Source organism: Haliotis cracherodii, unplaced genomic scaffold, assembly GCF_022045235.1.
Source record: "Haliotis cracherodii isolate W230 unplaced genomic scaffold, xgHalCrac1.p SCAF_12, whole genome shotgun sequence".
NCBI lineage: Eukaryota > Metazoa > Mollusca > Gastropoda > Lepetellida > Haliotidae > Haliotis > Haliotis cracherodii.
The window spans coordinates 45,103,755-45,175,843 of record NW_027266267.1 but is presented as its reverse complement, the minus strand read 5'-3'; the positions used below and the strand labels follow the sequence as shown (position 1 = coordinate 45,175,843).

At 43.1% G+C, this 72,089-nt stretch overlaps 2 protein-coding genes across 2 annotated transcripts; both read right to left on the bottom strand.

Moving 5' to 3' along the window:
• Positions 1-24,634: 24,634 nt before the first annotated feature.
• LOC139457940 (uncharacterized) lies at positions 24,635-45,332 on the bottom strand. The gene is made up of 12 exons (XM_071239285.1): positions 45,019-45,332; positions 41,147-41,306; positions 39,847-40,017; positions 38,171-38,262; positions 37,072-37,295; positions 35,608-35,861; positions 32,929-33,151; positions 31,906-31,995; positions 30,913-31,121; positions 30,546-30,746; positions 27,334-27,508; positions 24,635-25,414 (listed from the first exon to the last, which is right to left on the bottom strand). Exons 1-12 carry the CDS (start codon positions 45,306-45,308, stop codon positions 25,299-25,301), a joined length of 2,205 nt encoding a protein of 734 aa, XP_071095386.1. The 5' UTR covers positions 45,309-45,332; the 3' UTR covers positions 24,635-25,298.
• Positions 45,333-51,561: 6,229 nt separating this feature from the next.
• Positions 51,562-64,821, bottom strand: LOC139458458 (uncharacterized). Its single transcript, XM_071239899.1, has 12 exons — positions 64,500-64,821; positions 63,582-63,744; positions 61,909-62,079; positions 60,956-61,047; positions 60,257-60,480; positions 58,445-58,698; positions 56,863-57,085; positions 56,428-56,517; positions 55,582-55,790; positions 55,279-55,479; positions 51,897-52,071; positions 51,562-51,693 (listed from the first exon to the last, which is right to left on the bottom strand). The coding sequence occupies exons 1-12, from the start codon at positions 64,784-64,786 to the stop codon at positions 51,578-51,580; spliced, it is 2,205 nt and encodes a 734-aa protein (XP_071096000.1). The 5' UTR covers positions 64,787-64,821; the 3' UTR covers positions 51,562-51,577.
• Between the last annotated feature and the right edge of the window lie 7,268 nt (positions 64,822-72,089).

Below are 72,089 nucleotides of genomic sequence, written 5' to 3'. Positions count from 1 at the left end.
GGCGTATCAATAGCTGTGTACTTGGTGTGATGGCAATTCTCCTTGCAGCAGGAGGTCTTCATAACACTGTTCAGTCAGTGATGGATATCGCAGTCTCATCAGCTTGCAGAGGCAACAGAATAAGCCGCATCACAAGAGAGACCAACTCCGGAAACCATTTCAGTAATTGCATCACAAATGGGTAATTGAATAATTGTGCTAGATGCCCCGCGGGGAGGAATGGAATTATTCGCTTCAGTCTAGATGTGGTTATCACAATATCATGTACCACCCCCCAAGACTGGTTCCACAGACATAAGGCGACCTTCATCGCCAGACCGGATGTTTGGGGGAAATCAATGTGAAGGAAGCATTCGGGTGTAAAATCCTGTCTGCCCTAAAGAAAACTCCAGTTGTGACATATGTGGCGCCCCCACCAGCCTTCTTTCACCCAACGTCGCCCATTGCTGCTGCTTCAGGACTGGAGTGAGTTAGTGAGTGAGTGAGTGAGTGAGCGAGCGTGTGTAGGTGAGTCAGTGAGTGAGTCAGTGAGTGAGTGAGTGAGCGAGCGAGCGTGTGTGAGTGAGTGAGTGAGTGAGTGAGTGAGTGAGTGTAGGTGAGTGAGTGAGTAAGTGAGTGAGTGAGTGAGTGAGTGAGTGAGTGAGTGAGCGAGCGTGTGTGAGTGAGTGAGTGAGTGAGTGATCGTGTGTAGGTGAGTGAGTGAGTGAGTGAGTGAGTGTAGGTGAGTGAGTGAGTGAGTGAGTGAGTGAGTGAGCGTGTGTGAGTGAGTGAGTGAGTGAGTGAGTGAGTGAGTGAGTGAGCGAGCGTGTGTGAGTGAGTGAGTGAGTGAGCGTGTGTGAGTGAGTGAGTGAGTGAGTGAGTGAGTGAGTGAGTGTAGGTGAGTGAGTGAGTGAGTGAGTGAGTGAGCGAGCGTGTGTGAGTGAGTGAGTGAGTGAGTGAGTGATCGTGTGTAGGTGAGTGAGTGAGTGAGTGAGTGAGTGTAGGTGAGTGAGTGAGTGAGTGAGTGAGTGAGTGAGTGAGTGAGCGTGCGAGCGAGCGAGCGTGTGTGAGTGAGTGAGTGAGTGAGTGAGTGAGTGAGTGTAGGTGAGTGAGTGAGTGAGTGAGTGAGCGTGTGTGAGTGAGTGAGTGAGTGAGTGAGTGAGTGAGTGAGTGAGTGAGTGAGCGAGCGTGTGTAAGTGAGTGAGTGAGTGAGTGAGTGAGTGCAGGTGAGTGAGTGAGTGAGTGAGTGAGTGAGCGAGCGTGTGTGAGTGAGTGAGTGAGTGAGTGAGTGAGTGAGTGAGTGAGTGAGTGAGTGAGTGAGTGAGCGAGCGTGTGTAAGTGAGTGAGTGAGTGAGTGAGTGAGTGCAGGTGAGTGAGTGAGTGAGTGAGTGAGTGAGCGAGCGTGTGTGAGTGAGTGAGTGAGTGAGTGAGTGAGTGAGTGAGTGAGTGAGTGAGTGAGTGAGCGTGTGTAGGTGAGTGAGTGAGTGAGTGAGTGAGTGTAGGTGAGTGAGTGAGTGAGTGAGTGAGTGAGCGAGCGTGTGTGAGTGAGTGAGTGAGTGAGTGAGTGAGTGAGTGAGTGAGTGAGTGAGTGAGTGTAGGTGAGTGAGTGAGTGAGTGAGTGAGTGAGTGAGTGAGTGAGTGAGTGAGCGTGTGTGAGTGAGTGAGTGAGTGAGTGAGTGAGTGAGTGAGTGAGTGAGGGAGTGAGTGAGTGAGTGAGTGTAGGTGAGTAAGTGAGTGAGTGAGTGAGTGTAGGTGAGTGAGTGAGTGAGTGAGTGAGCGTGTGTAGGTGAGTGAGTGAGTGAGTGAGTGTAGGTAGGTGAGTGAGTGAGTGAGTGAGTGAGTGAGTGAGTGAGTGAGTGAGTGTGTGAGCGTGTGTAGGTGAGTGAGTGATTGAGTGATTGAGTGTTTGAATGAGTAAGCGTGTGTGGGTGAGAGAAGTGAGCGTCTAAGCGTGTGTATGCCGTATGGATAATGTCTATCTCTCCGGCCAGATCATCGAGAAGTATACATATATGTATTTTATCTTAGGAAAGATTTATCTCATCTCGTGATCTGCATCTATATTCAAAACCATTGTCATAATATGACAAATCCTTTATCTTACCACAAAGAAGAATGTCCGTCTTTGTTCAACATGACATGCAGGTCCCGAGAGGCGTCCCTCCCACCTCCCGACCACAAATAAAGCTGAAAACATGACACTCATGATTCCGAGGAAGAATACGGGGCGTAGTGGGGATGTCTCACATATACCATGGGTGTAGTGGGGGTGTCTCAAATACACAGGGAGCGTAGTAAGGATGTCTCACATACACAGGTGGCGTAGTGGGGATGTCTCACATACCCGGGGGCGTAGTGGGGATGTCTCACATACACAGTGGGTGTCATTGGCTCTATTGGTGTTGAGGGAGGTGGAGCTGGTGAGGTGGGTGTCCATTTTGGCTTGCTGCTTGAGGAGGCGGCTGATGATGTGGGAGGCTTTTCCATTGAAAAGGTGGTGTGTGTGTGTGTGTGTGGGGGGGGGGGGGGGGGGGGGGGCGGAAGGGCGCAGGACAGTATTATCCTTCTGTCATTACTTACTCATGTTATCCCACTCTTGTATGCAATTGTTGTTAATGTTAATCCTCCTCCTACTATATATATTCTGCACGATGTCCCTCATTCAGGCTTGCTTGACAACGGCATATCCATACATCGTGTCCACTTCATCATTGATCATAAAGACAGAAAGGTCATTTCCTCGATTAGAGAGGACAACAATTGCTCCCTGTGCAAGATAAAGTGTATCTTATCAGGAATAATTTGCCAATTACGAGCTTGATGAAAGCTATTTCGTGTTCCTCTATCTGAAGTGACAGTAACGAGGTCGGTAATGTCTGCCTGAGACCTCCTCCTGTCGTCATCAAGTAGAGACACAATAGTCATTCAGGTCTTGCCCACGTCATTGTCCAGAGCAGGACAGCATCTGGAGGGGTCATTCTTCCTGACCGCCGACCTATTCCCCTGCTAGAAGATGTCCGTGTTGAGTGTCTGTTCACTGTGTCTTCATGGAGTGTTGATTGAGACTAGAAGCGTGGAATACAAACCCACACGCATGTATTCGGATTCTGTACACCAGACCTCTGTTCCTGGTTTAATGAGCATATGAGCGTAAATACACGAGTCTTTATTAAACGTTGGCTTCCTGGGAGCAGATGTTGTTGTGTTCCTGTATCATACGATGTTTTGTCAGAAGATTACATCAGTATTAATCACTGTCTTTATCCATTAGGAACATACTTAATTACTCTTTTATCCATGTTTGTCACCCTGTAGATAGTCCAGTCCCAAATAGCCATGCTTGTCACCCTGTAGATATTCCAGTCCCCAATAGCCATGTTTGTCACCCTGCAGATATTCCAGGCTCCTCCAAAAGCCATGTTTGTAACCCTGTAGATATTCCAGGCTCCAACAGCCATGTTTGTCACCCTGTAGATATTCCAGGCTCTTCGAAAAGCCGTGCTTGTCACCCTGTAGATATTTAAGGCTCCTCCAATAGCCATGTTGGTAACCCTGTAGATATTCCAGTCACCAATAGCCATGGTTGTCACCATGTACATATTCCAGTCCCCAATAGCCATGTTTGTCACCCTGTAGATATTCGAGGCTCCAACAGGCAAATTTGTCACCATGTAGATATTCCAGGCTCCAATAGCCATGCTTGTCACCATGTAGATATTCCAGGCCCCTCCAATAGCCATGCTTGTCACCATGTAGATATTCCAGGCCCCTCCAATAGCCATGCTTGTCACCATGTAGATATTCCAGGCTCCAACAGCCATGTTTGTCACCATGTAGATATTCTAGGTTCCTCCAATAGCCATGTTCGTCACCCTGTAGATATTCCAGTCCCCAATAGCCATGCTTGTCACCATGTAGATATTTCAGTCACCAATAGCCATGTTTGTCATCCTGTAGATATTCCAGGCTCCAACAGCCATGTTTGTCACCCTGTAGATGTTACCGTCTACAATAACCATGCTTGTCACCCTGTAGATATTCTCGTCTCCAATAGCCATGCTTGTCACCCTGTAGATAGTCCAGTCTCTAATACCCATGTTTGTCACCCTGTAGATATTCCAGTCTCTAATACCCATGCTTGTCACCCTGTAGATAGTCCAGTCTCTAATACCCATGTTTGTCACCCTGTAGATATTCCAGTCTCTAATACCCATGCTTGTCACCCTGTAGATATTCCCGTCTCCAATAGCCATGTTTGTCACCCTGTAGATATTCCCGTCTCCAATAGCCATGTTTGTCACCCTGTAGATATTCCAGTCTCTAATACCCATGCTTGTCACCCTGTAGATATTCCCGTCTCCAATAGCCATGTTTGTCACCCTGTAGATAGTCCCGTCTCCAATATCCATGGTTGTCACCCTGTAGATATTCCAGTCTCCAATAACCATGCCTGTAGATATTCCAGTCTTCAATAACCATGTTTGTCTCCCAGAAGATATTTCAGTGTCGACGTAGTCCCCAATAACCCATGCAGAACAGTTGGACTACATTTGTTTATGCAAGTGTATTAGTTGTGAAGGAATTCCCCAGATGTTGCTGCTGTTGCTGCGATTCTCACATAACATTTGTCAGTGCTTGAAAATCGCATGTCGTTCCTTTAAGCCTATATTTTCAGTACGGCCAAATTGTTTTCCACCTTCATAATTGCGGAAAATGCAAACAAACATGTCATCCGCGGCAACTTCCATCATTTAGGATTAAGAGTTCATCAGACCGTTAATCCTCATGTGTTATCGAGATCCATACTTTTAAAATTTCACCACCAGCATAACTACTCTTTCAATTCTAATTTAAGGCTCTGTTTCGGAAACCCAAATCAATGATTCCTGTCGGATTTACGCCATTCCCAGCACCATCACGCAACACTGTCTCTGATGTCGTAATCTGGTGTCATCCATTACGAGATCTCGCGAGAGTGCATAAGATCCCGCGAGACAAGAGCGTGACAGCTCTCCAAACAGCTTGCGATGTATGAGGCACAAACCATCTGAGAAGGCTTTCATCGGATTCCATTGGTATTAGTCTCGGTGAATCCTGGCCGTCCAGAATACACAACTAAATGTGTTCCAGTGTTGCAACAGCGCTGACGATGTTGTTTCATCTTATTATTAGCTGGGTAACACGCTAACCAGGGACATTATGCGGCCCTAAACAGAAGTCGCAGACTCCGATGACAAATGCCAGGCTCACGCACAATAGGGCACTCATACCCTGATTAGTGGGGTGAGGTGAAATGGGGCTTAACGTCGCGTTCACGATTATTGCACTTATATACCGACGTGCCTGCAAGTGTGTGTGTGTGTGTGTGTGTGTGTGTGTGTGTGTGTGTGTGTGTGTGTGTGTGTCTATACAATGTTATTCTATATTTTATACCGTTTTATATGTTAATCAAAGCGAGAAAAACATTTCCATATTCATACGAAATATCCTCTTAAAACAGTCGGGGCGGTCGGGTAGCCAAGTGGTTAAAGCGTTCGCTCGTCACGCCGAAGACCCGGGTTCCATTCCCGACATGGGTACAATGTGTGAAGCCCATTTCTCGTGTCCCCCGCCGTGATATTGCTGGAATATTGCTAAAAGCGGCGTAAAACCATACTCACTCACCCATTAAATTTGCTTGCACTGTACGTATTTGTTATTTATTCTATTTATATTTTGAACAGATATTTCCATGCCAAAACATATTCCATGCCAACAAATATATTCAATACATCCCATGCAAGTGTATAATGTTTGGCAAGTCTAGAATGAAAACTCACTCACTCACTTAAAACAGTCAAATGTACGATTCCGACCATATCATATGCATCGACACCATGTGTTCACGAAAAGATGGCCGTAGCCTGCCAACACCGGTACACGAATACCTGTATGTATGCATATTTACCGTCGTAACTCTTCTCTAATCTTTTCTGAATCTGTAGGGGGCGCTGGTGGCCCAGTCGTCTAAGGCGCCGCGATTCTCTGTGCAGAGTTGTGTCCCTTGGGCACGCCAGAAACCTATGATTGTGGGTTCGAATCCCGGTTCGCTCCGATTATATTTCTAGGTTTGTCAGCACCATACCCGTGTTCGTGGGTTTCACCGAAGTGGTAAACGTCTGAGACCTACATCACTTCGGGCTTTCCTCCCACATTAAGCTGACACGCCGTGATACAACTGGAATACTGTTAAAAGAGGCGTTAAACCCAACTCACTCACTCACTCACTCTGAATCTGTAATTGGTCTTCAACGTAAAATCATTATTTTGGAAAATTAGTGTGACAAGTGGTCACTGTCCGTCAATCTAAATAAAACTAGAGTTCTTCTTTTTAAAAGCGGTGGGAAATTATCAAAATTAGAGAAATGGATACATTGAGGCACATATAGAGGTAGTTTCACCTTATACTTACCTGGAATATTGTTTGCTAGGACTTTGAGTTGGAACAAAATATCTAGAATCTACATCTGTTAAAGCTAAGAAAGTGTTGATGTCAATCCTACCAAGTTTGTTAAAATATGATAATCTACCCTGTGATTGATACTTTCAAATTTTTGATACAAAGATAATGCCAATTTTACTTTATGGATCAGAAATATGGGGTTATAGAAAATATGAGTGTATAGAAAAAGTTCATCTTTATGCGTGTAAACGTGTAATTGGGGTTCGATCCTCCACCCCAAATGGTATTGTACTTGGGGAATGTGGCAGATATCCATTGTATATATTTTCGCTTAAGCGCTGTATAAAATTGGTTAAAACTAACGACTCTTCCATCCACGCAATTTACAAATAAAAGCCTCTAACATGCTGTTCTATCTGGATCAAAATGCAAATTCACTCACGCAATAAAAAAATTGGGCAACAAATATATAAATCACCCTTTTCAGTTGAGGCCTTGGATACGCATGGATGGATCAGGGTTTTGGAAATGTCAAGATGTTTATGTCCTTATTACCCCAAAGAGCTAAATATTGTTTTCAGCAAATGTGGATAGAAAAACTAAGAAATAGCAAAAGTACATATACCTATTCTCTCTTCAAACAACAATTTATACTCGAAGAATATCTAATATCTGTTACAAATTCGAGTATCGCTAGCGCAGTTCAGAGCAGGATATTATGATTTAAAGATCTATAAAGGTATATTTAAAAAGACTAAGAATATCTGTACATCTTGTAACCTTAATGTTGTAGAACATGAGTATCATTTTATGCTTGTGTGTAAGCTCTATGGTCAATTAAAAAACAAATATATTCCAAAGAAGTTTATATCTTACCCAAATATTGATTTGTTTTGCATACTCATGTCAACTTCAAATATTACTTTATTACAAAATATTGCATTGTACATACATCATGCATTGTTAGTTAGAAGAAACACCCATGCCTTGTAAATACGTTGAACTATGGGCCTATGGCCTTTCAGTTTGCAATGAATAAAACAATTTGAACCCTTCTCTATGTCAGTGCTGTTACTATTGAGAACAAACGTTTGTTCTGGCTGGATTACCCCCGTGTGTCGCATGCATCAAATGTGACCAGGGGCCGTCTTCCCTCGAGATCGCCTGTCACAATACGTGAATGACATACGTATTGAGTTTCCCAATCAGTGCCATGTGTGGGCGTATCCTGCTGTGGTCGCCGTGTGTGACAAGTCTCCCGTGGCACGTCATCTGTATTCACGTCGCTGTTGCAGCTGACGTTACTGTCATGAATATTAATGGCTGTTGAAGGGATGTTCAGGTTTCAGGTCCTTATTGATACATATTGATAGATACTCAGCTCACACTGCACCGTACGGCCAATACCGGCGCCATGAGGGTTATAATGGCAGCGTCGACATGATCAAAACGGCACTGAAGCAATACTGGTCCAGTACAGCATGTGTGGCAATCTGCGATACTGGTTAGCATGTACCGGCATAGTTACGTCCACACGACATGAATACCGCCTCCGTGGTCTAGTGGCAGAGAGTCCGCCCGGAGAGCGGAAGGTCCGAGGTTCGACTCCCGACCGCGTCATACCAAAAGACGTTAAAAGATGGTACTTGATGTTACCCTGTCTGGCGCTCGGCATTAAGGGGCTAAAACAAGAAATGGTCGGCTCGGAGTCAGTATACTGTATCTGAGTGGGGTATTCATGTTAAACTGCGGCATTGTATCTCAGTAGCTGACGAGTGGGAGATATTATCAGTCGGCGATTTAATCATCATGTAGAGCTGACCTGCTACGATATTCTAAAATTCCCAGAATGCTCACTCCTCCTGTGTTATACAGCATGGTAATGTTCTATCCAGAATTGGGGACCGCCTCCGTGGTCTAGTGGTAGAGCGTCCGCCCGGAGAGCGGAAGGTCCGGGGTTCGATCCCCGGCCGCGTCATACCAAAAGACGTTAAAAAATTGTACTTGTTGTTACCCTGGGGCTAAAACAAGGACTGGTCGGCTCGGAGTCAGTATACTGTGTCTGAGTGGGGTATTCATGTTAAACTCCGGCATGGTATCTCAGTGAGCTAGCACTATAAATCGGCATTAGTCCGGACTAGTACAAGCAGCCACACAAACACACTCACGTACATGCACGTAGCAATATAAGTGCAATAATCTTGGACGCGACGTTAAACCCAATTTCACCTCACCTCACCATACGACATGATATATACCATTACCGGCCCAGTGGCTCGGCCCAACTAGAATTATATTATGTACTCGTACTGATATAGGTTAACTGTTATAATAGCTAGTTCAAGGCGCAATAGCCGTTGTTGGCTTGTTGATACCGGTCCGGGATCTGCTTCTTTACGGGGTCAGTATGGAGCAATACAGAGATTAAGAACCGTCGCAATGTATTGTGGGAGAATTTTGTAGGATGATGTTGTATTCTGAGAGACGGAAAGTTCAGAAGCGACACCAACATCTGTATGTTCTGACACAAAGTTGAACGAATATTTAATCATTTTTATTTCACCCTTACCCTTATAACGCAACAAGAAACAATTGATGGGGAAACTGTCAAAAAGGAAATGTTTGAAACTGTCACTTAAATGACAATAAGTTTGGGGATTGTTTTATTTGGAGTATCTTTTTCCATAAGCTATAACATCTAGGTTGGAGCTTCATTGTTATAGTGAGTGAGTGAGTTTGGTTTTACGCTGCTTTTCGCAATATTCCAGCAATATCACGGCGGGGGACACCAGAAATGGCCTTCACGCATTGTACCCACGTCGGGAATCAAAACCGGGTCGTCGGCTTGACGAGCGAACGCTTTAACCACTAGGCTACCCGACCTTCCCTCATTGTTATAGCATTGGTAGGCAAGAGTGAGTGAGTGAGTGAGTTGGGTTTAAAGCCGCTTTTAACAGTATTCCAGTCATATCACGGCATGTCAGCTTAATGTGGGAGGAAAGCCCGAAGTGATGCAGGTCTCAGACGTTTACCACTTGGTGAAACCCACGAGCACGGATATGGTGCTGACAAACCTAGAAACTTAATCGGGGCGAACCGGGATTCGAACCCACAATCATAGGTTTCTGGCGTGCCCAAGGGACGCGACACTGCACAGCGAATCGCGGCACCTTAGACGACTGGGCCACCCGTGGCCCCCGGTAGGCAAGAGAGAGTAGCTTAAAGTTGATCCGTGCTGAAATGGAGTCAATTTAGAACGGAAGTGATGTAGTGAAACTTCCTGGTTTGGGTAATTAATCTGATCTGCAATTTTCTGTATGTGCTGTAATCGTCGAATCTGATATTTGCAGATGATACTTAGGAGACCGTTACACTAGATGTAACGAGAACAGTTTCTTTGCTTAGATATTTTTTTATACGGCCAATACTACGCAGATGAAGAGAAACCGTTTTGCAGATATGTGACACTTACTCTGTCATATTTAGATGTTATTAATAAAAACGCCAAGGTTTTTAACTTGGTATCACAGCCTCTGCGATAGAGATACATGTGTCGGGGTCAGATGTACTGTTTGATTTCCTGTTTGCTTTCCTGTAATCATGAATTGTGAACAGTCTTTTCTCTATTTTTTAAAATGTTGTCAGGATCGAAGACTCAATACCTCTACAGAAAGCTTCCAAACAGCACAGTGATGATGATAATTCATCCACAGTGAATGATTTGTACAGCTGATTATCATCAGCGTATTGGTGCTGCTCAATGGCATGCTGCCGGGAAATTTTGATAAAAGGTTTCGCATATAACGTAAAAACAACTGGTCCTAGAACAGATCCTTGTGGGACACCGCGATTTAAGTTGTGTTGCACATTCTTGATCATGATACACAGGCGTCTATCTGAGAGGTATGACGAAAACCACTGGAAAGCAGAATCTGTGATTCCAAGGTCAATTTCCATTCTATCTTGTACTTTTCTGTGGTCGATCGAATCAAAGGCTACCGATAGAACTAGTAAAATGAGAGCAGATATCTTCCCTTTGTCAGTGGGCTGCAGTCAGTCAAAAGACACATTTATAAATGGTGTCTTCTTACTATAACCCTGTCTATAATCTGATTGATGTTTCTCGAGAAGACAGTTTGTATCCAAATGTCGCGATGCGCATTATCCTACGTTAACCTCCCTAATGATTTACAAGTATACCATATTTCGTGACTACGCGGTTGCAAAATGGCCTCCTTAACATACTGGTAAAATAGAAAGAAAGCCTGAGTGACCGATCAACAGAATGATTATTTTATACACCACGAATGTATCAGTATCACATCTTCAGGCACCACCAATGTGCTAATAATTTTACATCCTGAGGCTCTACGAATGTGCTAACAGTTTTACATCCTGACGCACTACGAATGTGCTTACTGTTTTACACCTTGAGGCACTTCGAACGTGCTAACAGTTTTACATCTTGAGGCACGACGAATGTGCTAACAATATCACATATTGAGGCACGACGAATGTGCTAACAATATCCCATCTTGAGGCTCTACGAATGTGCTAACAGTTTTACATTTTGAGGCACGACGAATATGCTAACAGTTTTACACCTTGAGGCACTGTCAATGTGCTAACAGTATCACATCTTGAAGCACCACGAGTGGGCCAACAGTTTACATCTTGAGGCACTTCGAACGTGCTAACAGTTTTACATCTTGAGGCACGACGAATGTGCTAACAATATCACATATTTAGGCTCTACGAATGTGCTAACAGTTTTACATTTTGAGGCACGACGAATATGCTAACATAATCACATCTTGAGGCACTACGCATTTGCTAACAGTTTTACATTTTGAGGCACTACGAATGTACTATCAGTATCACATCTTCAGGCACAACGAATGTGCTAACAGTTTTACATCTTGAGGCACTACGAATGTGCTAACAGTTTTACATCTTGAGGCACAACGAATGTGCTAACAGTTTTACATTTTGAGGCACTACGAATGTGCTAACAGTATCACATCTTCAGGCACAACGAATGTGCTAACAGTTTTACATTTTGAAGCACTACAAATGTGCTATCAGTATCACATCTTGAGGCACTACGAATGTGCTAACAGAATCAACCTCAAGGCACTACGAATGTGCTAACGGTATCACATCTTCAGGCACTACGAATGTGCTATCTGTATCACATCTTGAGGCACTTCGAATGTGCTAACATAATCACATCTTGAGGCACAACGAATGTGCTGACATTTTGAAAGTGCAGCAATGTACATCTTGTGGAGGTTTCACATTTCTGATTAATGTCTTGCGAGTGAGCTGATTACTTGAAATGTCACGCAGATAAGAAAATACAACTTCTTCTAGAAACATGAACAATAATTCAACTTGATATCTGTCCACCTGTTTCTTGCTAATTCAATTTCATTGGCTAGAATAGGCTCACTTTCTACCAGCAAGTCATTCGAAGAAGATCCATCAAATGTTTATGATGGAAGAGATCGAGTTAAAAGGTCCGTTTGGATTAAAAAAACCCAGTCATATGCATTCTGGTCATGCAAGGCCAATTAAGAGATGCTGTCTCCGCTGTCTCTGAAGCAACTTATCAAAGAAGAGTCTTAAGTACTGAAAACATCAAACTAAGCTAACAGGAAGTACATGACGCTAATATTACACTGCTTTTAAAACAAGCGTTCCAGCTGTATAGTGGCCTGGAACGCCAACGTTTACATATTGGACGAGGCGACTAGTAGAAGCCTTTTAGTTTCCAGATGTTAACGCTATGGTGTCCTTGCTTCGTGATTAAAGACAACACAAGAGTTATCGGCAATTAACTAATACTGCATGGTCACGACTACAAGCTGTGTTCTGTGCATACAGCTTTAGAATGACAAAACATTCTCCACAAGACTCTATGACAAGCGGGATGACTTCAACTTTCCGATAGACGGTGGTGGTGGTGGAATGGGGTTTAACGTCGCGTCCAAGATTATTGCACTTATATTGAGACGTGCATGTACGTGTGTGTGTTTGTGTGGCTGCTTGTACTAGTCCGGACTAATGTCGATTTATAGTGCTAGCTCACTGAGATACCATGCCGCAGTTTAACATGAATACCCCACTCAGACACAGTATACTGACTCCGAGCCGACCAGTCCTTGTTTTAGCCTCTTAATGCCGAGCGCCAGACAGGGTAACAACAAGTACCATCTTTTAACGTCTTTTGGTATGACGCGGCCGGGGATCGAACCCCGGACCTTCCGCTCACCGGGTGGACGCTCTACCACTAGATCACAGAGGCGGTATTCATGACGTGTGGACGTATGTCTAGCAATAGTCCAGCATCTCCAGCCTTTGGTGTTTTGAGATACAATCGAACATGCTCTTTTTGCCAAGAGCGTCATACGACTCTTGCTCAGAAATTGTTTACAATCTTTAAGGCCTCAGTAAAGCTTTCAAAAGTAGACACGTTACCGTGTTTTTTCGGATGAACAATTGACTTGCCTTTTCATGTGTTTGTGACAGGTGCCACTGATTGGGCAGGATGCGCTCACCTTTTCGCGAACACCTGGTCTCAGCACTATTTGATAATGATTCCTAAACACATGCTGATGATACAATGGGAATCGTACAATCGTCTCTCCTCTCAGCAGAGATTTCTATTGAATATGGAAAGTGTTTTGTCGCTTTTATTTAATCCTACATTTATGGAATCCTTGAAGTAACATTGTCGTGTTGTTGAATGGTCACCCTCTAGTTAAAACCAAGAGTTTCCTACGAGAAGGGTGAGGTTTAAAGTTTCCAAGGCTGAACTATAAATCTGACTGTATGATTCTGTTTTCAAATTCAACAAATCATTAAATAAATGATAAACAGCTTTGGTAATCCTGTGACTATTGACACCATGTTTCACGAATGTTTTGTTTGTTTGTTTGTTTGTTTGTTTGTTGTTTAACGCCACACTCAGCAATATTCCAGCTATTTTACGGCGGTCTGTAAAATAATCGCGTCTGGACCAGACAATCCAGTGACTGACATCATGAGCATCGATCCGCGCAATTGGGATCGAAGACATGTATCAACCAAGTCAGCGAGCCTGACCACCCGATCCCGTTAGTCGCCTTTTACGACAAGCATAGTCGCCTTTTACGGCAAGTATTGGTTGCTGAAGACCTATTCTACCCCGGAATCTTCACGGATCTTCGCGAATGTAGATGTTTTGTAGTTAAATATTTTATCATATAAAACCACGACCGATTTCTATTTAAATGTTATAGAAAAAGGGACACAAATCTCTTTGAGCTGGTACCGAGCTTACTGCGTCAAACTAAAGACGTCACATGTAGACATTTTGGTCTGTTCTGTGGTGCTTTTAGGATTTTTTATCGATCAGTAGATGACATTTTGAAGACTTATTGATGACTTATTGAATTGTGTTACATTGTTCCCATGGGATTACAGATCTGATTAAGGTTAGGTACAAAGCATCCATTATCTCCGCGTAAACCCATCAGCTAGTCCCAAGGTTTTTCACTAACATTAGTTCTCTGTACTCAGCGCGATTAGAAAGGAGTAAATTGAAGATGAGTTTTATAACTTAAACGGGCGTTGGCTGCATGTTCGTCAGAGGACATTGTTGACGTTATAGAGATGCCATTGGTTACATGACATTGTTAACATGATAAAGGCGCCAAGGTTGACGTGACACAGGCGCCATTATTGACGTGCTACAGACCCCATGGTTGACGTGATACAGACGCCATAGATGTCGTAATATAGACGTCATTACTGACGTGATACAGACGCCATAGTTCTCGTAATATAGACGTCATTACTGACGTGATACAGACGCCATAGTTGTCGTAATATAGACGACATTACTGACGTGATACAGACGCCATAGATGTCGTAATAAAGACATCATCACTGACGTGATACAGACGCCATAGATGTCGTAATAAAGACGACATTACTGACGTGATACAGTCGCCATGGATGTCGTAATATAGACGTCATTACTGACGTGATACAGACGCCATAGATGTCGTAATATAGACGTCATTACTAACGTGATACAGACGCCATAGTTGTCGTAATAAAGACGACATTACTGACATGATACAGACGCCATAGATGTCGTAATATAGACGTCATAACTGACGTGATACAGACGCCATAGATGTCGTAATAAAGACGTCATTACTGACGTGATACAGACTCCATATATGTCGTCATATAGACGTCATTACTGACGTGATACAGACGCCATAGATGTCGTAATATAGACGTCATTACTGACGTGATACAGACGCCATAGATGTCGTAATATAGACGTCATTACTGACGTGATACAGACGCCACAGATGTCGTAATATAAACGTCATTACTGACGTGATACAGACGCCATGGTTGTCGTAATATAGACGTCATTACTGACGTGACACAGACGCCATAGATGTCGTAATATAGACGTCATTACTGACGTGATACAGACGCCATAGATGTCGTAATAAAGACGTCATTACTGACGTGATACAGACGCCATAGTTGTCGTAATAAAGACGACATTACTGACGTGATACAGACGCCATAGATGTCGTAATATAGACGTCATTACTGACGTGATACAGACGCCATGGTTGTCGTAATATAGACGTCATTACTGACGTGATACAGACACCATAGATGTCGTAATATAAACGTCATTACTGACGTGATACAGACGCCATAGTTGTCGTAATATAGACGTCATTACTGTACTGACGTGATACCGACGCCATAGATGTCGTAATATAGACGTCATTACTGACGTGATACAAACGCCATAGTTGTCGTAATATAGACGTCATTACTGACGTGATACTGACGCCATTATGAACATGCTACAGACGCAAATATTGACGAGATAAGGACGTCAGTATGAACGTGACACAGACGCCTTTGTTGACGAAAGCAGACGCTATTATTGACGTGCTACAGACGCTTTCACGTAACAGTAATAGAAACGTTCCAGTTCAAACGACCAATACACTGCAACCAACCAAGGTCATAGATGGGATTCGAAACCACTGTCTTGATTTGTCATCTACCGTGGGCTGCCGTATGTACACGATGAATAGTTTATTTCTAACCAGAAATATTTGTTATTCAAAAAAAAAAAAAAAAAAAAATAGGGGGGTATGTTTCCTCCGGTAGGGCCATTTGAGCTCATAAAATTTAAATTATTCAGAGAAAAAAGGAAAAGACGATAATTACGAACAGATAATCAATTTATTGTGCCCGAGCTTGTGTCTTGTCACCACCTTCTCCCAACGCTCCTTATTGATATGATTGCCTTCAGGTTTGTTATATCAATCAAGTGAAAGCAGAGACGACTGTCGCTGATGTGTTGCAACCAGATATGTTCCCGATCTCAGACCCGGGGATGATGTGTGTAGAACTCACCTTACATCCATCCATCACCGCATCCGTGTTCAAATTAACTGCTCACTGTCATCACCGCTGTCGCCATCGAAATTCATGGCGAGGTCTCATCTTACGCAGTTAATAAATACAGATTGATAGTTGCCTTCGTGGTAACGTGTTCACGATGCATTGATTCTTGTTTCTGAAAGCCATCATGACACCAGAGGCCGGCTATTGAGTACACACCTGGAAATGAAAGCTTAAGCCATGATTTTGATTCTGATTGTATGGAGGGGGCACTGGTGGCCCAATCGTCTAAGGCGCCGCGATTCGCTGTGCAGATTCGCGTCCCTTGGGCACGCCAGAAACCTATGATTGTGGGTTGGATTCCCGGTTGCCTCGATTATGTTTCTAGGTTTGTCAGCACCATACCCCTACTCGTGGGTTTCACCGAAGTGGTAAACGTCTGAGACCTGCATTACTTCGGGCTTTCCTCCCACATTAAGCTGACACCCCGCGATATAACTGGAATACTGTTAAAATAGGCGCTAAACCCAACTCACTCACTCACAGACTGTATGGTGAGGGACATTGTGGTGTTCGCTTTGCCAGGATGTAAGTTCATGATGAACTTTCGGGACCCAGCACCATACTTGTTCCCCTTGGTTTCACCTTTGTGGTAGGCGTCTTCAAACTCTCCCTTAGTTTTACCGAGATACGGCTGACATTGCTGTTAGGTGTTGTTCACATCGTTCTCCTGACAATTCGAACAAGAGAGTAAGGGTGTGAGTTGGATTAAAACATTGAACCTTTTGAGAATTGAACCCGGGCCTTCGGCGTGACGAGCAAACGCTTTAACCACAAGGCTACCCCACCGCCCCCCACCCTTAAGAAAAGCTGTTGAAAGTGAATGGAGATTTCCAAATTAAAACAATTGTTTTTTTCTAATTACAAAAGGAGAAGCAAAAGGAAAGCGAATGAATTGGGTTTTAAAACCACTTTTAACAGTATTCCAGTCATATCGCGGCGTGTCAGATTAATGTGGGAGGAAAGCCCGAAGTAATGCAGGTTTTAGACGTTTACCACTTCGGTGAAACCCACGAGTACGGGTATTGTATTGACAAACTACAAACAAACTCGGAACGAATCGGTATTCGAATGCACGTGAACCAAACGCTGACTAAAGATGTTGACTTAAATAAGGTTCGAACTTACGCTCAAAGGATGCTCACTTGCTTCAGGATTGTGTTTTGTTTGCTGCACATGCTGATCTGTATTGTTTACGTGAGCTCACATCTTGTGCCGGGACACAAGACGATTTCCACACAGAATGGATACATCCCTGAAATAGGTGCCGACTACCTACTGATGTTTCCCTGGACATATAAACATGGCCATCTCCTTGTGTTATTGACTATGTTTAACACATGAACCCTTAGGCACTTATAAATATGACCCCCTACATCATCCAGTGGTAGAGCATCCGCCTGGAGAGCGGAAGGTCCGGGGTTCGATCCCCGGCCGCGTCATATCAATGGACGTTAAAAGATGGTACTTGTTGTTATCCTGTCTGGCGCTCGGCATTTAGGGTCTAAAACAAGGACTGGTCGGCTCTGAGTCAGTATATTGTGTCTGAGTGGGGGGTTTTCATGTTAAACTGCGACATGGTATCTCAGTGAGCTAGCACTATAAATCGGCATCAGTGCGGACAAATGCAAGCGGACACACACACATATAAGCGCAATAACCTTGGATAACCCAATAACGTTAAACCCATTTCACGCCACCCACCACCTTGTAACATATATATTATATGCATATTTACAGAACTGCCTCCATAAACTGTACCCATTCATAGAAACCTGGGTCTTAGATAACACGACCTAACACCTTAACTACCACCCCAACCCACAGCCCCTTAAGCTAATGCAGTCGAAACTCGTCGTGTCGAACCTTGTTGTGTCGAACCTCTTTGTGTCGAACCTCGTTGTGTCGAACTCGTTGAGTCATCAGGTTAATGTTATGCTTAATTTGGATACCGGGGACGCCCAAATGAGTTTGAGACAACTGGGAATTCGACACATCCTTTTCGACAAATCCGAGTATCAATGAATATCCGAGTATCTCATAGAAGGAATTCGCAGGGACCGTAAGGGTGATTTCGAGACAACTGGGAAATCGAAAGTTCGACACAGCCGTCTTCGACTGTATATTATTCATCGATAAGAGATAATATAGTCCTTTATTATCGCAATTCACAACAGCAAGAACATCAAGATTAATCCAGACCTTACTATATATGATATTAACCAAACATCGCAGATGGTGTTACTCCATCTTCCCGAGGCAAGAGAGTTAACTGACTTTAAAAGTCCAGTTTCCACCCTTGCCGAACTAGGCTGGAATTACTTGGCACGATCGTAGCGCCACCAGTGGCTATTACCAGTTATGTCCCTTCTAAGCCTCTGCTATGGACCAATCAGATTCCACCTCTTGTATCACTTGCGTTTTCTTCACACAAAATAGTGGCGCCCAGTGAGGACGATCTGATCGATAATCAAGATCTATATTGTGATGAAACGGGCCTTACATCGCGAAATGTATCAAATCACGTGAGCACCTTGATTAAAAACATGAACAGATTTGGAAAATATCTGCTGACGACGAGTTGGTGGTGCACATGCTTTGCAAATCCTGCAATCGATCGAAATCTGCAGGACAGTTTACGAACCGGATTTCGATTTCGGTGCGCGATTTTGATTGGACTATGCATAGACTCGTTAGTCCAGCCAAAATGTAACTCCATAATACCAGCCTAGTTCGTCAAGGGTGGAAACTGGACTTTTAAAGTCAGTTAACTCTCTTGCCTCGGGAAGATGGTGTTGCACTGGAATCGGGTTTTCAAGCTGGTGCATTAGGACATGGTCATTTTAAAGTAGTAATGCTGTTCTCTCAAATACAGCACTGAAGTTGGTTTTCAGGCTGATATATCGTTTGACTAGACTGTAACCAACTGATATAAAGGTGGAACCTGTAAGTCGATGCTCATGATGTCAATCACTGGATTGTCTGGCCCAGATTCGATTATTTACAGACCGCCGTCATATATGGAATATTGCTGAGGGCGGCGTTAAACAACAAACAAAAACCTATTGGCTTTTGTTATCGGCTCACGCAGTCAGTGTCCATACGTTGAGAATATGATTATTGTCCTTTTGAAGGTTTTTCGTCGGAATCGTACAATAAACGCCTAAGATGAAGGAAATGTCGCTCTTATTTTCGTTATTATTGCATGTGTTATTCATAGTATTTGCTGATATAAGACGCAATTTCATTAAATTTGTGGGGCGGTCGGGTAGCCTAGTGATTAAAGCGTTCGCTCGTCACGCCGAAGACCCGGGTTCCATTCCCGACATGGGTACAATGTGTGAAGCCCATTTCTGGTGTCCTCGGCCGTGATTTTGCTGGAATATTGCTAAAAGCGGCGTAAAACCATACTCACTCACCCATTAAATTTGCTTGCACTATACCTATTTGTTATTTATTCTATTTATATTTTGAACAGATATTTCCATGCCAACACATATTCCATGCCAACAGATATATTCAATACATCCCATGCAAGTGTATAATGTTTGGCAAGTCTAGAATGAAAAGATTCTCTGTGCTCCTTTATATTATATTTCTATAAAGATAATTTAACAACTGTTTTTTCTGTAAGATATGTTCATTTCAGAGACTAGACGTTTATCTAAAATATTCCGTAGAAAGACATTTCAAGGAAGAAAATAATATGTCCACGTTACGATATTAAAATGCTTAAAATACAGAAACAAGCATCGGTGTTAATAAGGATACATACTTTCGTTATGCATATAGTTCAGTGAATTCTTGTTCAATGACAGATGACAGCGAACTACTTGGTTTGGTTTTGACGCCTGGTATGTCATTTCCCCCGATGGCTTGTCCTATTCCTTCTACTGGTCGTACGAGGCGACTAAATGGCTCGGTGATTTGGTTGACAGCGTATTACTATACCCTGGCGGGGTGGATCGTTGTTTATAATATGAGCACTGGATTGTCTCATCGAGGCTAGGTTAAGTACACGCCGCCGTCCTAAAGCTGGAATACTGTTGATGCGGTATTAAACAACAAAAAAAACCACCAGTATTTCTAGGTGACTTCGCCGATCATGATTGCATGTTTTTATGACGTGGGACTTTGCTCATTATATCAATCACTGAAGACCAAACAAACAAACAAACAAACAAACAAACAAACAAATACATCCGCCATGAGTAGGCTTGGTACTAAGACTGGTCAATGCTGGCATGTACTCTGTATATTCTCCCGCATCGCGTGCCAGGACTACAGGACACGAAGCTGATATCGCGCCTTGAGACAGCATTCGTCACCACTCGCCCCTTTCCGTAACCTGCAAGAAGACTCGTCCCCCTTTCGATGTCATGTGCGAAAATACAACAAACCAATCAGAATGCGCGTATGATTTCAAGTTCTTCGTCAAAGAATCCCTCAGAAATAATTTTTGATTTTACATATGTCTTGCATCTAAAAATATACCCAAGACACAGTTAAATGTGTTCAATCATACTGTATAATTCCGCACGTCATATGTGCTTTAAATTGCATCTGAAATATATATAATATATGGGGAAATAATATGTGAACCATTACGAGTTGACAATTGTTTTAGGTATGCCCATTTGCGCTAAGACGGAACCCGGTCGCAAAAATGGCCACGAGAGGGACACGAGTCGCTATTCGGCTTGTCCCGGAATAACACGAGTTGGTCACGAATGCTTGAGACAGGCGAGACCACCAAAACATGATAGGACCCTCCACGCCTGTCTGTGTTGTGACAACTGAATAAAGATGGTTCGCAATGTTCTACACTGGTCTGATACAGCACATTTCAAATATACACACACGCACACGGTCACGGTCTACCTTATACGCTGAAGCAGCATGCACGCCTAATCCTCCTCTACAGATCAAGATGTCTGCATTCCTGATTGGGATGAAGTAGCTGCTGGAATGGCCTTTCGTGACAAGAGACTTGATTCACAGCCATAGACGGCCATGATGAAGGTAAGCCGGGATCCCTCGTGCTTTATCAGGGAGACACCGACACCACAACAGGTCATATATACATCACGAGTGTCAGTTGTCAGTAGGGGAATCGTAAGGGAAAACACGGACAAGTTAACTCTAAAGAAACGACAGGCACAGACCACTGCAGGCACTATGAATGCATCAGCTTTCGACTGGACATATTTACCAAAGATAACCATTGCATGCATTCAGAAGTATCTTCACGAAAGGTTAAAGATTATGAAACTGTGATGCTGGATCTCCACAGCCATAAACTTTAATTGAAGAATGCTCACAACATTTGCCTGACAAATTTGAAATTATTTGTCACCAGTGAACTGTGATTCAAGTTAACTATGTGACATGGATACAGTGTTTTTCTCGCAAATATTCAGTCTCCTTACTATTAGTCTTATCCTTCCATCATTACCATCATGACAAGGATCATCATCATCATCATCATCATCATCATCATCATCATCATCCTATTATCATTATGTACAGATTAAAATTTAAGAAATGCAACAAAGAGGGTTTGGGTGATCCTGGCACAGTCAGGCTGGTTAGGCTCATCATCAGCTCTGGGCCCTTGTCCCCTCCACACACAGCCCAGACGGCGAATGGGACTTCTCCCAGGAAGCGATGCCTAGTTGAACCCACCCAGAACTTTTCGGAGAATGTGAAGACTCCCTAACACTGCAGCTTTCTGCATTACCCAGATTGTCAGAAGGGCTGTATTCCTCGTAGCAAACCCGGGTACTCTCCCAATGTCAGTCAACAGATTGGGAGGTACCAAACCTAAGGCACCGAGAACAATGGGGAGTCGGACAACTTGGTACTTGGGATGCAAGCGTGACCTTTCGAAAGCGAGGTCCGCATATTTGCCATGTTTTTCCTCAATCTTGTCAATCACATTAGTGTCAAAAGGGACAGAAAAGTCAATGATGTAAATGATTTCATTGGACTTTAAGTCCAAAAAGGACAAGATCACGTTTATTGGCCTGGATAGGTCTGAGGCTGTAAACGGGCCTATTCCCAAGAAAGTTGTATTTGTCATTTTCCATGACGCCCTGCATGTAATCTGGGTCGTATCATGGATGGACCTTCGGGTCAAAACCACAAGCATCGCGAAGACGGTAATAAAATGATAATGATGATGATAATGATGATGATTATTATTAATAATCAAAGGCAGAAATGCAACGCTTTGATGTAAAAATGTGTTTTTCAATCCATAAAACTCAAAATTCTTTCATAGTCAAAGTGTTCATTAACAAAATGTAATGACAGAGCCACCCTAATTTAGCTTGTGTAGTAGATGGTATGAGCTTTCTGTCCCATGTGAGACATCACCCGTCTGTCAGAACAGATGCTCCTTGTATTCCGAGTTTTACCATCATCCATCACCAGGCACTCTCCCGCTTAGGAGGCTTAAAAGACGGCTAATGATAAACTCTGAGACGCTGGCGATAAAGCACTCTCGACGTGCCTGGATGTCTTTGGTGCTCAGCGACAAATAGAGTTTTATTGATTACTAAATCACTGCATTTATCGAGATACTGCTAACATTTTCTATTTGAAATATTTGAAACCCCATTTCATTCTCGAAAAATGTCATTCCAGTTGAATTAGCCTTGTCGCAAAGCAAGACTGTTACTTCTTATAAAACTATATTGTGTAACAACTGTTGAAAAAACACAGTGAAATACAATTCAACTCCTAAAAAAGTTCTTAACCAATTATTAACATGAACATGTATTAAGAGGAAACTACATGTATTTGGGTTGATACTCACTACATATATAATAATGGCTTTCAATAATTTAGTCCCCAGTGGTCGGGGGAAATAGATGCTTTGTAAACAAGAACTAATGCTTCTTGTAGGATTAACTTTTCTGCTCTACTTTTCAAACTTTATTGCTCATATATACACTGTAAACAGAATTTATGTACTTATCTACTGTGACAAACTCTTTTGTAAATAAGTATTGATACTTTCCAAAGCTTCATTGTTTATTTATGCACTGTAATCAATTTCATATAAAGTAATCGGTTGGGACAAACCCCTGTGGACAAGAAATGATCTTTTTAGTATGATCTGCTCTATTTTTTTTTACCATTGTTAGTTTCATACACTCTGTTATCATCTGGCGCTCCATCGTTACAATGGATACCCATTAATGAACAATGTTTAATGGGCCGGTGGCCCCCTTACGAAATAAAGTCATTCATTCATTCATTCATTCATTCATTCATTCATTCATTCATTCATTCAACTCCCATAGACCATATCTTCCTGCACATATTGCTGGTTGCGGCGTTAAGCAACAACCGAACAAAACATTTCTCAATACGCTTTGTGGTAAATAAGTTTATTCTTAACTGCCCAAAATCTTTAACTTAGATGCGAAAAAAGCTATAAAGCAAGTTAACACAAGTAACAATTGACCGCCAATCCAACGATTAAATGATCGTCAATAGTCAAAAGAAACACCTCGCGCACGCAGTAACTGCGTGCTGATATGACTGTGAAATATCAAGATGAGGTGAAATGGGTTTATCAAGATAAGGCGAAGGGTTTAACGCCGCGTTTAAGATTGTTGCGCTTATATAGCGACGTTCATGCCGATTTTAGAGTAGAGTGTTAGCCCATGCCGCAGTTCAACATGAATACCCCACTCAGACACAGTATACTGACTCCGAGCCGACCAGTCCTTGTTTTAGCCCCTTAATGCCGAGCGCCAGTCAGGGTAACAACAAGCACCTTTTCAACGTCTTTTGATATGACGCGGCCCGGGATCGAACCACCGACCTTCCGCTCTCCGGGCAAACCACTGGAACACGGAGGCGGTTGCTGTACATTATCAAACATCCTGAACTATAAAGCATAAACTAATCTGACCTGCCAATTCGAGCTATTAAACTACAAAAAGACCAGTTTACTTTCTCTGCACGAGTTTCTTTGTTGGCAAACAATCAGAAAAACAGAAATTGTGGCCGCAAAACCGTTACAGTAAACTACGGTTATAACGAACTCAAAGGGACCACTAAATTTAGTTCGTTATAACCGTAGTTCGTTATAAGCATATTACAAGATATATACAGCAAATGGACGGGACAAAAAAACAGTTCGTTATATCCGTCAGTTCGTTATAAGCGTGTTCGTTATAAACGTAGTTTGCAGGATATGAATCGTTCTAAATGTTTCAGTTGGAGTGTAATTAAGATTCATTGGTTGTATGAGATTATATATTTCAAATTTGCATATTTTGTCTGCCCTGTCTGTGAAATCAACACGACATGCGTGAGGTCATGAATTAACACCAGACGAACGAAGCGTCTTTCTCTCATACCAAATACCACAACGAAAAGTCCCGTGCTTTTATGATGACTCATAGATTGAAGGTGGGATACCGTTGTACACAGAGCCTTGCTATGCTGTGACGTTGCCTAGGCGGGACTTTTTTTATAAGTACCAGCGCATGTCCCCGTAGCCAAAGAGTTCTGTGTTTCAGCGGTTAAATAATAACAATGTCGGAATACAGTAAACTACGGTTATAACGAACACGCTTATAACGAACTAACGGATATAACGAACTAACTTTTTAGTCCCGACTATATGCTGTAGTTATGCTGTATATATGCTTATAACGAATTACGGTTATAACGGACTAAAATTAGTAGTCCCTTTGAGTTCGTTAGAACCGTAGTTTACTGTATAAATATACTGCCGGACAAACGAATGTATACACCAATGTCTAATGGTGGCTGAAGCGAAACAAACAAGAAATGGTTTTCGGTGTTGATGTTTTTGATAGAGGTATAATAGTTGTGTTTGCACCCTAATTTTCAGTTTTCAGCCTTGTAACGTTTTGATAACGTCTGTATGGTGTTTGTCAAATCCAATTTCCAAGAGCATACAACGTTTTGCACGGCAGTTATGTTGTTATATACAAAGGTCGCCTAGAGTCTCTAGATTGGCATATGCACACCTCGTTCTAACTCCGACGTCACTGACCTATTCAAGAAAAGCGATAACCAGGCAAGCAGATGATGGGAAAATGTATCAGCCTTGAATCATGCTGTAAGTTGTTCGAGTGAAACGTCAAGAACAAAGTGTTCACTGTCAACCCTGACCTATTGTTCATTTGATGTAATTATGACGTCGTAAACAGAGGCTAACGTCATATCGTACTTTCTGAACAATGACTGAATGTGACGTCACATATTTTCAACTAAAGTACAAACTGTACAAATATCGGGGCTTTATAGAACTCCATCTCTCTACTAACATGGTGAAATACTAGTATTTAACATGCAAAAAGGGTATCAAAACACAAATACACAAAGTTACTTAATATTTTCCCAATATCTTGGTTCCTATAATTTGAAACTGCCTCTGTTCCACGTTAGATCCGACAGACGTCCGCTGATTGGGTTGCTGGCCTCCCACATAGATGTTCATCGAACCTGAAAAGAAGATTGAAATGGACAAAGTCACATTATACAGTATGTTTGTGCACGAAGACCTCTGGATCATGTACAAGTGTTTATAGTATGTAATGTATACACTTGGATGGGTACTTAAGTACTGACACCAGGTGTTATTAGCAAGCATAAAACAAAAGTACGCAAGTTTTCAAGACAATATTCCCAAATGGTTTAAAGGAAAAAGATATATAAATTGTCACAGAAAAGGTTTGAAAAAGATTGTGCTTCTGGCTGTTGAAACAAAAGAAACCACAAAAAGTTCACTGTTGCAAGCTGTTTTTTTTATAAAAAAAATAATTATCTATTTTGGCTCATGGTTTTAGCTAATAAAATATATGGTTTTGCAGATGTAGCTCAAAAAGGCTAGTGTTCAAACAAACACCCTAGTTCTTGTCTTATGTATGTACCTCTACCATTCTTAACTGTAGGAGAAATATACATGTTTACCAGTTTTTGGGTACCATGTATTACCAAATATTTAAGGCGTTTAGTGAAAAAACATAAACTTATGGCCAGAAGAATATTTACCACTTTAAAAAATGAAATTACAAATATTGAGATGCAACAGTTCAAGTTAAATCAATGCAAAATAAAGTGATACAAGTCCATCGCACGTCTTTTTTTTGCGAAGAAGTGGAAAACACGTGCCGCTTGGGCAGCCGAAACTAAACATGCAATTAGGGAATACAATGATGCCACGACTGACACCCAAACAAGACGAGCGGGTTTGATACAGATGGGAGCTACCCATGCCCATATTGCTAGAATTGGTTGCTCCAGTGTTGCTGTAACTGATGCAACGTCACAGACATCAGACGGACAAAGAACGGGCAGACATCAGACGGACAAAGAACAGGTAGACCCAGGGTAACTACACCCAATGTAGACCGGTACTGGAGCAATTTGCATCACCGGAATCGATTCCTGACAGTCGTCATCAGCGACGAATGCCTTAGCGCATATGGTTAGTCGACAAACAGAGGCCAGGCGACTCAGGACTCTAGGAATTCGGGCTTACAGACCTTACAGATATTCACAACGAAGCATCTTCGTGAGAGATTGAGATTTGCCCCGACTGTACGTCGTTAGCAGCAACGTGACTGCCAGGGGGTAGTCGATGAAAGCCGTCTGTTTTGTGCTGATAGAAGACATTGAATTGATCGCCAAAGCGAAGAAGGAACAACGGCATGTTGCGTTCAGGAGGTCGTGCCGTATGGTGGAGGAGGTGTTATGGTGGGGGGAAGAATTTGTGGGCAGGAGAGAAAACATATTGGTCATCGTTATCGGAAATTTGACACCTCAGCGTTACATGGATGACATTCGTCCTCCGATTGTCCTACCCTTCCTACAACAGCTACCACGTGGTGTCCTTTATCAGCATGACAACGCCAGACCCCCTACAGCCCGAATTGAACAGAACTTCATTGCATCCAACAACGTCAACGCGATGCACGCTCCCCAGACATGTCCCCCATAAAACATCTCTGGCATGTCGTTAATTGTCGTATTCGTCAGCGACCACATCCTCCAGCCAACGAACAAGAACTGATCCATGCCCTCCATGACGATTGGCCACGTATCCCACATCTCGTCATCAGACGACTAACTTTTTTCTGTGCCCCGGAGATGTTTTGCGTGTCTTGTAGCAAGGATGGTCATACACGATATTAATGTGACGTGTCATTGAACTTGATTGATTTTAGATGTGTGTGCCCTTTGTCCATTACGTTGAAAACTTTTTTTTGCTACCCCACCTCAATTCGGGCAACTATCATGTCAATATCGGATGCTGTACGGCTGTCACAGCTACTACTGTCACTACTAGTACCGCTACCGCCACCACCACCACCATAACTACTACTTCTGCTTCTGTCACAGATGAACATACGATGACCTACCCGGAAGAACCACCCATTCCTCGTTATCGGTCCACACAGCCATGTTCCTGGGATCCAGTGTAAACTCATAGACCGCTGACCCGTTTGAAATTATGAATCTCCTGGTAAAACCCACCAACTTAATTCTGGGAACAGGAAGTGACGTATTTTGCCAGGACAAGTACACTTGAGACACCTGGAAGAGAAACTATAAAATAGATCCATGTTTATCAGAAGTAGGAGATATATGCTTCATACAAAAGTCATAAGAAGTTTATTGTACAAAAGGCCTCCGGCCCATATACAAGAAAGAGTTACGCATGTAGATACAATCATAAATGTTATACATTGGGATATACACGTTGTTTGATTAATTCATTTCTTTTGGCTAATGAATGCCTTTTATAAGGGAAAGATTTAATATATTTGATTCGTTCTTTGTCGTCAGCATAAATACAAAGGCGTTTATCGGTGACATTGCTATTAAATAATCTTTTATTAATTTCTTTCGGAGATCATTGTAAAATGGACAGACAAACACAAAATTAATTTCATTTTCTATCTCTAGATTACACAATGGACAAATTCATTTCATTTTTTCAGTGTACGGTTTTCTTTCTTCATTTACAAATATGTCTAGCAAACCAAGTCGATATTTAATTAACTGTTTTCTTAAGTTTTCCGTAGTGAGTTCTGATAAATATATTTCTGGTTGAAGTAAAGTTTTGAAAGTTTTATAATATTCATAACGTGAACTTTCCTCTTAAGTGGAGTGCTATTTCTGGTAGAACATATTTATAGACCGATTCCGAAATTCATTAAGAAACATGTTTACATTTCCAACTGACTGACATATAAAACCAAAACCATGCGAAAATACAATATTTCTTAGATGCGATGTCCAAGTATTCTTTCCCATGTTATCTAAATGTAGAAGCATGTAACAAGCTAATTTGGGGAGACGTTGTTCATGCATATGAAGAATTTTAAAGCAGTACTTTAAACATCTGATCTGAGAGTTAATATATAATGGGTATCTACCACATTCACCATAAACCATGCAATTTGGTGCAGAAGATCCGACACAAAGAAACTTTTTACATGCTAATAATTGAGCCTTCTCTAAACAGTCATAACGTTTAAATCCCCATACTTCAGAACCATACAATAAAACTGGTTGTATCTGGGTATCAAAAAGCTTAAAGAAGATTTTAGGTGACATCGATCCCACTTTATGAGCAATAGACATAACACTTATTAAAGCTTTCTTTGCACGCAAGGACATGTCAAGGGCAGATTTTTTCCAATTCATTGTGTGTGAGAACTAAATATGAGTCAATTTCAAATAACAAATTAGCACTAGTGGCCTGATGTGATTATTATTCACATAAATAGGAAACGTTTCTGATTATAAGAACATTTTGACGGACAGGTTACATATACTTTTTGGGCGTTGTGAACAATTAAAAGGATGTCTTTATGCAGATAATCCCAATTCCAGCTATGAAATAGTCCACAATAATTATTATCCTAGATTCATAGTTTGTCAACAGCTATATCTGTGTCGCAGTTCATATTCGTAGTTGTCGTTGATGCAATTTGTGACGGTTCGTGTAATTCCGTAGCCATGTCACGGAAAGAGACGAGTAGCAGCGGAAAAAACGCTTGCAGTCATGGATGGAGGTATGAACGCAACTGGGATCAGTTGAGTGAGTGAGTGAGTTGGGTTTAACGCCGCTTTTAACAGTATTCCAGTTATATCGCGGTGTGTCAGCTTAATGTTGGAGGAAAGCCCGAAGTGATGCAGGTCTCAGACCTTTACCACTTCGGTGAAACCCACGAGCACTAGAAACATAATCGGGGCGAACCGGGATTCGAACCCACAATCATAGGTTTCTGGCGTGCCCAAGGGACGCAACTCTGCACAGCGAATCGCGGCGCCTTAGACGACTGCGCCACCCGTGCCCCCTGAGATCAGTTGAGTAAGGTTAATTAATGTGAGATGAAAATGTTTCTCATACTAAAGTAATGGTTCAGATAATGCACCACCAATCATGAACAATCTCAACTTCTGACGCCGACTTATCTGTGCATCAATGATGGGACACTGACCTCATCAGCCTCATATCACCCTTTATCATGCCTCAAAGTAAAATTGACCAATCAGAGAGCAGAACTACTAACCCCACATGAACCCGTATACCGTCAGTAAAAATCCAAGATGGTTGTTACTGACCTAATATGAGACCGCATACCGTCAGTAACAGCCATTTTGGATTTTCCAGCACCCACCTCACATATACCACAAGGAAATGCTTTACAGTAATTCGTTATTCGACACTGTTTGGTGTTTTAATGTCATTAATTGTGATGTGAAAGACATTATTTTTCATACAGCAACTAAAGACACCATTACTAATACGGTAGTGTTGAAGACTCTATGTAAACTGACCTCATCAGCGTCATATGACCCGGTGTTGTAGACAGTCACCTAATCTTTGTGTATACTCTATGTAAACTGACCTCATCAGCGTCATATGGCCCGGTGTTGTAGACAGTCACCTAATCTTTGTGTATACTCTATGTAAACTGACCTCATCAGCGTCATATGGCCCGGTGTTGTAGACAGTCACCTAATCTTTGTATATACTCTATGTAAACTGACCTCATCAGCGTCATATGGCCCGGTGTTGTAGACAGTCACCTAATCTTTGTGTATACTCTATGTAAACTGACCTCATCAGCGTCATATGGCCCGGTGTTGTAGACAGTCACCTAATCTTTGTGTATACTCTATGTAAACTGACCTCATCAGCGTCATATGGCCCGGTGTTGTAGACAGTCACCTAATCTTTGTGTATACTCTATGTAAACTGACCTCATCAGCGTCATATGGCCCGGTGTTGTAGACAGTCACCTAATCTTTGTGTATACTCTATGTAAACTGACCTCATCAGCGTCACATGGCCCGGTGTTGTAGACAGTCACCTAATCTTTGTGTATACTCTATGTAAACTGACCTCATCAGCGTCATATGGCCCGGTGTTGTAGACAGTCACCTAATCTTTGTGTATACTCTATGTAAACTGACCTCATCAGCGTCATATGGCCCGGTGTTGTAGACAGTCACCTAATCTTTGCTTATACTCTATGTAAACTGACCTCATCAGCGTCATATGGCCCGGTGTTGTAGACAGTCACCTAATCTTTGTGTATACTCTATGTAAACTGACCTCATCAGCGTCATATGGCCCGGTGTTGTAGACAATGACGCTACACCACAGCCCCTCCCCGGCCATGACGGTGATGTCGCAGGTAAAGTCAGCATATCTGAACGTCGTGTACGACAGGCCGTAGCCGAAGGGGAAGGCAGGCTCGCCATCAAAGTACCAGTATGTCCGCCCAGCCATGGAGTAGTTGACCATGGGCGGAATCTGCAAGGGGAGATGTCGACATCCTTCAAATATTAATTGTGTTCTCAAACCCACCAATGACGCTTCGGAAGTTGACGTGGACGAAAGGTATTTTTTTTACAGTAAATTATAATTTAGAAATGAATATCAGAGAATGAAGAAACGCAGCAATATCTTTCAACTGAACCTGATTATCGCTGCTCGGCCACGTGTAGGGAAGTCTGGCTGCGGGGACTGACCCAACCCCAGCGTTTGTCAGAGAAGCAAAGATGGCATCGCCCGCCGCCTGAGCCGGGTAGAAGCATTCTAATATAGCAACAACACGTGGGTTCTCCACCCCCCATCTGATGTGGACTGGTCCCCCATTGAAGAGAAGCAGGACGACCGTCTTGTCAGCTTCAACATGAAAATTTAATGCATTGGTATCACGCGCAGAAACGTGACCAGTTATATGATAAAAGATAGTCATTCTGACGTTGTAAACTGGTTTCTATCTGATTTCATGACCAAAATTATTTTTCCGTTGTTATTCAGAAACATGCTATTGAAATAGACGAATAAAGTGAACTACGGCTATAATGAACTCTAAGGGACCACTTATTTTATTTCGTTTTAACCGTAGTTATAAGCATATATACAGCATATCTGAAGCATATAGACGGACCCCAAAACAGTTCGTTTATCCGTCAGTTCAGTATAAGGGTGTTCGTTATAAACGTAGTTTACTGTAGATTTAGCTTTTCAATTACTTTTTATACAACCATTCGCAATTTAATATGGAACAAATGATCGCATGTGAATACAAGGTGGATATACGTTTTGTGATTGGTACAGATATCATTGCCACAGTACATCATCACCAGTGTTCAATAATATCGATATTGGTGGAGATGTTGGTAAATGTTGGTAAATGTTGACGTAGATATACGTAGATGTACATGTTGACGTAGATTATGCAGATGCAGCTACAGGGTATGTTGGTGACGATGCCGATGTTTACGGTGATGATGATGTACATGTCTTTGTCAGATAAGTTGGTGCCGGCGTCAACATTGATGTCGATGCAGTGCATGTCGATGTCAAAGTATCTGGGGAATGAATGATCAGTCCACGACAGTGTTTGTCATTCACGATGATGTAGGTGATTGAGCTGCTGTAGATGGTGTAGATGATGTCTCACTGTTGCCAACGACGTCCTGTAGAAGCTGCAGCTGCTGTCCCGGCAGGGAGATGTTGTGTCGGTCGTGTCCTTCTGACTCTATAGCTGGACCTGTAGGATATATACCCCGTTGTTATTTCAGACATGGAGCGTAGGTTTGTTGTTCAACGCCGCACCCTTCACTATTCTAACCCTATACGGCCCTATACGGCCTCTAACCCTATACGTGGGCAACGGCGATTCGCAGCTAGTGCTGCTGGCCTGAGACTGCTACCGCTGTCCGGCCCCAACGGTAGCATATTTAAACGCTACCATTGCTTGGCAACTACCACGCTGCCAAAAGCAGCTACCGCTGCTGGCCTAAGTCAGACTACCGCTGCCCGGCCCCAGGTAGACGGCCAAAGCAGATCCCACTGCCTGGCCTCATTAGCAAAACCATTGTGCGACTACCGCCACGGACCCAACAGTCAGCTACCGCTTGACAACACGACTTCCGCCGCCGGGCCCATATACGTGGCAATTGTTTGCCCCAACGTATGTTATTTTACGATTCACCGGCTGAAAAATCGGGAAAGACAAGGTTCCCACTGAGAAGCAGGTAACCCCGGAAAGGTTCCCGCTGAAAAGCAGGTAGCCTTAAGCACGAGTATTAATGTGGGAGCAAGTTAATTTGTTACTAGCAGTGTAGCCCACAAGAACCCCGCCACACAAACAAACAAACAAACAAACAAACAAAAACCAAAAACATTTGCTTTTCAGCCTGCAATCAACAAAATATTCTATGTATATACATTGACTTCATAGGAATTTTCATTTTTATGCTTGCTCCACTGTTATCAAGTTATGTTGCGTTTCAGAATCCCAGATCAACAGCTGCATCCATCCAGTTAACACTATCTCACATGTCATCAATGTAACATGTCAAGTTGATGATGCTGGGATTACTAACAGCAGAACAACGTTTGAGCAATGTTGTTCTGGCGCCCTCATTGGCTGTGCAGAGCTGAGACCCCAGGACACGACGTGCTGCTGCGGAGTTCTCACCTGTTCCTAGACACACGAACACCACGTCAGCTCCTTGCAGCGCCTTAACCACATCCGTCTTGTTGTAGTCCGCGCAGAAGGTGCTGGAGCAGCCGGCAGCGTGGGTGGCCGTAGTGCCCAGTCTGACCAGTCCGGACAGGGGGGAGGTGATATAGCGGGGGTCGGGACTTGGGGCGTAGTCACCAAACACCTGCTGGCTGTCATTTGCCATGGGGCCTACCACCTGAAGAGAGTCGTTGGTTCGTCTTAAAAAGGGTCACGGATGGCCCAGTAGTCTAAGGCGCCGCAATTATCTGTGCAGAGTTGCGTCCCTTGGGCACACCAGAAAGCTGTGTTTGTGGGTTAGAATCCCGGTTCACCCCGATTGCCATACCCGTGATCGTGGGTTTCACCATAGCGGTAAACGTCTTAGACCTGCATCACTTCGGGCTTTCCTCCCACATTAAGCTGACACGCCATGATATAATTGGAATACTGTTGAAAGCGGCGTTAAACCCAACTTACACATTTACGCACTCACTCACTCGTATTGAACGTTAAGAAGTCTCATTCTCCTTAAGACTACCTTCCATCTGTAACGGGGAATAAACAGATCCACATTCAGATCGATGATATGCAGAAATAAAATTTCAAATCTTGAAATTTTGGATACCAAAAACATAAAAATGCTTTTGGAAATATGTGAGACCTATCTTAATCCTCCTAAACCTCGGAACACTTCGAAATTTAAAACGAGCAGAAATATGAAAAAAATGATTCTAAACAATCTGGCCACGATAAATGTTAACAGAATGATCAGTTACTTTCGTCTTTGAGTATAAATGAGGGATATACAAGCACTGAGTGAGTGAGTGAGTTGGGATTAACGCCGCTTTTAACAGTATTCCAGTCATATCGCGGCATGTCAGCTTAATGTGGGAGAAAAGCCTGAAGTGATGCAGGTCTCAGACGTTTTCCACTTCGGTGAAACCCACGAGCACGGGTATGGTGTTGACAAACCTAGAAACATAATCAGAGCGAACCGGGATTCGAACCCACAATCATAGGTTTCTGGCGTACCAAAGGGACACAACTCTGCACGGCTCCTTAGACGACTGGGCTACCCGTGCCCCTACAAGCGCTGAAATCCTCTCCTCTTTAACCTCAAAGAACATAAAAACCACATAAAAAATACAAGCACATGTAGCAATGTTCATCATAAGATAATTGAAAAAGATATATTGCTCCAATATTGGATCAATAAACAAAAACGATTAAAGAATAAAGTGCTGCGTAACCTACTTCACTCGAGTAAACTATATGCGTTATCTTATATGGTCGTAGTTTATAGATGCTGCATGTGATCGAGTATCATGTAAAATGCATTTTAAATATTTTATGTGTCCCATCCATCAAAGGTAGAGTGGTTGGTCTCGTAAACATTTTATAGAGGTTTCTGATGTTGGTGTTTGCTTACAGAAGGTCGATCCGTAAAACGTAACATTAAAAGGTGAAGCTTAACATGTCGGCTCCAGGTGCATCTTTTCTATGTAATTATTGATTAGTGTAGCAGTATCGTCGTAATGCTACGGGCTGAAATAGGTTTGTGCTGGTGATGTTTCTACGATGGCCCATAAGGGACATGGAGTCTGTTTTTCACTTACTTTTATCGTAACCTTTTGCAAATTAACACAATTTGTCATACAAAAACAACCGAAAACATGGAAAATGTACTTTCAAGTAGCTATTGAGTCGCTGAAATGTGACGCGAAAATGTCAAAAACTGAAATAGAAATGTCAAAAACCAAAACGAAAAGGTCAAAAACTAAAATGAAAATGTCAAAAACAAACGCGAAAATGTCAAAAACTAAAATGAAAATACAGAAAACTATTCCCACCGTGGTGATAATATTCCCCTCGCGGTGGAAATAGTTTTCTGTATTTTCATTTTAGTTTCTGACATTTTCGTTTCACTCTTCAGCGATTCAATATCTTTTTTACACATGATGTATCACATATTTGTAAGACAAATCGTGTTAATTTGCAAAAGGTTACGATAAAAGTAAGTGAAATATCAAAATATGGAAAAACAGACTCCATGTCCCTTATGGGCCACCGTATGTTTCAGATTGAACACTTATCTCATTCTCATACAGTCCACACACTGGGATAGATCTCACTACAATAAAACAATTGAGCGGTTATTTCACCACGACCTAAGTGTAGGCGTTGTGTCCGGGACACGCCAATTAAAAAATTCTGGAACTGGCAAAACCTGATATGTTAAAAATATGAGCCTAAATGATTTTTTTTAAAAAGCATCTTGCTGCAATGCATTTTTTTTGTGGCAGACAAAAACATGTTCAACACTCTGAGTGATAATGCTCTGTTCCAAACATTTCTTATTTGTTGTTTAACGCCGCACTCAGCAATATTCCAGCTATATGACGGCGGTCTGTCAATAATCGAGTCTGGACCAGACAATCCAGTGATTGACATCATGAGCATCAATCACGTAATTGGGATACGATGACATACATCAACCAAGTCAGCGAGCCTGACCACCCGATCCCGTTAGTCGCCTCTTACGACAAGCAGAGTCGCCTTCTACGGCAAGCATGGGTTGCTGAAGACCTATTCTAAACCAGACCGTCACGGGTCCCTTTCTACAGATCCAACAGAGAGCCCCCTGTAACTCACAGCAATGTGGTTATAACGAGTCTTGATAGGTAAGAAGCTGTTGATATTTTTCAGCAGGACGAAACTCTTGATCGCTGCCTCTACAGCCAGCTGTCGGTGTGTGGAGCTCAGCACGACGTCATCAATGTCGAGGTAGTTGTAAGGGTTCATTTCCCGGGGGTCGAACTCTCCGAGTCTGAGTCTGGTGTAGAGGAGGGGTTTCATCTGCTCCCGGACCAAGGCTTTGGTGACCTTGTTCTGATGTATGGCATCAACTGAAGGTACATGCAAGATGTTATGCGTTTCAACAAAGATTATTGCCTGGATCAAGTGCAATTAGGGCGGTCGGGTAGCCTAGTGGTTAAAGCGTTTGCTCGTCACGCCGACGACTCGGGTTCGATTCCCGACATGGGTACAATGTGTGAAGCCCATTTCTGGTGTCCCCCGCCGTGATACTGCTGGAATATTGCTAAAAGCGGCGTAAAACCATACTCACTCACTCACTGCATTGAGTTTATGTGCATTGTGTTGAGAAGATCAGCAATCCTGCAAAGTCCTTCGCTTGGATGAAATCGCCTGGCCTAAAAAGTGAAACTGAAGGCTTTGTTTGCTGTTCAGGACCAGTCACTTCCAACTCGAAACCGTCAATGTGTGATTTTGCATCAAAATATAAATATGAAATGTAAGATTATGCAATGAATTTAATGAGACCGTCAAAAGCTTTGTGAGTGCATGCCCAGCTTTGACGTAAACAAAATATCTTAAACGACTTGATGGTGCAGCTCGCTCACTCACTCAAGTGCAATTATGATTTCATACTTTTAGTTGAATCGTTATATGTCAGGACACCACTTGATATAATATCATGCCATGAGTGAGTGAGTGTGTTGTGTTTAGCGCCGATGTTAACAGTATTCCTGTTATATCGCGGCGTGACAGTTTAATGTGGGAGGAAATCCGACGGGCAGCAAGACTGGGACGTTTACCACTTTGGTGAAACCCACGAGCACGGGTATGGTGCTGACAAACCTAGAAACATAATCGGTGCGAAACGGAATTCGAACCCACAATCATAGGTTTCTGGCGTACCCAAGGGACGCAACTCTGCACATAGACGACTGGGGTACCAGTGCCTCCTCATATGTCATGACGTCATGACGTCATGACTCATCTCGATTTCAACAGTTTTCAGTGTAGGTGCATCAGTACTTTTGTTGTAAACGTCACACAATATCCCAGCTATAGGATGGCGGCCTGTAAATAATCGAGTTTGGTCCAGATATTCAAGTGATTGATATTATGAGTATCGAGCTACGCCATCTGAGGGCGATGGCACGTCGTGCACGAATTCATCGAATCTGACCTTCCGGAGTTGCAATGGAAAGATTGCTGGAAACCTATTTTAACTGGAAACCCCGGGGGCTGTAATAGGTCTTCCCGTACAATGTGACATAATGCATATTTACCACCGCTGCTGATACTCACTGATGGAGTCAAAGACTCTCGTGTCACCCCCCTGCACCTCGAGGCCACACCCAGCGTTCAGACAGCCAGCGGCGGCGTCGACGGTGTTGTTGAAGTAGTGCTGCTCCGTGATGCTGGTAAGTAGAGCCCCAGCATCTGAAGCCACGTAGCCGGTGAAGTTCCACTCCCCCCTCAGTATATCCGTCAGCAGCTTCTTGTTGGCGCAGGCGGGGACACCATTGATGCTAGGTGGAGAAACGTTTTTCGTATTTTTCTTTTAATTGTTCATTTAACGGCTTCAAAAATAATACACGCCCAGTGTGAAATGCTGAGGTGATGTAAACGATTAAAGAATGCTTTAAAAGCAGTAGCATTGCAGTGACGTGTTTCGCGTCGATGAACACGATCCTGTTCTAAGACCTGTGTTGTCACGTGACTTGGGAGCGTACATAGGACTGACGTCCTCGGGCTTCCTGCTATTAAAGAACTTGATGTTGATCAATTTAATGCACTTGGTGAAACTGAAGTTTTGTATACACGTAACGAAGACAATATACTCACCGTCAAAAGAAACACGAATACCATACATGATGGTTAACGGGTGAAGAAGTACTCATTTTCAAGAGATGCACCATTTTTTTCGTGCAGGTTTAGAGTGTAAACTTTGAAAATCACGTACACTATTGCGTAATAAAACACTGTGGTAACACTTGACTGATTGTTAGTTTTGTCATTAATTTGTACACATTGGAAACTTCTCTTCTAAACATGCATACTTCTCATGCTTCTATGGTTCACGTATCTTTTGGCAGAGAGTGTATTAACTGTTTCATTGGTGTAGACAATAAAATGTGGCTTTGCAGACAAAATTATGGGACTCGACAAATTTGCCGGAGCCTCGCACCCCTTCAATATGGGGGAGGGGGGTGGGGGAGACACCACGCCCAGCAACCAGGCGGGGCGACACCACGTCCAGCAATAAGGCAGGTCGACACCACGCCCAGCTACACGGTCGAAAAGCACGATAATAAAGCAAAACCTTAACGCAGCATTAATAGCTGCTTAAAAATAATATGTGACATACAATTCGTAGCTAGTTTTGATATTATAGTGCTCTTACAGGTTATATGCGCAGTGTAGGCCGAATGATCCCGCTTCTGCGCATTTCCGGAAGGGAGGTAGGAAGTAGCTTCTCCAGTCTCGTTCTGAAACCTACATGCAGCACGTTAGTTACAATCTCCTCATCAATCAGTCACGGTTGTTAGGGATACAGTATACTAAGTGTATCAAGCTCCTTCCCAGCACGTGACACCTTCGTAACACTCTCGGTAACATCGCTGCCATCAGTCATTCGTCACCACTCGCCCCTTTTCGTAACCTGCAAGAAGACTCGTCCCCATATCGATGAATGTTATGTGCGAAAATACAACAAACCAATCAGAATGCGCGTATAGTTTCAAGTTCTTCGTCAAAGAATCCCTCAGAAATAATTTTTGATTTTACATATGTCTTGCATCTAAAAATATACCCAAGACACAGTTAAATGTGTTCAGTCATACTGTATAATTCCGCATATTCCGATGTGCTTTAAATTGCATCTGAAATATATATAATATATGGGGAAATATATGTGAACCATTACACAACGAGTAGACAATTGTTTTAGGTATGCCCGTTTGCGCTAAGACGGAACCCGGTCACAAAAATGGCCACGAAAGGGGCACGAGTCGCTATTCGGCTTGTCCCAGAATAACACGAGTTGGTCCCGAATGTGCCATCAGTGTGGGCGCCGACATTACAAGAATCTTGAACTTTGCCCTCAAACCCGAAATGTAGTAACATTTATACTTTTGTTTATGTCTTTGTGAATGCCATCATAGTGAATTTTAAAAAGTTTTACGACTGACCATATTTCCCATATGAAGTTACCTTTTTGTTTGATCAGATTGGTTCGAGACTGTAGACGTTCGGAGAACCACTTAACCTCCCTGTTACACTATATAAATTACATGACAGTTGAAATAAAATAGAATGTCAAACTGACAAAAAAAGAAGAAAATAATTAAGCTGGGGTAAGAGTATTCGGCGTCACGGCCTGGAGAGCGGCCTGGAGATCGGTGGTTTGATCCACGGCCGCGCCATACCAAGGACGTTAAAAGATGGTTCATGTTGTCACCCTGCCTGGTGCTCGGCAATAAGGGACTAAAACAAGGACTGGTTGCCTCGAAGTATAATGTGTGGTATCGATGTTAAATTACGACATGGCATTTCAGTGGTCTTTCACTGTACATCTGGCATTAATCCGCACTAGTGAAAACACATGCACGCACGCACGCACGCTCGCACGCACGCACGCACACTTACAAACACACACGCACACACACACACGCACGCACACAAATACAAACAAACATGCACACAAACACGCATGCACGCACACTTAAACACACACTTATACACACGCACACACACTCACGCACACGCGCGCGCACACACACAAGCACGCACACACTCACGCGAATTGTGTAATAGGAAACTCATCTGGACAAGTTACCATCAATGTGCAGTAAATATGTAAAATTATAATACGAAATAGATAAAGTAATACTGTATAATAATATTCTAAATTGCAACAGACCACTGGTACCAATACAAATTCTTTATATTGTTTCAATAGGCTGTTTTAAGTACTGTGGTAAACAGAGCTGACAAGACCCCAGGGAAGGTCTGTGATGTGTACAAGATACAGCCAATTCTCTCTGTAGTATTGGATGAAGATACAGTAACTGATCACACCTTTGCATCAAAGTCGTGTCTGCTGACGGGCCAGTCTTCAGGACCAGCGGACACGTCAAAATGTTTGCAGGCGGAAGCAGTCCTGACATAGCGTGGGTGGTTGCCATGGAGACCCTTCACGTGATGGTACCCCATCTCACCCGCATGGTAGGGGTCTTCACTCAGCGTCTCCTGAAAATCTTCTACGTTTGTAATGAGGCACATCTATTACGATCTGTAGGCATGTTAGATGAGTATAGTTATAATGTGAGGAGTGAGTGAGTGACACCGGATACTCCCGAGCACGATGTCATACCGAGTCTTGACAAGACCAGCCGAGCACGATGTCACACCGAGCCTGGAACAGACACACCGAGCACGATGTAACACTAAGCCTGGACCAGACACATCCGAGCACGATGTCACACCGAGCCTGGAACAGACACTCCCGAGCACGATGTCACACTAAGCCTTGACCAGACACATCCGAGCACGATGTCACACCGAGCCTGGAACAGACACACCTGGGCACGATGTCACACCGAGCCTGGAACAGACACACCTGAGCACGATGTCACACCGAGCCTGGAACAGACACACCCGAGCACGATGTCACACAGAGCCTGGAACAGACACACCCGAGCACGATGTCACACCGAGCCTGGAACAGACACTCCCGAGCACGATGTCACACTAAGCCTTGACCAGACACTCCCGAGCACGATGTCACACCGAGCCTGGAACAGACACACCGAGCACGATGTCACACCGAGCATGGACTAGACAGACCGAGCACGATGTCACACCGAGCCTGGAACAGACACACCCGAGCACGATGTCACACCGAGCCTGGAACAGACACTCACGAGCACGATGGGGCACCGAGAACAATGGGGAGTCGGACAACTTTGTACTTGAGATGCAAGCGTGACATTTCGAAAGCGAGGTCCGCATATTTGCCATGTTTTGCCTCAATCTTGTCAATCACATTAGTGTCAAAGGGGACAGAAAATTCAATGATATAAATGATTTCATTGGATTTATCCAAAAGGACAAGATCAGGTTTGTTGGCCTGGATACGTCAAAGGCTGTAAACGGGCCTATTCCAAAGACTTTTGGATTTATCCTTTTCCATGACGCCCTCCACGTATTCCGGGTCGTACCACGGTAATAAAATGATCGAGCTACACCATCATGTCGTTTAAGATACTGTGATTGTGTCAAAGCTGGGCCTCCACTGACAATGTGTTGGACAGTCTCATTAAATTCATTGCATAATCTACATTTCATCTACATCTACATTATTATTTTTACTACTTACAGGCCCCCTGCCCCAGCGGGGGTCTCTGTAGAGGTCCATGTTGGGATTCCAGCAGCTGAGAGCCTTGTGGATGCCCATGGACCCCGTCTTCACGAAGTAGTTGTAGTAGGCCCGAACCTCAGTACTGCTTGCCTCAGCCACTCGGTAGATCAGGTCTTTGCTGAAGGGTGGGCGTAGATACATGTATGTAACGGACGTCAGATGTTAGTGTGAAGAATCACGTCACTGAATTATCACATCAACTGCTGCTATTAAACAAAGATGCTCTCTTCTTGTTAATATATTTTACATTCCAATACATAAGTCATGGTCAAAATCTGTGAAATTGAGGACGAAATGTACAAATGAACCAATCATACTTTATGCACCAGACATACCATGCTATGTGGGCCTCTGTAGGGACTACGCTGATTTGTTGTTACAGGAAGCTACATTTATAGCGAACACGCTTATACCGAACTAACGGATATTACGAACTGTTTTTGGTCCCGTTCATTTGCTGAAAAAGGCTCTATATGTGCCTTTAACGCACTGCGGTTATATCGAACTACAATTAGTGGTCTCTTTTAGTTCCTTATAAACGTAGTGACATGTACATGGTATTAACGGCCATCTCAATCATAAAGCGACAGTGTCTAGGTTTTACATATGGTATTAATGGTCATCCTAATCACACAGCGACAGTGTCTTGGTTTTACATATGGTATTAATGGTCATCCTAATCACACAGCGACAGTGTCTTGGTTTTACATATGGTATTAATGGTCATCCTAATCACACAGCGGCAGTGTCTTGGTTTTACATATGGTATTAATGGTCATCCTAATCACACAGCGACAGTGTCTAGGTTTTACATATGGTATTAATGGTCATCCTAATCACACAGCGACAGTGTCTTGGTTTTACATATGACATTAATGGTTATCCTAATCACACAGCGACAGTGTCTAGGTTTTACATATGGTATTAATGGTCATCCTAATCACACAGCGACAGTGTCTTGGTTTTACATATGGTATTAATGGTTATCCTAATCACACAGCGACAGTGTCTTGGTTTTATATATGGTATTAATGGTCATCCTAATCACACAGCGACAGTGTCTAGGTTTTACATATGGTATTAATGGTCATCTCAATCACACAGCGACAGTGTCTAGGTTTTACATATGGTATTAATGGTCATCCTAATCACAGCCACAGTGTCTAGGTGTTACATATGGTATTAATGGTCATCTCAATCACACAGCCACAGTGCCTAGCTTTTGTACATGGTATTAATGGTCATGCTAATCACACAGCCATAGTGTCTAGGTTTTACATATGGTATTAATGGTCATCCTAATCACACAGCCACAGTGCCTAGATTTTGCACATGGTATTAATGGTCATTCTGATCACAGCGACAGTGTCCAGGTTTCACATTTAGTGTTAATGGTCACACTATTCACACGACGACAGTGTCTAGGTTTTGTATCCTGGTATTAATGATCCTACCGTGAGGTATTGTGGTGGGGACCTGGAAAGTTTTATGAATAGATAACCTGTTAACGAAAATGCTCGAAATAATTTATTTGTAATAATGTGGGCAGTCCCATTAGACAAAGAGGACCTGGTATTCAGACTCTATAATCGCGTGTCATACGACCATGGTGACGTATGACGTTCCTGATGCTTTTACTCACTGCTGAGCCCGGGCCATTACCGTATTCAAAGTAATAAGCGCCCGGCTCTAATAAGCTCCCATGGCGATATTTGCTAAGATATTGGCTAGTGAACAATCCCAATTCCTCCCGATTGATCAATGTACACAAGACGTATTTATTCGTGTATAATACGCACTCTTGTGTTATATGCACCCTTAGTTATTGGCAATTATATTCTGGAAAAATATATGTATCGTGTATACTACACAGACTTTTCTTTTGTATCATTTCATTGGCATAAACCACGAAATTTACTATCTTTCAACTCTGTTTTTTTTCACCAAAATTTTATTCTAATAAGAGCCCGATATTTCTAATTTTGAGAGCGCCCCGGGCGCTTATTATGTCGAATCCGGTAGTTACTGGACGCTGTTTCGTGTTTCATTTTCTTTGCTGTTTGCACTCATTCACTCACTTACTTCTGAGACCGACATTACGTCAGGCTCTTGTGCCGCCTCAAGCTGACATCTTCGATATGAACACCTTCAACCAAAGTCATCGACCCACTAACCCACTGACTCACTCTCTCACTAACCCACATGACAAAGCAGATATTGATATATTAACATTGAGATAATGTTTTAATTTGAAGGTGACACGATATACGACTTTTCTGATGAATGAGAGGCAGGTCACATGACCGCGAAACTGACGTTCGAATCAACGTATCAACGACATATTTTGACGTTCTTACGTGTTTCACGACACTGTATTCTTGAAAAGACCTAAACACAGATTGACTGCTTCAACATTCCTCTCTTAGTCAATTTTATTGTCTACAACATACCACAGATGGTTTTTAAGTTCCAATGTTCATACAGTTTGGCCCTCACTCTATGAAGATTCATACTCCAATGAAATCACAGAAAGTGTAAGTCAGTTCTTAAATAGTCCAAGCTGAAAATGGTGTGCACCTTAACTCTTACATCAATGACGTCACGCTATTATTCCGTGAAGTAATTGTGACGTCATTTATCAAGTTAAAAGTATTATTTCCATTTCTTACTTCAGCGCTGGCAATTAAGACTTTCAGTGTTCATAATATAGTGTAATATTCCTATTATAATATTTCCTCGGTCCAATTTTACAACACATTACATAAACATGTTTCTTAATATCCAATGGTCGGTCGCTGACACGACTGAAACAACTATGAACTCCACGGTTACAGCTGCACAATAAACCCTGTAACATCATGTAACATCATGTAGCATCTACACAACCACACGGTAACATATCCATATACTAGTATACTAGGATTACAGCCAAACTGACTAAACAACTAACAACTTAACTATGTAACATCTACACAACCACACGGTAACATATCCATATACTAGTATACTAGGATTACAGCCAAACTGACTAAACAACTAAACAACTTAACTATGTAACATTATGTAACATCTACACAGCCACACGGTAACATATCCATATACTAGTATACTAGGATTACAGCCAAACTGACTAAACAACTAAACAACTTAACTATGTAACATCGTGTAACATTATGTAACATCTACACAACCACACGGTAACATATCCATATACTAGTATACTAGGATTACAGCCAAACTCACTAAACAACTAAACAACTTAACTATGTAACATTATGTAACATCACGTAACATCTACACAACCACACGGTAACATATCCATATACTAGTATACCAGGATTACAGCCAAAGTGACTAAACAACTAAACAACTTAACTATGTAACATTATGTAACATCACGTAACATCTACACAACCACACGGTAACATATCCATATACTAGTATACCAGGATTACAGCCAAAGTGACTAAACAACTAAACAACTTAACCGTGTAACATCATGTAACATCGTGTAACAACACAACACGGCCACGGTCTATATACCAGAATAAAAGAATTACAGCCAAACTGACAGTATGTGTGACAGGCTGAGTCACATTACTTGTTCACCGGACAAGATGAACGTCCTGAAAAAAACATTGTTTGGCTCGATCCGAGTGTTCGTCTTTAAGGGGTAATCGAGAAACAATATGCCTCTTACAAAAGTCCCACCCCCACCATAAAAAGAGAAAAAAAAGATTGAGAAAAAAAGATGAGCCCATCCCACAAACGGTAAAGGCTGACAAGAAGTGAACTGGAATATGTTTTCTGAAAGTATGAAATTGACTCACTCAAAGGTTGCTCCAATGCCAATGGCCTGGGGGAAGGCCGTAGCGTTCTGTCCGACATCCCCCCGACCACAGTTGGTCCACCAAGAGTATTCCCCAATGCCTAATCTGCTGATTGGTGGGGTAGCTCCCTGACCACTGGCCAGCTGGGCCTGAATCTCCTGGATGGTCAGTCTCCCCACCACATCCTCCACACGCACCTGCCAAGGTAGGGAGGCGTTACGGAAGGGGATGTCAGATGATGTCCATGAGACCACAGTTGACAGAAAGATCATACAGGCAAAACGTTCCATCGCGAATAGCCGTCGTTCATTTAGCTGACCAAGTCTCCGATAGTGTGAAAAGGTAAAATTGAATCACGTGATATTTAGAGATATGTTCAGTGTCAAATTATGAACTGTCTGTGAATGTATCATCTGGATACATTCCAAAAAAAATATAGAGGCTGTGTAACGATTGGCGTAGATTAAAATGATATTTTTAAAGTTTCTTTATCATGTCCAGAATACATTTTATTCTTACCACGCATGTCCTGGTTCAGCGTCTACAGGACATGGTAGACTGTAGACGCTGGATTACACACTGTAGACGGTACGCCGTAGACGCTAGGTTCTAGATGGTAAGCGGTAGGCACTACACTGCACACGGTAGATGCTAAGTAGTGAACTTGATCCTCACACAAGCAAAACGTCCAAAGCATAATGCGATATGTTTATAGCTGTTTAGACAATCATTTTGTCTTGCAGGAAGGACGGCTTTAGTCCGTTGTTACGGTTATTTATCCCATTATGTATGGGAATTCAGGGGCAGAATACACGTGCATGTCACAAACACTTTACAGATGAGGATTAAGTGTTCCCCAATGGGACTGTGGAATGCCTTGTTTTTTTATCATAAGCCTTGACACGCTCCACAAGAGGATCATCAGGCAAACAAATGTGTGCAAAAGTGAACAAAACAATTCTATCGTGAACAGCCCCAACGTTAATCAAACTACGTCCTCCCAAAAGGATTGGTAAATATAAGCGATTGAGGGAAGAGCGAGGGTGGTGGAATGTATTGTCTGACATGATTCTTCTTCTGAGGGGTCAGTACCCTGGATTTCAGCATTCTGTTTCACTTTCAGGCCAGCCAACCTAATCCAAGCGGACTCTGCAGGGCTGCTGATCTTCTCAACACACTGCACATAAACTCGATGCGCTGGTCGTTCAAAGTCTGGGCCGATATGATTTGGCACTTCGCTTGGTTGACACTAATTTCTGTACCGTCCAGCAGTGCAGAATCATCAACAAAATCAACAATATAGCATAACAATTATTATTAATCTATATTGTGTAATGAATCATTGGTGTACATACATAACAATGATATTACTATCTATACATATATATGCAGTGGTTTAATCCACCAATGACAATTGCCAAAAAACGTTCAGGAATTTCATTCGGCAATCTCCTCCGCCATGAATATTCACAAACATGTAAATACCACATACGTTATAACACGCTATTGATCAGTGCTGTAGATTATTCATGGACGACTCTGGGCACCTCTGTGAGTGCAGGCATTGCGTTGATCACGGAGAAGATACTGTACACGATAGTGTGTTGACAGCATCTGCCGTTAAGATCCACCTGGTCAATCAATGTCCCGATGGCACCAATAACGTCATCAGCTTAGGGCCGAAATCGTCGATGGAGGTCAATACTCTTGGTCTACTGTGTATCCTACATATTTCGTGTGACACGTGGATGGTATTTACACGTACTTACGCAACTTCACACAAACTGACTTGAGATATAATTGTTCATAAAATTGAGCATATTTGGCCTGTCATGGCCAATTCGTACATGCAGTTTTCACCAAAGTGGCGTATCTCCTACATTATGCTAAAATAACTCTTCTATAGAAAAAGAAACGTTCGGGAGCACCACTTTCATTTATTGGTGTGGATTCGGGGAGTGTCGTGAATATTTTCCCCCATTTTATCGCTAATTCTCCCCAGCTCCATCCAACAAACTATTATTTACTGAACTCCATCAGACAAATCTATTCAGTGTCAACACACACATATAGTAACACATTTGTCGGTATTTTCCCCCACAAACCAAAATAATAACGTTTTTCAACAATGCCAATAAACTATTCATTTTGGGCAAATTTCTGAACGAACGCTGTTCATTTGCACCCCCCGCTCCTGGAAATCAAATAGCTTTTCCCTCAAAGTAAATTCACTCACTAATTCTTTTATCCTGTTTTTTTTTCTACTGAAATCGAAAGATGAGGATTGTACGTACAGTTCTAAACGATCGCATCTTTAAAGAGTCTTCTCGTTAGTACTGGATGTTGAAGAATGGCCTCGCCATCGGGTAACTGAAAGTGTAATCAATCTACATGTCGATGTGAATATTACCAGCTGCATGTGAGCCTTTCAGTGGCTTCACTGCAAACACAAAGACCCTTTGAGCCGCATTTCTCATTGAACTAATGTAATTCCTTTGACGTTACTACCTCTCTGAGATGGTCCACCTGCCGTGGTAAGGTATAGATGTTTGGTAAAGCTCTTTTAACAGGATCTTCAAATACTTTAGGATCATTACCATAACATTATATCTATTCTGCAACGTTATGAGCTTTTGCTATTAGCAAAACCTTTTAGACGGAGATTTAATAGTACTATATCAAATGTAATGTATGTCAGTAAACATGACTCTTGACGGACATCTGAAATCTTTAAAAGGATGGACCGCCTCCGTGGTCTAGTGGTAGAGCGTCCGCCCGGAGAGCGGAAGGTCCGGGGTTCGATCCCCGGCCGCGTCATACCAAAAGACGTTAAAAGATGGTACTTGTTGTTACCCTGTCTGGCGCTCGGCATTAGGGGGCTAAAACAAGGACTGGTCGGCTGAGAGTCAGTATACTGTGTCTGAGTGGGGTATTCATGTTAAACTGCTGCATGGTATTTCAGTGAGCTAGCACTATAAATCGGCATCAGTCCAGATTAGTACAATCAGCCACACAATCACACACACACGTACATGCACGTCGTTTTATAAGTGCAATAATCTTGGACACGACCTTAAACCCAATTTCACCTCACCTCACCTTTAAGAGGATGTATATTAGCTTTCAAATAATATGATTTGAATTGGATTGTACCAACACTAGATTGGATATTAACGTATTTGCCACTGCGTCCTATTAGTAAAGATGGGGAGTCAAGGAGGAACACTCGAGGTGCAGTGACAGTGTGGACTTGTGGAGTCTGATTAGTGTCATGACCAGAATGTACCTATTTGAATAGTTTCTGGTTCTTCCAGTTTGAGCGGTTTAACCTATTGTATTAATGATCTCATATAATGCTGTTTGGTTTTTCCATTAAGCGTAACATCTCCTTTGTTGGTTTTAGAACTTTAGAGGTTTTAGAACGTTAGAGGATAATCATTACAGTCATGGAGTGAGTGAGTTGGGTTTAACGCCGTTTTTAACAGTATTCCAGTTATATCGCGGCGTGTCAGCTTAATGTGGGAGGAAAGCCCGAAGCGATGCATGTCTCAGACGTTTACCACTTCGGTGAAACCCACGAGCACGGGTATGGTGCTGACAAACCTAGAAACATAATCGGGGCGAACCGGGATTCGAACCCACAATCATAGGTTTCTGGCGTGCCCAAGGGAAGCAACTCTGCACAGCGAATAGCGGCGCCTTAGACGACTGGGCCACCCGTCGGCATGGGAATGATGACAACTGTGTTCTGGTGTGACAACAATACGTTACAATGAATAGGTTTTGTGGACGGACTTTGCACCCTTTAACTAAAATTTTCAATTTCAATTTGATAATGTCATGTCGTGAACAGCACACCACTACCACATAACGAGATACAAAAATCACCAGGCACAGAACAAGGAACATTGAACTTGCCCAAGATCAGATCTGTGGCGACATCTACACTGCAAACCGTCTTACGGAACAGGATGTTTGTTCGAGACAAGATATGTTTCGGTTTGGGTTCCTGTTTCAAAGCATGCAGTTTATTGTATGAAAGGAGGAGCTAAACGGTGCAATTTGTTTCACAACACATTTTTTCAACTCACCAAGCATGTCAGGAGAATAATCTACTTTGGTAGTATTTTGGTCCAATCCAGTTATCAATCTCCTTCCCAGCGTTTTATTTAACATTTATGTGTCTTAAGGCTATCTGTACTGACAGACAACAGAACACTCTGGTCAAACGCTATTATTCGTTAGAATTTCATTATATTGTTATAGTGCAAACCATTTCAATACCTTCATTTAAAAGATTGCAAACCATTTCAATACTTATTTTACATTTCATTTATGTAAATACCTAACTGGTTCAATATGTTTCAAAGTGCACCGAAATTCTATGCCCTTTGTCTGTTTAATATATTCAGCAAACATTCGGCGTATCATAAGCCCCTCCGGGCAGGACCCTTAATCTCTAGGGCTATCTTTAAATTTCAGTTAACACCTCCTTACGTCGCCGGATCTTACGTCTATACAATAACCTTGCCATACGTTACGTAATACCTCGCTCTACAAAACCCGACTGACATGGTCAGTCAAGGGGACAGACAGAAGGTAAGTGACAGAGGGAGTCTCCACCCGGGAAGATTGGCCAGTCGGTCCCGGTGCACGTTCTGTCACGTTATTATCAACATGTACCTTTTGGACTTATTCCAAACCATCAACAATAAACATGGCTGCTGTCGTCTTAAACTTCACCCCTGAGTTTTGTCTTCCGTCATCACCCTGAGCTACCATCCGAGGGCCGAAACCTACGCCCTTGGACAATACAACTGACAAACGATCATCTCCACACACACAATCATTGCAAAAAAACCAGCTTGGCAACACCCACTACAATCAAGGTAACATTCTATACTTACAACTGTCAACTTTACCGATACAATTCAGGTGCTATCATAACACCTGCACTTCCGGAATGAGAGTTATCTCCCTTACGTCAGTGCCTTTAATACTCTCAAAGCAGCCACCCTTAATCCTATTGATGATTAGATACAATTGGCATTCTGGTGACACCTCCTTGGCAGGATTTGTTCGAAATGATAGGTCCACTGTCTACTGATAAAATGGGAATTGGCATAAGGTTAAATGCGTGGCTGCCTGTTTTGAGTTATCTCGGATATAATGATCGTGTTTGAGTCCGTTAATACCTTGGAGTTAAGGCCCTGACATACATCCCGTGTTTAACTGTGTAACACTTGTGTGATGCCTGGACGCAGTTAGGGCATTGAGCTGGAGTAACATCGTGGTCCAGATATTCCCATCGGTAATTATACCAGCCTTGGGATGGGCACTTTACACAAGGTCTGTCAGAAACCTGTACACTGTTAAACCAATTTAAACCTCTAACATATTGATCTCAATTGTGCACACATTGTAATAAAATAAAGTCGACGATGAATAGGTGGGGGTGACATGGAGTTTAAACGTCGCTTGCACGATTATTGAACTTCTATTGCGACGTGCATGTACGTGTGTGTGTGTGTGTGTGTGTATGTGCGCGCGCGTGCATGCGTGTGCGTACGTGTGTGCGTGTGCGTGTGCGTGTCAGATGATCCAGGGTCAGGTATCACTTGGCGAGTACAGGCAACACCAGTGATGATCCCGGGTCAGGTATCACATAGCGAGTACATGCAACACCACTGATGATCCTGGGTCAGGTATCACATAGCGAGTACAGGCAACATCAGTGATGATCCCGGATCAGGTATCACATAGCACATACAGGCAACACCAGTGATGATCCCCGGTCAGGTATCACATAGCGAGTACAGGCAACACCAGTGATGATCCCGGGTCAGGTATCACATAGCGAGTACAGGCAACACCAGTGATGATCCCGGGTCAGGTATCACATAGCGAGTACAGGCAACACCAGTGATGATCCCGGGTCACGTATCACATAGCGAGTACAGGCAACACCAGTGACGATCCCGGGTCAGGTATCACATAGCGAGTACAGGCAATACCAATGATGATCCCGGGTCAGGTATCACATAGCACATACAGGCAACACCAGTGATGATCCCGGGTCAGGTATCACATAGCGAGTACACGCTACACCAGTGATGATCCCCGGTCAGTTATCACATAACGAGTACAGGCTACACCATTGAGGATCTAAGGTCAGGTATCACATAGCACATACAGGCTACACCAGTGATGATCCCGGGTCAGGTATCACATAGCGAGTACAGGCAACACCAGTGATGATCCCGGGTCAGGTATCACATAGCGAGTACAGGCAACACCAGTGATGATCCCGGGTCAGGTATCACATAGCGAGTACAGGCATTACCAGTGATGATCCCGGGTCAGGTATCACATAGCGAGTACAGGCAACACCAGTGATGATCCCGGGTCACGTATCACATAGCGAGTACAGGCAACACCAGTGATGATCCCGGGTCAGGTATCACATAGCGAGTCTCGGAACCAACATGATACCAAACACGATGCATAGCAAGTAGTCACATTAAAATGAAAAACAAGAAAGGCTCGATCGTGAATATTTTTAATATTTTCCTAATATTTTCTGTCCTATAATTTGAAACTGCCTCTGTTCCACATTAGATCCGACGGACGTCCGCTGATTTGGTTGCTGGCCTCCCACATAGATGTTCATCGAACCTACAAAAGATTATATATTGGAGGACGTATGTGACACAGGTAATTGCCCTCCATCAAATGATGAATGACAAGACAAGTGAGTCCCTCTGTGATGTATACATTGTGTGATATATTCGTTCTAAAAACGACCAGTTTCCAACCTTTATTAATATGATGTAATAAAATCATAAACATCCTGCTCACGTGGTAAGAATCACATTTACCTGGAAGAACTACCCATCCGTCGTTATCGGTCCACACGGCCATGTTCCTGGGGTCCAGTGTGAACTCATAGACCGCTGACCCACCGGACACAATTGTTGTCCTGGTGAACCCAACCAGCTGAATTCTGGGTACAGGAAGTGACGTATTTTGCCAAGACATATAAGCTTGGGAGACCTGAAAAATATATATAAATAATATTAAATAAGATCCATCATAACTGGTTCAAGAAATATTAACCATGGAAATATTTTTAAATACTTGGGCGCTAAAAGTTGCTGTGGAGAGTGACGTCCTTTGGCACGCCAGAAACATATGATTGTGGGTTCGAATCCCGGATCGCCCCGATAATGTTTCTAGGTTTGTCAACACCATACCGGTGCTCGTTTCACCAAAGCGGTAAACGTCTAAGACCTGTATCACTTCGGGCTTTCCTCCCACATCAAGCTGACACGCTGATATAAATGTAATACTGTTAAAAGCGGCGTTAAACCCAACTCACTCAATCAATCTGAACACTTGATGAACAAACAGGACAAAAATGAACACGTGTCTCATATTAAGACATTACCAGAAAAATGACCAAGATCCAGGTCTTGGCAACTACATATCCTATGTGTAAAGTACCGCCTGACATTCCTGCCCATCCTGAACGAAATGAGAGTACGGATCACACGCTGGGGAATTTTTGCCAAGTCGACCTGTAGTGCATGCGTAAGATGTTGCATCGACTGTGTTTCTGGATGACGCTGTTTTGCGCAGCGATTCTAACTCACTGTTCATGTCGTGTTGCAGGATGATGCTAGCATGGTCCATACTGGGAACAACGTTCAGCTGATATCATTGTGCAGTGAAGTTGCCTTGCACCTTTTGCCAGGTTTTGTCCACCAGTATGTGAGATTACCGCACAAATCATTACGCTGCCACTTCCCAATTCGTTGAGCTTTTGTTCATCGCCACGTGGTTATTCCCTAGCTTTCCCTTGCAGAATAAATCTTAACTCACCCCTCTGACATAGCCTTATCTGTGTACATTCTATGACCTCATCAGCGTCATATGGCCCGGTGTTGTAGACAGTGACCTAATCGTTGTGTATACTCTATGTAAACTGACCTCATCAGCGTCATATGGCCCGGTGTTGTAGACAGTGACCTAATCGTTGTGTATACTCTACTTAAACTGACCTCATCAGCGTCATATGGCCCGGTGTTGTAGACAGTCACCTAATCTTTGTGTATACTCTACTTAAACTGACCTCACCAGCGTCATATGGCCCGGTGTTGTAGACAGTCACCTAATCTTTGTGTATACTCTATGTAAATGACCTCATCAGCATCATATGACCCCGTTTTGTAGACAGTCACCTAATCTTTGTGTATACTCTATGTAAACTGACCTCATCAGCGTCATATGGCCCGGTGTTGTAGACAGTCACCTAATCTTTGTGTATACTCTATGTAAACTGACCTCATCAGCGTCATATGGCCCGGTGTTGTAGACAGTGACCTAATCTTTGTGTATACTCTATGTAAACTGACCTCATCAGCGTCATATGGCCCGGTGTTGTAGACAGTGACCTAATCGTTGTGTATACTCTATGTAAACTGACCTCATCAGCGTCATATGACCCGGTGTTGTAGACAGTCACCTAATCTTTGTGTATACTCTATGTAAACTGACCTCATCAGCGTCATATGGCCCGGTGTTGTAGACAGTGACCTAATCGTTGTGTATACTCTATGTAAACTGACCTCATCAGCGTCATATGGCCCGGTGTTGTAGACAGTGACCTAATCGTTGTGTATACTCTATGTAAACTGACCTCATCAGCGTCATATCGCCCGGTGTTGTAGACAGTCACCTAATCGTTGTGTATACTCTATGTAAACTGACCTCATCAGCATCATATGACCCGGTGTTGTAGAGAGTCCCCTAATCTTTGTGTATACTCTATGTAAACTGACCCCATCAGCGTCATATGACCCGGTGTTGTAGAGAGTCCCCTAATCTTTGTGTAAACTCTAAGTAAACTGACCTCATCAGCGTCATATGGCCCGGTGTTGTAGACAGTCACCTAATCTTTGTGTATACTCTATGTAAACTGACCTCATCAGCGTCATATGGCCCGGTGTTGTAGACAGTCACCTAATCTTTGTGTATACTCTATGTAAACTGACCTCATCAGCGTCATATGGCCCGGTGTTGTAGACAGTCGCCTAATCTTTGTGTATACTGTATGTAAACTGACCTCATCAGCGTCATATGGCCCGGTGTTGTAGACAGTGACCTAATCTTTGTGTATACTCTATGTAAACTGACCTCATCAGCGTCATATGACCCGGTGTTGTAGACAGTCACCTAATCTTTGTGTAAACTCTATGTAAACTGACCCCATCAGCGTCATATGACCCGGTGTTGTAGAGAGTCCCCTAATCTTTGTGTAAACTCTAAGTAAACTGACCTCATCAGCATCATATGACCCGGTGTTGTAGACAGTCACCTAATCTTTGTGTATACTCTATGTAAACTGACCTCATCAGCGTCATATGGCCCCGTGTTGTAGACAGTCACCTAATCTTTGTGTATACTCTATGTAAACTGATCTCATCAGCGTCATATGGCCCGGTGTTGTAGACAGTCACCTAATCTTTGTGTATACTCTATGTAAACTGACCTCATCAGCGTCATATGGCCCGGTGTTGTACACAGTCACCTAATCTTTGTGTATACTCTATGTAAACTGACCTCATCAGCGTCATATGGCCCGGTGTTGTAGACAGTCACCTAATCTTTGTGTATACTCTATGTAAACTGACCTCATCAGCGTCATATGGCCCGGTGTTGTAGACAGTCACCTAATCTGTGTGTATACTCTATGTAAACTGACCTCATCAGCGTCATATGGCCCGGTGTTGTAGACAGTCACCTAATCTTTGTGTATACTCTATGTAAACTGACCTCATCAGCGTCATATGGCCCGGTGTTGTAGACAGTCACCTAATCTTTGTGTATACTCTGTGTAAACTGACCTCATCAGCGTCATATGGCCCGGTGTTGTAGACAGTCACCTAATCTTTGTGTATACTCTATGTAAACTGACCTCATCAGCGTCATATGGCCCGGTGTTGTAGACAGTCACCTAATCTTTGTGTATACTCTATGTAAACTGACCTCATCAGCGTCATATGGCCCGGTGTTGTAGACAGTCACCTAATCTTTGTGTATACTCTATGTAAACTGACCTCATCAGCGTCATATGGCCCGGTGTTGTAGACAGTCACCTAATCTTTGTGTATACTCTATGTAAACTGACCTCATCAGCGTCATATGGCCCGGTGTTGTAGACAGTCACCTAATCTTTGTGTATACTCTATGTAAACTGACCTCATCAGCGTCATATGGCCCGGTGTTGTACACAATGACACTACACCACAGCCCCTCCCCGGCCATGACGGTGATGTCGCAGGTAAAGTCAGCATATCTGAACGTCGTGTACGACAGGCCGTAGCCGTAGGGGAAGGCAGGCTCTCCATCAAAGTACCAGTATGTCCGCCCAGCCATGGAGTAGTTGACCATGGGCGGAATCTACAAAACAATATGAGTTCGTAAAATGATTCTTCCGTCCACAGATATTGTGTCATACACCATGATTTCTCCTTAGCCACGTGTTGAATATAACATGTTCACCTGAGAATCACTGCTGGGCCACGTGTAAGGCAGTCTAGCGGCGGGCACTGACCCCGCCCCGGTGTTGGTGAGCGACGCAAAGAGGGCGTCACCCGCAGCTTGAGCCGGAAGGAAACATTCCAAGATTGCGACCACTCCTGGCGCCGTCATTGCCCAGTCAATGTTGACTGGTCCGCCGGTAAATAACAGTAGCACCACTGGTTTGGTGGCTGTTGAAGATACATATGTACACATGTATACGTCGAGACATTGTTTCGGAATTCAAGGTAAACACAATTGAATATGATTCGGATTTCTTGACAACACCGTTCATGCATAGGTGATTGAACTACATCTACACGTCTTGTATTGAGCTGAAGCGATTACTTGACGGTTCTCATGTAAGACTTAGTGTAGAACCACCTCCGTGGTCTAGTGGTAGAGCGTCCGCCCGGAGAGTGGAAGGTCCGGGGTTCGATTCCCGGCCGCGTCATACCAAAAGACGTTGAAAGATGGTATTTGTCTGGCGCTCGGCATTAAGGGGCTAAAACAAGGACTGGTCGGCTCGGAGTCAGTACACTGTGGTGTATTCATGTTAAACTGCGGCATGGTATCTCAGTGAGCTTGCACTATAAATCCGCATCAGTCCGGACTAGTACAAGCAGCCACACAAACACACACACGTACTTGCACGTCGCTATATAAGTGCAATAATCTTGAACGCGACGTTAAACCCCATCACACCTCACCCTACACACCCTAGCACTCGCTATCTCATATAATAGTGTAAATGAAATGAATCTTCAGTGTAAGATGTTGGTGATGTAGATGGTGTAGATGGTGTAGATGATGTAGACGATGCCTCACTGTTGCTGACGACGTCCTGTAGAAGCTGCAGTTGTTGTCCCGGAAATGAGATATTGTGTCGGTCTTTTCCCTCCGCCTCGATGGCCTGGCCTATACCGAATACAGAGAACTTATTATTTATTTGGCTCATTTACCAGTTTAGAGTGAGTGAGTGAGTGAGTAAGTGAATATCTACATTTGGACTCCAATATCGGGTGTCCATCTCTGTACTCATACGGGTAATGAAACCCAGGTCTGCCATCACGAGGAGTGAACACCTTGACCACTCGGCTATCCAGCAGCATCATTTATGAAGCGGCTTCACGATAACGAAGACCCGTTGATCTCTCTGGTTAAGAATGGTACCCGTCTCAATTCAGCCTAAGATAGCAATAAGTTAGGTCTCGTAAGCAAACAGGCATCATGTTACACTCAGTAACGTGAAGCAGATCCTACCTGTTCCCAAGCATACAAAGACGGCATCGGCGCCTTGCAGCGCATTCACAACGTCACTCCTCCTGTAGTCGTTGCACGCAGTGCTGGAGCAGCCTGCTGCGTACATGGCAGCATTGCCCAGTCTCAGCAGCCCACTCAGAGGAGACGTGATGAACCGGGGGTCAGTCTTTGGCGAGTAGTCACCAAACAGTTGTTCTGTGTCATTTGACATTGGCCCTACAACCTGTAATTAAACCCCAGTAACATTAACATTAAATCAATAGACGGTACATTTTGTCTTTGTTATCTGGGTCCGGATGGTCCAGTGATACATCTTACCTCAATTCTGCATCGTACTGAGGCAAGAGAGTTAACTGTAAAAGTACAGTCCCCCTTGCCGAATTTGGCTGGAATTTCTTGGCTCGGTCGTAGCGCCACCAGAGTTATGTCCCTTCTATGTCACTCATATTGACCAATCAGATTCCACCTCTCATATCACTTACATTTGCTTCAATCGAAATGGCGGCGCCTAGTCAAGACGATCTGATCGATAATCTTTAATGTATATTGTAATTAAATGGGTCTTACGTCGCGAAGTGCATCAAATCACGTGAGCACCTTGATTAAAAACATGAACTGATTTTGAAAATTATTGTTGACGTCGAGTTGGCGGTACACATGCTTTGCAAATCCAGCAAGCGACCGAATTCTATATGGCAGTTTACGAACCGGATGTCGACTCGTTAGTCCAGCCAAAAAATAACTTAATATTGAGAGGCTAGTTCGGCAAGGGTGGAAATTGAACTTTTACAGTCAGTTAACTCCCTTGACTCGGGAAGATGCAATTGTGCGTATCCGATCTTAATTAAACCAAATTACAATCCTTGGCGTGCCAGTGACAAAGGTGATCAGTTCTGCATTAATTCTATCTGCAGAAAATATTGTGAATGTAAATAAATCGCGGAAAAAGTTTCCTAGTAAAACCTTTTCCATGGGAAATAGCCTGGAGTAAAATAGACCCAAAAAGGAAAGAGTTCACTACAGGAGCAGATACTCTTTGACATCAGCACCATGCCCACCCCCTTTGATTTCATCAAAAGAAAAACAGTTTGACCTCTGCGATTCCATCATTGCACTGAAGGACTATAAAACCAAACTGACCCACTCTAATCTCTGTCTCTGCCCACGGGACCGCCTCCGTGGTCTAATGGTAGAGCGTCCGCCCGGAGAGCGGAAGGTCCGGGGTTCGATCCCCAGTCGCGTCATACCAAAAGACGTTAAAAGATGGTACTTGTTGTTACCCTGTCTGGCGCTCGACATTAAGGGGCTAAAACAAGGACTGGTCGGCTCGGAGTCAGTATACTGTGTCTGAGTGGGGTATTCATGTTAAACAGTCCGGACTAGTACAAGCAGCCACATACACACTCATACACGTGCATGTACGTCGCTATATAAGTGCAATAATCTTGGACGCGACGTTAAACCCCATTTCACCTCACCTCAGCTCACCTTTGCCCACGGGTGTTTTCATTATTCAAGCCGATGCAGGACATGATAGTTCTTTAAAGGATCAATGTTTCATAAACCATAACCTTTTACTTACAGCGACTTTATCAAAATGCGATTTGATCGGTAAATAACTGTTGGTATTTTTCAGCAGGACGAAACTCTTGATCGCTGCTTCTACAGCCAGCTGTCGGTGTGTGGAGCTCAGCACGACGTCATCAATGTCAAGGTAGTTGTAAGGGTTCATTTCCGGTGGGTCAAACTCCCCAAGCCTCAGTCTCGTGTAGAAGAGGGGTTTGATCTGGTCCCGGACAAAGGACTCTGTCAGCTTGTTCTGTTGTATCGCGGGAACTAAAAAGTAGATGAGGATATTTACCGAAATGTTGTGCAGATGGTTTCAGCGAATGTTCTTAGACGGAAAGAGGGGAAAACGTTAAAGGAATAAGCGTACATAAGCAAAGGAGCACTGTTAAAAAACAGAAGAACCAAAATGAGCGAGAAAAGAAAGAAGAAAAAACGAGAAAGAGGAAAACGTGGAAAATGTAGATAAAGCGGGAGAGCGAGTGAGTGAGTTGGGTTTAAAGCCGCTTTTAACACTATTACAGTTACGGCGTGTCAGCTTAATGTGGGAGGAAAGCCCGAAGTGATGCAGGTCTCAGACGTTTACCACTTTGGTGAAAACCACGAGCACGGGTATGGTGCTGACAAACCTAGAAACATAATCGGGGCGAACCGGGATTCGAACCCACAATCATAGGTTTCTGGCGTGCCCAAGGGCCGCAACTCTGCACAGCGAATCGCAGCGCCTTAGACGACTGGGCCACCCGTGCCCCCATAAAGAGGGAGAGGAAACAGAAGAGGACAAGAAGCTGAGGACGAAGTTTCTAGCATCGGAAGAAGATCAAGCGGTGGAACGAGGGGAAGACGGCAATGCGTGGAAGAGGATTCCAAAGAACTTGAAAAGCAAGAGAAGACGAGAAAGAACCTAGAAGGTGATGGACATGAGGAAAACGGCATGACGAGGAAGTGCTGGAGAGGAAGAAACAAGGAAACAGAATAGTGAGTGACTGGATGCTGTTTTATGCCTCAGTCAACACTCAATTTCAGTCGACGCCTATGACAATCGTAGTGTTCAATTCAACTGAGGTCAAACTGAAGCCTGAACAACGCATGATTATTAATGATATTAACTAACGAATGAAACTCTATATCCGTCGAAGAACATTAAAATAAGAAGAATGTTTTTGTTTTTACACCTGGCCAAGGGGAGGTGTTTCATCATGATGTTTCAGTGTAACCTACAATAAGGGAAGATAACTCCGGTTGGACTAGCCCTTGTATGTCGTGCTTGCTACAAGGGGCACTGCCATTAAATACATTTGTTGTAGGTGCCACCGTGTTGATAACTGCCATGTGTGCCGTTGTGAAGGCTACAGAATGTGCTTGAGTTAGAATTATACTTACCCTCCCTTTTCCGAGCGGTTACCTGTTAGTCGACCCGTGAAGATCCGGGGTAGAATAGGTCTACAGCAACAATGCTTGCCGTAAAAGGCGACTATGCTTGTCGTACGAGGCGACTACCGTGATCGGGTGGTCAATCTCGCTGACTTGGTTGATGCATGTCATCGTATCCCAATTGTGTAGCTCTATGCGCACAATATGAATTACTAGATTGTTTGGCCCAGATTCGATTATTTCCAGACCGCCGTCATATGGCTGTGATATTGCTGAGTGCGGCTTTAAACAACAAACAAAAACACAAATCATGTCATTAATTAAACTTGACGTAGTCAGTGCTCTTTTGTATTATGATTTTTAGTTGGTAACAGTGGCTAAACTCTTAACCTGTAAGAACAAATGTCGATTTTTTTTATCAACAAGCGGGTGACGTTGTGTTGGTTGCACCTACTTATAGAGTTATACACTCTCTGGTCGCCTTTCTGGACTTCCAGGTTGCACCCGGCGTTAAGACAGGCTGCGGCTGTGTCGATAGAGTTGTTCAAGTAGTGATGTACGGTGATGATGTTGAGGAGCTCGCCAGCGTCCGCAGCGATGTACCCGGTGAAGTTCCACTCCCCCCTCAGTATGTCCGTCAGCAGCTTCTTGTTGGCGCAGGCGGGGACACCATTGATGCTGGATAGAGGGTGGATACAAACTGATTTTGAAAACATCATGATGTTAAGGCTCACCATCAGATACCAGGTGAACAACATGGATTCAATATCAGTTTGCTGTATTGCAAGAAAGAAACCTCTCCAACGGTCTACTCTACAATCGAACATTTCGAAATGTAACGCATCAATCACGATGCAACTCTCTTGTTTGACCTGTGCCATATGGTCAACCTCCCATTTATGTCGAGTTATAAGGGCACAGTTTACAAACTGTAGCATTATCGCGAGGGGTACATGTGGTTTCATGTGTCCCGCGTTAAGGTTCTGGATACTTCTACAATGAATTTATTTTACCGACATGTTTCAATCTGCAATTGCTTTCACAATAATTGAAACATGACTGGATATGTTCCAGCACATGCAAATATAAAATACAAATCGACACAATTGGGTGTATCACGCGAGGGACACCACAAATGGGCTTCACACATTACCTGTTATAAGCACATATCAAACTGTAGGCGCCAGCTTCCACACATCGCCTGAAAGAAGGCAGGAAGTACGACCTCCAGTCTCGTTCTGAAACCTGAGAAACATGACACATAGAATTAAACCGCATCGTCTTATGTTGGCAGAGGAACTTAGATTTCTATATTTAATTTACTGATATTTTCTTCTGTGAAGACATATGGTCGGTTCGTTTGCATATATATATACACTGACCTACCTTTGGAATAAACACCTGCTTGACACAGTGACCTACCTTTGCATTAAACACCTGCTGGACTCAGTGACCTACCTTTGGAACAAACACCTGCTTGACACAGTGACCTACCTTTGCATCAAACATCTGCTGGACTCAGTGACCTACCTTTGCATCAAGCACCCGCTGGACACAGTGACCTACCTTTGCATCAAGCACCTGCTGGACTCAGTGACCTGCCTTTGCATCAAACACCTGCTTGACACAGTGACCTACCTTTGCATAAAACATATGCTGGACTCAGTGACCTACCTTTGCATCAAGCACCCGCTGGACACAGTGACATACCTTTGCATCAAGCACCCGCTGGACACAGTGACCTACCTTTGCATCAAGCACCCGCTGGACACAGTGAGCTACATTTGTATCAAACACCTGCTTGACACAGTGACCTACCTTTGCATAAAACATATGCTGGACTCAGTGACCTACCTTTGCATCAAGCACCCGCTGGACACAGTGACATACCTTTGCATCAAGCACCCGCTGGACACAGTGACCTACCTTTGCATCAAGCACCCGCTGGACACAGTGAGCTACATTTGTATCAAACACCTGCTTGACACAGTGACCTACCTTTGCATCAAACACCCGCTGGACACAGTGACCTACCTTTGCATCAAGCACCCGCTGGACACAGTGAGCTACATTTGTATCAAACACCTGCTTGACACAGTGACATACCTTTGCATCAAACACCTGTCTGGACACAGGCCAGTCCTCGGGTCCTCCGGACACATCAAAGTGTTTACAGCCAGAGCTGGTCCTCAGGTATCGAGGATGGGTACCATGGAGACCCTTCACGTGGTGGAACCCCATCTCCCCAGCATGGTAGGGATCTTCGCTGAATGTTTCCTGAAAATATATATAATTGTGTCAGGAACCATGAGCCTGTTCTCATGCACATGTTTCTGAGTATTGTTCTCAGCGACCTGTGAAGCACATTACCCAGTACTCGTACTCATCTCGATGTAGGTCAGCTGGACCTGGTCTCAGCGACCTGTGAAGCACATTACCCAGTAATCGTACTCATCTCGATGTAGGTCAGCTGGACCTGGTCTCAGCGACCTGTGAAGCACATTACCCAGTACTCGTACTCATCTCGATGTAGCTCAGCTGGACCTGGTCTCAGCGGCCTGTGAAGCACATTACCCAGTACGCGTACTCATCTCGATGTAGCTCAGCTGGACCTGGTCTCAGCGGCCTGTGAAGCACATTACCCAGTACGCGTACTCATCTCGATGTAGCTCATCAGGAAGCCAGCAGGATCTCAGCCGAATTTGTTTTTTCTCAAACTTTGATCAGTCCTCATCCGAAGTTGGATTGGTCGATATACAAGGGAATTAATATTGACGCATGCTTCTGTAGCAAATCGTCCTACATAATGGGGTAGGTGTACTTAATACGAAGCAGTCAATAGTTTTCGTTCATTAACACAGAATTGTGAACTACTATTAATTATTCAGGTCGCTTTCGTGTAGCTGGAAAATAGCTTTGTGCGGGATTAAACATCAAACCCAAACCCTAGACTTGTCACACACGTTATATTCCTACCTGACCTGACCCCTTCTTCAGAGAGGGTTTATGAAAGTGTCCAGGTTAGGTCAAAAGGTTCCACATCCTACCCCTCCCCCTGGGTGTATCTGAAAGTGTCCCCGTTCGTCCGTCACCTGACCTCATACCCAGCGAGGGCTCTGAATGTGCTTAATCCCCAAACTGATCCACCTTAGAGCTAAAGGTTCCTCACCTGGCCCCTCCACCATCGGGGGTCTCTGAACGTGTCCACGTTAGGACTAAAGATTCCTGACCTGGCCCCTCCCCCATCGGGGGTCTCTGAACGTGTCCACTTTAGGGCTGAATATTCCTCACCTGGCCCCTCCCTCATCGGGGGTCTCTGAACGTGTCAACGTTAGGGCTGAATATTCCTCATCTGGCCCTCCCCCTTCGGGAGTCTCTGAACGTGTCCACGCTAGGGCAAAATATTCCTCACCTGGCCCCTCCCGCATCGGGGGTCTCTGAACGTGTCTACGTTAGGGCTAAAGATTCCTCACCTGGCCCCTCCCTTATCAGGGGTCTCTGAACGTGTCCACGCTAGGGCAAAAGATTCCTCACCTGACACCTTCCCCATCGGGGGTCTCTGAACGTGTCCACGCTAGGGCAAAAGATTCCTCACCTGGCCTCTTCCCCATCGGGGGTTTCTGAACGTGTTTACGTTAGGGCTAAAGATTCCTCACCTGGCCCCTTCCCCATCGGGGGTTATCTGAACGTGTCCACGCTAGGACTAAAGATTCCTCACCTGGCCCCTCCCCCATCGGGGGTTTCTGAACGTGTCCACGCTAGGGCAAAAGATTCCTCACCTGGCCCCTCCCCCATCGGGGGTCTCTGAACGTGTCCACGTTAGGGCTGAAGCAACTGATTGCCATATGAACATCTAGAGTAGCCCCCGTCTTCATGAAATAGTTGTAGTAGGCACGGACTTCTGTGCTGCTCGCCTCGGCTATTCGGTAAATCAAATCCTTGCTGCGCAATGATACACAAAAAACAGATATTCATTAACTCTTGATGAATTTTAAATGGATGACTGGCGAGATTGATGGTATTTATTGATGGAGGAATATAAATCTTCAGAAAATCCCTGAAAAGACGTATTTGCATCACCTCAGGCCAACAGGACATATTGCAATTAAGGCGACAGATTATAGGGATCTGCTAATGAGTTAGTATCTAACGGTTCATTGCAAGTGAGGGGGGCACGTGTGGCCAAGTCGTCTAAGACCCCGCGATTCGCTGTGCAGATTTGCGTCCTTTGGGGCAAGAGAGAAACCTATGGTTGTGGGTTCGAATCCCGGTTCGCCCCGATATGTTTCTAGGTTTGTCAGCACCATGCCCGTGCTAGTGGGTTTCACCGAAGTGGTAAACGTCTGAGTCCTGCATTACTTCGGGCTTTCCCCCCGCATTAAACTGACACGCCGCGATAGAACTGGAATACTGTGATAAGCAGCGTTAAAACCCACTCACTCACTCACTGCATGCGATCACCAGTACTGTGTATCACTCAAAGCCGATTTGTGCGTTTGTGTCGTATCCAACTGATCAAACGGAATCCCTGACTTTGTAAATCTTAAGCATCACAAACGAACGAAATATAGTTTTATACTAACTTTAGAAAATTGAAGTTCATTAAATGAAATTCATATGGATACATCATCACCAAAAGTTTGTTCCAGTTAAGTAACAATGCTCAATGTTGTATTCTGTCAGCGTGTGGTACTCACTCGAACGACGCCCCTATTCCGATGCCCTGGGGGAAGGCAGTAGCATTCTGGGTCACATCCCCCCTCCCACAGTTGGACCACCAGGAGTACTGCTTAATCCCGAGTCTGGATATAGGTGGAGCATTGCCCTGACCACTGGCCAGCTGGGTCTGAATCTCCTCGATGGTCAGTCTCCCCACAACGTCCTCCACACGCACCTGCCAGGGGAGGGAGGCGTTACGGAAGGGGATGTCTGCAGCGGAGTACGTGACTAAAGTCAGCAGGACAAAACACCACATGGGTCTCATGGCGGGATATACAACTGGGGGTGAGCAAGGTCCGACTGAGAATGAACAACTGGTTGGAATGATCACCACACACGGGAACTAACATGTGAGTTCATTCTTTAGAGCTTTTGACCTAAAATTAGGTTATCTGAGTTATTTGGACCTCTATGCGTCTATAAGTATGATAGGAGCATGAAGACCGAAATTGTATTTCAAGGTCAAGGCCCTTTCGTTAGCACGTAACGGTCAGCACTTGTAGATAAGTGTGTATGAATGTCAGACGCATTGACCCCGGCATTTAGAAGGGTAGGAATGCAGTAACAGTTTCGGTTCAGGAAGTTCATGAAATCCATGCTTTCACGATACGTTAGCGACTAGAATGGGCGCAAACCTCCGATCAATAATGCTGTAAATGGTTGACTGGGTCCTAGCGTCCTCTGATGAGAAAGGGTTTCCCTGATCATGCTAATACTTCGAATAATAGATTAGGACCTAATGCATGCAATCGTGTAACGTCATATGACGTTATGATGTTACGTAGGGGAAGCATGTGTTGGAACTATAAGTATAGTTTCGACATTAGTGTACATTGTAATTCCATTGCTGAAACATTAATGCAAAATTGCAACACTAATCCGTCATCATGAACAACCTGCTTATAAAGTCACTTTGAATAACCAGCCCATACCATCGAACAAGTCACACAAATTGCAACACGCTATGTGACAGTCAGTTCAATCCGTCACCATCAACAACCTGCCCTTTCCGTCACTTTGATTAACCAGCTCATACCATCGAACAAGTCACACAAATTGCAACACGCTATGTGACAGTCAGCTCAATCCGTCACCATCAACAACCTGCTTATTAAGTCACTTTGAATAACCAGCTCATACCATCCAACAAGTCACACAAATTGCAACACGCTATGTGACAGTCAGCTCAATCCGTCACCATCAACAACCTGCTCATTCCGTCACTTTGAATAACCAGCTCATACCATCGAACAAGTCACACTAATTGCAACACGCTATGTGACAGTCAACTCAATCCGTCACCATCAACAACCTGCTCATTCCGTCACTTTGAATAACCAGCTCATACCATCCAACAAGTCACACAAATTGCAACACGCTATGTGACAGTCAGCTCAATCCGTCACCATCAACAACCTGCTCATTCCGTCACTTTGAATAACCAGCTCATACCATCCAACAAGTCACACAAATTGCAACACGCTATGTGACAGTCAGCTCAATCCGTCACCATCAACAACCTGCTCATTAAGTCACTTTGAATAACCAGCTCATACCATCCAACAAGTCACACAAATTGCAACACGCTATGTGACAGTCAGCTCAATCCGTCACCATCAACAACTTGCTCATTAAGTCACTTTGAATAACCAGCTCATACCATCGAACAAGTCACACAAATTGCAACACGCTATGTGACAGTCAGCTCAATCCGTCACCATCAACAACCTGCTTATTAAGTCACTTTGAATAACCAGCTCATACCATCGAACAAGTCACACAAATTACAATACACTATGTGACAGTCAGCTCAATCCGTCACCATCAACAACCTGCTCATTAAGTCACTTTGAATAACCAGCTCATACCATCGAACAAGTCACACAAATTGCAACACGCTATGTGACAGTCAGCTCAATCCGTCACCATCAACAACCTGCTTATTAAGTCACTTTGAATAACCAGCTCATACCATCCAACAAGTCACACAAATTGCAACACACTATGTGACAGTCAGCTCAATCCGTCACCATCAACAACCTGCTCATTAAGTCACTTTGAATAACCAGCTCATACCATCCAACAAGTCACACAAATTGCAACACGCTATGTGACAGTCAGCTCAATCCGTCACCATCAACAACCTGCTCATTCCGTCACTTTGAATAACCAGCTCATACCATCCAACAAGTCACACAAATTGCAAACAAAGACACAGTCCCCAGCTTTACAGGAACTTGTTCTTGTCTGTAATTTGTGTGGCTATTTCTATTTAAAGAGTGTACATATTCCATAGTTAGTAACTATCTGCTGGTTTGGTAGGCCTGGTGTTTCAGTCCTTGGTCTCGATGGCAGACAAGAACGTTCTGTGTTTGATGCCACCAGATGAGCCAGGAAGGTGACCAGAGAGTGACGTTGGCTAATCTAACTTTGACAACCCCGCAGAGGTTACCTTATGTCTCTTGACAAGTCAGTGTCATGAGTTATGTACGACTTCAAAGCTGTTTAAAAAGATAAGATATTGGAAATGTTAAACTCCAGACAGGTATTCCTTTGTGTGTCTGGCATTGTCCATTATTACGTTTGTACGTGTCATCATGCACAGCAGACAACGTCATCGGCGATGTCATGACATGATATATACATAATCTCCCTACAACTCGACACTCCAAATGAGATTAACCTTCACATGAATGTGGCCTGTCCAAAGAAACAAACGAGTACTGACTAAGGTCTTCAGTGTTGGCGATAATGTAGTTACTCAATACTGCATTTTTTTCCATGATGCCCAAATGCTCGTTGTGGTTACAATCTGCTTTCATTACTGGCCGGGAGTTCCACAATTAACAACTATGTTAAATAATGTTAATTAGATTTAAAATCTGCTGCAAAGGGGAGACTGTTTGTTTGTTGGTTGGTTGGTTTGTTGTTTAACGCCGTACTCAGCAATATTCCAGCTATATGACGGCGGTCTGTAAATATTCGAGTCTGGACCAGACAATCCAGTGATTGATATCATTAGCATCGATCCACGCAATTGGGATCGATGACATGCATCAACCAAGTCAGCGAGCCTGACCACCCGATCCCGTAAGTCGCCTTTTACGACAAGCATAGTCACCTTTTACAGCAAGCATGGGTTGCTGAAGACCTATTCTACCCCGGAATCTCCACGGGTCGGGAGACTGTTGGGGAGACTGTTGGAGGCATTGGAGATATAGGTAGTACTGAATTAGTATATAAATTATGTCTATGAAAGCTAGTAGAATGTCAATAATGTATAGGGCTATCGCCCATTAGAACAGTATTGCGGTTATATCAGGGAGTATATACAAAATAAAATATAGTTTGTGTAGTACATTGTTTACTCGTATATAAATAAAAGCGAAAGGCCCCTTTTCATAATCATAAGCCATCTCCATTGTATGATTCCGACTATGTCAAAAATATGTGCTTTTGAATAACAATCAATTAGTGATCACACCATGTCTTCGCTAAAATGTGAGCGCATCCTGCCCGACTGGTGGCATCCGTCACACAAGAGTTCACCTCAACAAACATTGGAACATTCTTGAATTGCATCTAACAAATGTGGGCCTCGAAGATGTTGAGTTCCCCCCTCTTTTGACCCAACTTATATCGATGATCGTTATGATGATCCCTTGAATATTTTGTTAATGCCATTTTATAATCACATCTGTGATTTTCCGATTGAGAAACAGAACAATTTAACCAATCATTTTCACAGAATCAACAAGATAAATCAAATGACATTACTACTGTTACTCTCAATGCGGCTTGTTCTTTGTATGACATTAACTGTTGCGTGTATGACTCTGCTCGAGCACTGGATGAACTCCATGCAGTTGCCAAAGACAATGAACCACAAAAGTTTGATAAACAAAATCTTCAAATAAAACTAAATGAAAACTGGAAGAGACATATCCTGGATAAGACTTCGCTTAAATTACTTTCCTCAGGGTAATCAATGTCAAAACGATAAAACTGAATTTGAAAAAAAACCCACTTAAAACAAAGTATAAGACAAAAAAAAAAGAGAAAAATCTAAATCCAATTCTTGATTCTCTGAGGGCAAAGTTAAAGGTTTGGACACAAAGAAAAAGAAAGCGGGATAAGAAAAATAATTTCCGGAAACAAAATAAACCGTTAACATCTAATGAAAAGCAGTTTTGCAGGCAATTAAATACAAACAATGGCAGTGATGAGAAAGGACCCACCATGGATTTCAGTGAACAGCTGTGGTCGATAACCAGCAACTGTAATATTTCAAGTCACTAGCCCTATCGGGCAGCACATGTGCTTCCGTGTGTGTCAGGACTGGAGCCCTTGAAATTTGTTCTATCCCGAGTCAAGTAAGTCCTTTGAGTTTGGAGAATCCATCAGGGATTGACAACTGTAAGCTAAAGGTCACTTGACTTTACCAAGTTACATATTCACTATATATAACCTTTTGCTCTATCTTTAGGATAGATACGAGTATCCGAATATGTCTTTTTATATAATATACCTTTATAAATATTTTACCTTAACTGGAGGAGGATCTATGTCCAACTGATATCGTTTACAAATTAATCATCTCACCCAACATGAATAAAACAAAGTCCATTAAGTCTACTTTTAAGTCAAAACCTCAGTTGCAGTTAGAAACCAATTCCCCGAAACACGAAAAAGATAAACATGATGTGTTTTCAGATTGGAAGATATCGTAGCTATCATACCTTGACACTGAAGAATGGCTAATTCTGGTTGGCTAAGAAGAGCCACCCTTTCCTCTGCTGATACTTCCTTTAAATTAAGCTTTCACACAAAAACCGTGCTTTTGAAAATATTGATTTATCGCTAGCCTGCGTATTGATGGATATAGCAATAGCTGCTGATTACCCATTAGAATTGTACACGTTCGATAGAAGAGAAACAACTTTTTAAAATCTGTTTCAGAACACACAAAATTAAGTAAAACACACACTAGCCACATAACCAACGTTCACAAATATGAGCAGTCGTGTTCGTGTTATCGTATACATCTAAAAACGGCCATATTCAACATTAATTCACAGTATTTCTGTTCGCAATGGTTGTGCCAGTGGACTATCAGGTGTTTGTTGAACATGACTACAGATCCGATTGTCCTCTCGGTTCATGCTATTTGTAAATGTCAGAAAGTCAAGTTCAGCCAGATTGAGGTTCGGGGTGGAGAGACTGTTATTTGTAATCTGTATTACTGTTGGTGAGATGCATCAAAGGTGAGGTGAGGTGAAATATGGGGTTTAACGTCGCGTCCAAGATTATTGCACTTATATAGCGACGTGCATGCACGTGTGTGTGGCTGCTTGTACTAGTCCGGACTGATGCCGATTTATAGAGCTAGCTCACTGAGATACCATGCCACAGTTTAACATGAATACCCCACTCAGACACAGTATACTGACTCCGAGCCGACCAGTCCTTGTTTTAGCCCCTTAATGCCGAGCGCCAGACAGGGTAAAAACAAGTACCATCTTTAAACGTCTTTTGGTATGACGCGGTCGGGGATCGAACCCCGGACCTTCCGCTCTTCTGGCGGACGCTCTACCACTAGACCACAGAGGCGTCGAGATGCATCAAAACAAATGCAACGTAAGTACATCTTCAAGGTACTTAAAATCCTGATATTCAATAAAGAGTGTTGGAGCAATAAATTCGTTCAACAATGGTAGATGTCATGTTGATTTCACCCAAATGACTAGTGCGGGGATTTCCAAGAAATGACATGTGCCATCGCTTTCCGAACGGACTTGGTTCAGCCCAAATATGCAAATATGCAACAGGTTGCAATGAAAATGAATATTATTGCTCTTGATGCATATTCTGTATAGAAAATTATGTATTTTGTAATCATTACTTTGGATTAGACAAGAACATAAGTACAAAATCTTGAAGTTGAGTAACATTTGTCGTGCATCTATTTTAACTTGACTGAGCGAGTGAGCTAGTATGGTTTTATGCTGCTTTTAGCAATATTCCAGCAATATCACGGCGGGGGACACCAGAAATGGGCTTCACACATTGTACCCATATCGGGAATCGAACCCGGGTCTTCTGCGTGACGAGCGAACGCTTTAACCACTTGGCTACCCGACCGCCCCTTAACTTGACTGAAATGGAGGGGCTCGAGATCATGTGACTTTAACAAGATGGCGCCTGATCCACTCGTATCGCTCTGCAAGGCAGAATCGCTATAGAGGTAACACGACATGATCATTTGACCATCCAAGTGTAAATAGAAATAAATTTTTCAAAGGTAATTTTCCGCAATTTTCCTGTGATAGACGGATAAGTTTCAGCAATTTTCTCGAGATAGACGGATAATTTTCCGCAATGTTCTTAAGATAGATGGATAATTTATGAGCAATTTTCTCGAGATCGGCCGATATTTTTTTGCAATTTTTTCGAGATAGACGGATAATTTTCCGCAATGTTCTCGAGATAGGCGGATAATTTTTTTGCATTTTTTTCGAGATATACGGATAATTATCCACAATTTTCTCGAGATAGGCGGATAATTATCCACAATTTTCTCATTCAACGTACGCATACCGCTCTGATCGTGTATACATCACTCTGGAATGTTATGACGTCGTAATGTAAATAAATGACGTCACATACTTCAGGGTAGTTACTGACGCAGCTACTTCCTACTTCGTCTTAACCAGTGTATGATAGAAGCGACTTTCGTGTCACTTTACCAAACGTCATTTATTTTTATTTGATAATTGCCAAGAAAGGCATTCATAACCAATGAAGGTTTATTTTGATGATGAACCTGTTTAAAAAAGAGCTACATTTCATTCATAAATACGTGCCAAAGTACATGACGCATACAAACACACTTCAGAGTTGTGGGTTTCTCTTGGCATTCTGTGTTCTGTGATGTGATGAAGTGTGATACACGTCGCAGTCATATGTCATTGTTAGTCAACTTAAACGCACGGAACCACACACTGGATTGTCACACAAACAAGATCTACGAATCATACTCGTATAGTCTCTCATTTATGTATGTCACCTTTATAAAGATTGCTTACGGTAATTATGGGGAGAGTTTATTGATTCGAGTCTCTGAAAATACTCGGAATATATAATTTGTTATAAATGAAACAATGGCAATTACATCATCTGTAACTTCATTAAAGGAAGCGATTAAAATAATAAAAAACGTACAGGTGCGGTAACCGCGGTAACCGCACCTCTGTACTGCTCCTTATAAACGATTTTAATTCTGAGGTGAGGTGAAATTGGGTTTAACGTCGCGTCCAAGAATATTGCACTTATATAGCGACGTGCATGCACGTGTGTGTGTTTGTGGCTGCTTGTACTAGTCTGGACTGATGCCGATTTATAGTGCTAGCTCACTGAGATACCATGCCACAGTTTAACATAAATACACCAACTCAGACACAGTATACTGACTCCGAGCCGACTCTTAATGCCGGGGATCGAACCTCAGGAGGACGCTCTACCATTAGACCACGGAAGCGGTATTTTGATTCTGACCAATACTCTGATCC

Coding starts and splice junctions, on each gene's coding strand:
- LOC139458458 (XM_071239899.1), bottom strand. CDS start 64,786: ATGAGACCCATGTGGTGTTTTGTCCTGCTGACTTTAGTCACGTACTCC. Junction 62,080..63,581: donor CCCGATGGGGGAGGGGCCAG/GTGAGGAATCTT, acceptor ATATATTTTCAG/GAAACATTCAGCGAAGATCC. Junction 60,481..60,955: donor TTGATATGTGCTTATAACAG/GTAATGTGTGAA, acceptor CCCTCTATCCAG/CATCAATGGTGTCCCCGCCT.
- LOC139457940 (XM_071239285.1), bottom strand. CDS start 45,308: ATGGAACGTTTTGCCTGTATGATCTTTCTGTCAACTGTGGTCTCATGG. Junction 38,263..39,846: donor GACACGACTTTGATGCAAAG/GTGTGATCAGTT, acceptor TGCTGCATGTAG/GTTTCAGAACGAGACTGGAG. Junction 31,122..31,905: donor ACAGGACGTCGTTGGCAACA/GTGAGACATCAT, acceptor TTCATGTTGAAG/CTGACAAGACGGTCGTCCTG.